The sequence below is a fragment of the Eleginops maclovinus genome, chromosome 23 (assembly GCF_036324505.1).
Source record: "Eleginops maclovinus isolate JMC-PN-2008 ecotype Puerto Natales chromosome 23, JC_Emac_rtc_rv5, whole genome shotgun sequence".
In the NCBI taxonomy this organism is placed as follows: Eukaryota; Metazoa; Chordata; class Actinopteri; order Perciformes; family Eleginopidae; genus Eleginops; species Eleginops maclovinus.
In genome coordinates, this window is record NC_086371.1 from 1,011,320 (window position 1) to 1,082,745 (window position 71,426).

Here is a 71,426-nt window from a genome sequence, read left to right on the forward strand (position 1 = left end):
TCAGTTGACTCTATGGACTCTTCAAACGATACACTACTTTATAAATTGTTGTGCTACACCAGCGGGGGATTCCTATTTCTAGGGGGAACTACATCTCAGCTCCTGCTCCCAGCTGTCAGTCAGATGCTCGCTGGGTTGTGAATCCTCACGGATGAACAGAGGGCAAAACTTTTCCAAACACTCCCTCTGGGGAGGGAAATAAAAGAGCAGGGAGAGATCAGGGAAACAGAGAGGAGAGCTTTAGCTGCTCTCAGACATTCAGATATACTTTGGGGTTAAATTATACATAGTAGTCGAGTGCTGATTAAGCAGAGAAAGCCTCTTTGTCCCGGGTATTCCACGTGTATTTAGCACGATGTGTTTAAAACGCCACTTTTACGGCTTTTCACTGTAAAAAATGCTCTTATAAATAAATCAATTGCAATCCCTAACCGTTCTACGGACCCCCTGATACCCCGATTCGGAAACACCGGCCTAGAGGTCTACACATTTAAACACAGGGTCCGGGGTTCGTCACTCAGGTGTCCCATCCTCTGTCTCCGGTGGAGATCAGGTGTAGCGTTCCAACCCTCAGGTTTATTGGTTACTGATTGTGAAGGAAAGAAAGGATTGGATCTACAGAAGTCCAGTTTGGTAACATTTTGATTCTACGGCAGCCCTAATCACAATCATCATATAATACTGTACACTAAAGTGAACAGGATAAACTGAACCCCCCCACACTCAGCTCAGTAACCACACAGACACCAGAGTCATAAACAGAGATGCAGCTTTAATTATACATCTGTTTACCTCGTAATAACTACAGGAAGTTATATACCCAGTGCTGCCCATCACAGACTCCCAGGTTGAGTGTTTTAGTTTTGAAAGGATATAAAGAGAAGCAGAGCAGAAGGAACAGGAAGTTAGAGATAGATATATTTGGTTTTGGGGGGGGGGGACGATGAACATGGAGCAAAGCAACCTGTAGCTGATGTAGCTTCACTAGCCGACAACACAAGTCTTTGACTGCTGCTGGGCTGCAGCCGCTGCTGCTGGAGGAAGGGAGGAGGAGAGGAAAAGAGGGAGGAAGGAAAGGAAGGAGGAGAGGAAGAGAGGGAGGAGGAAAGGAAGGAGAGAGGAAGAGAGGGAGGAAGGAAAGGAGGAAGGAAGGAAGGAAGGGAGGAAGGAAGGGAGAGAGGAGAAAGGAAAGGGAGGAAGGAAGGAAAGGAAGGAAGGAAGGGAAAGAGAAGGAAGGGAAGGAAGGAGGAAGGAAGGAGGAAGGAAGGAAGGAAGGGGTAGAGAGAGAAAGGGAAGGAAGGAAGGGAGAGAGGAAGTAAGGAAGAGGAAGGAGGAAGGAAGGAAGGAAGGAAGAAGGATGGAAGGAAGGAAGGAAGGGAAAGGAAGGAAGGAAGGAGGAGATGGGAGGAAAAGGAAGGAAGGAAGGAAGGGTGGGAGGAAGGAGGAAGGAAGAAGGAGGAGGCAAGGAAAGGAAGGAAGGAAGGAAGGAAGGATTGGAAGGAAGGAAGGAAGGAAGGAAGAAGGAAGGCTGGAAGGAAGGAAGGAGGGAAGAAAGGAAGGAGGGAAGGAAGAGAGAGAGGGGAAGGAAGGGAGGAAGGAAGGAAGGAAGGAAAGAATGAAGGAAGGAGGGAAGGAAGGAAGGAAGGAAGGAAGAGAGGAAACAAAGGGAGGAAGGAAGGGAGAGAGGAAGGAAGGGAGAGAGGAAAGAAAGGAAGGAGGAAGGAAGAGAGGAAGGAAGAAAGGATGGAAGGAAGGAAGGAAGGAAGGAAGGAAGGAAGGAAGGAAGGAAGGAAGGAAGGAAGGAAGGAAGGAAGGAAGGAAGGGAAGGAAGGAAGAGAGGAAAGGAAGGAAGAGAGGAAAGAAAGGAAGAAGGAAGGAAGGAAGGAAGGAAGGAAGGAAGGAAGGAAGGAAGGAAGGAAGGAAGGAAGGAAGGAAGAGAGGAAGAAAGATTAAAATGACACCATAAAACCGGCATTTAAAGAGGACCTAATATGTTAATTAGTTAATTGGTTAATTGTTTAATTAGTGAGGGACTGAGGGTCCTACCTTGTTTCCCGGCTGCTGCTGTGTCCTCCTTGGCCTTCTTGGCCTCCTCGATGGCGGCCAGCTTGGCCTCGTACACCTCCTTCATGGCGTTCCACTCCTTCCTGTTGTTCAGCAGCCGCTCCAGCATGGGGGTGATCTCCACGTGGAAGCGGCTGAACTCCTGGAGGAGCGGGAGAGGACACAGGTACGTCAACACTAACGAGGGGTGAGCAGGGTTGATTATCGAGTAGAACACCTGAACCTTTTGATGCGTTACTCAGCTGGACACTAAAGTAAAAATGAATCCCTGGGTCCAGTCTCACAGGTGTCACGCCTTCAGATCAGTGCCTACAGGTGTTACAGCAGGGACTGGTTTAGAGGAGGGATGTCTGACCTTGTAGACGAAGGCGCAGACGAAGTCGATGAAGCCACACTGCATCTTCGGCAGCTCGTCCGACTTGTTTCTGTCCATCATCGGCTGCAGAGGAGAGACAGAAGGGTTTGAAACAGGTTCAGAGAACTGGGAATCTCTCAGGCTGGAGGCGGACCTCACACACATTTTGGAAAAGCCAATAAACCATGAAGTTCTGGAAACCAGTACACAGGCTTTTGTAAAAGATATTGGGATAGGATGTTTGTGTGGCCTATACAGAGCTCTATCTGGGTGTCAGATAAACATATGGACAGATATATCCTCAAAGTATTGTTGATAGCTGGCAAGAAAGCCATCGCAAGGAAACGGTCCACTGTGTCGACATTGATAAAAAACAGATCACCTAGAGACCCCGCTCAGTTAGCTGTTAGCTAGCTGTTAGCTTCTGTGGGGCGGCAGTGGATCAGTCTGTAGGGGCTTTGGACCGAAGGGACGGTGGTTAACAAGGAAGAAAGAGAGGAAGGAAGGAAGGAAGGAAGGAAGGAAGGAAGGAAGGAAGGAAGGAAGGAAGGAAGGAAGGAAGGAAGGAGGGAAGGAAGGAAGGAAGGAAGGAAGAGAGGACGGAAGGAAGGAAGGAAGGAAGGAAGGAAGGAAGGAAGGAAGGAAGGAAGGAAGGAAGGAAGGAAGGAAGGAAGGAAGGAAGGAAGGAAGAGAGGGGAAGGAAGGAAGGAAGGAAGGAAGGAAGAGAGAGAGAAAGAGGAAGGGAGGAAGAGAGAGAGAGGAGAGGAAGGAAGAGAGAGAGAGGAAGGAAGGGAGGAAGAGAGAGAGAGGAGAGGAAGGAAGAGAGAGAGAGGAAGGAAGGAAGGAAGGAAGGAAGGAAGGAAGGAAGGAAGGAAGGAAGGAAGGAAGGAAGGAAGGAAGGAAGGACGGGAGGAAGGGAGGAAGAAAGAAAGGAAGGAAGGAAGGGAGGAAGAGGAAGAGAGAGAGAGGAGGACTTTTAGCTAACTAGCTAGCCGTGAAAACAGTTGTGGCTGTAATGATTGAAATATGAGTCCGTTGAATATGCTTTGGTTAAACTTGTTGTTTCTTTGGCATTAAAGGTTCATAAAGCTGGCAACGTAATAAGAAAAAGGCTCTGAGCAGAAGTACCGACAGAAATAAGACAATGTGGAGGAGCAGGCAAGCACCAGGTGGGTTACGGCACAGACCCCTGGCCTCTTTTTATGTAGATACATATCCAGCCCCGTGCAATCACACAGAGGGAGAGGGGCTGTGTTCACTGAGATTAAAGCAGGTTGCACAAAAAATGTGCATCCATTTGGGACCAGAAACCCAATTAGCCTCCTAAAAGTAGCCCAGCGTGAGCGCTCCTCACTTCCTTTGGTGTGAAAAGGGAGGATGAGTCTACTTTACCTGTAGCATTTACACTTTGAGTACATGTGGAGATAGATAAGAGCCCCAGTTAGAAAGGCTGGAGCGTCTCTGGATGTGACTTCCTGTTGGAGTTCACTCTAATCGCCCTCCTACGTTTGAGAGAATAGTTTGAGCCTCTGAGTCACAGGATCGACTGCTGAGAAGAAACAAACTGTTCAAAAGAAACGTCCTCCCCGCCGACTCAGAGGCGATTAGACCGAGAGGTGAGAGAGTCTGAAGGACACGAGGCGCCGCTCGGCCGCTCTGTCTCTCCCCGTCTTGCTGCTCCACATAATGGGCCGGACATCTCTCGGCGGCTCTGCCTCAGGGAACTCAATCAAGAACAAGATCTGAATACTTCTACTTTTACAGGAGGACCCTTTGAACGCAGGACTTGGTTATTATTGGGGATTATTAAAGGTCCATCTTGTCTTAAATACTTTCTTGTAAAAATACTGTGGAAAGTTAAAGTTCTACACTGGAAATGTTGTTTCAGTCAAAGTAAGTAGGTATAAATATCCAAACTGTACTCAAAGAGTCAAACAATCAAATAACAAAAAATAAAAAACGATTCAAAATAAATCAGAAAATGGATCAAACGTTTGAAGATCTCCCAATTGGATAGTACGATTATTCAAAAGGCTGTACAATCAGCTGGCACGCTGTACTGCACACATCATATTCTATGTTGAGGTGGAAGAAACAGCATTTAGAGTTTAGTCGAGAACAAGTTCAAAGTTCTATCTGAAGGAAGTAGTCAAGGACAGTGAAAGTTGCTCTGTGATGTTCCCCTCTGTATATCTATAAAACCGGGTTTAAGCGTCTCCTCACAATGGGGGTCTGCTCCAGGACCGTCCTCTCCAGGTCTCCCTGCTCCCAGAACTCTGCAGCCACAGACAGCGCCACCTGCAGGGGAAGAACCAGAAGAGTTAACGAGTCAGTGAAGATATGCACTACAGCTGTGTGCGTCTCTCTTTAGTGTCCCCTGGTCTACAGCTGTGTGCGTCTCTCTTTAGTGTCCCCTGGTCTCCAGCTGTGTGCGTCTCCCTTTAGTGTCCCCTGGTCTCTAGCTGTGTGCGTCTCCCTTTAGTGTCCCCTGGTCTCCAGGTGTGTGCGTCTCTCTTAAGTGTCCCCTGGTCTACAGCTGTGTGCGTCTCTCTTTAGTGTCCCCTGGTCTACAGCTGTGTGCGTCTCTCTTTAGTGTCCCCTGGTCTCCAGGTGTGTGCGTCTCTCTTTAGTGTCCCCTGGTCTACAGCTGTGTGCGTCTCTCTTTAGTGTCCCCTGGTCTACAGCTGTGTGCGTCTCTCTTTAGTGTCGCCTGGTCTCCAGCTGTGTGCGTCTCTATTTAGTGTCCCCTGGTCTCCAGCTGTGTGCGTCTCTCTTTAGTGTCCCCTGGTCTCCAGCTGTGTGCGTCTCTCTTTAGTGTCCCCTGGTCTCCAGCTGTGTGCGTCTCTCTTTAGTGTCCCCTGGTCTCCAGCTGTGTGCATCTCTCTTTAGTGTCCCCTGGTCTCCAACTGTGTGCGTCTCTCTTTAGTGTCCCCTGGTCTCCGTTGTGTTGGAGCTTCTTGCAGCGTTTGGTTTCTGCAGCTTTCAGTAAACTGCTCATGTTTCCTCGGCTGAATGTTCTCTAGATGCTGCATGTGTTGAAGAGCTGCTGCAGATGTTGAAGAGCTGCTGCAGATGTTGAAGAGCTGCTGCAGATGTTTCTGCAGGAGTTCTGATTTGAGTTTCTGTATTGGCATCCTCTCTGAAGCTGCAGTGTGTTTATTCTTTGTCACGTTGAAGTGCATCGGTCGAAAATCTCAGGGAAGTAAAATGCAGATGACAGGAAACAGAGCCTCACAGTTGAGTTGTTTGATTTCTCCAGAATTAAAACCGATTTATTTAGCTAAGAATATAAAACAGAACTCTAATTTCGACGCTTCATATGGTGTAACTCTCCTTTATAAGATGCTCTCACGTACAAAAGCCTCGGTTGGAGATTGATTACCACGGCGCTGATTTGAGTGTCACTTCAACAATGAGGGGATCTTGTTGTTAAATTCAGCCCATAAAGCTCTCACAATGTTCCCCAAATGAGAGTCCTAACCACAGCTCACGAGGCGCTGTCGGGCTTTGTGTTTTGACGAGATGAAAGCCGGAGCAGCGTGAGATCTGGTGAACAATATGTGAATTCAGGATGGAAACAGAGTTAGTCATGAAGCCCGTTGTGGAGGAACAATTGCCACGAGGCAGCAGAGACTCAGTGTGTGTGGGAGGCAGAGTGAAATATAAAACATCAGCTATAAAAATGTCAGAGGCATATTTAAAGAGAGCATCTGAAGCTTTAGTCGTTCCATAGCATCTTACAGCACGCCGTGTATCATCGCTGATCATCTGAGGGGATCTATCGGCGCTTTGGAGGATCTTTACGCAGGAATCCGAGCTTCTTATCAATCTCAAAGAGCAGCTATACGAGACTCAGAGATACACTGTGGTTAAATTAAATCCTGGTATCTGAGTCTCTGCACAAGATAAGTGTTGCAGGGTCTCACATGGCTGCTCCACTCTGCTCGCGCTGCTCTGAGGGAGGAATTCACCTTTAAACAGGGAAGAGTTAGTCATCAAACTACTTTTAGAGCACAATCCACAGGAGACGCTGCAGATAGATCTCCTGACAGTGTGTGGGAGGCAGCGCTGACTCACAGGTGCACAGAGGGTGAAACACAACCCAGAAAATATATATAATTATATAAATAAAGTGGAATAACCTCCAGGCAGGGATTACGCAACACATGAGGAGAAACAGAACTGAAGTCAAAACTCGTTTTCTAATAAAAATGTCTCCGATGTTGGCGCCAACACCTGATTTCTCTTTCAGTTTGATGAGACGTTCTGTTCTGTGGCAGCCTCTGCGAACAGCTGTGACTTCTGAATATGTTCCTTATAAGAGGCAGGAGGTGAGGGAGGTTTGTGAGGAAAAGAATAAAAGATAATTCCGAAAGTCAGGGAAAGACAGATGAACTTTGAATATCAGTAGAGGAGCTTTGAAAAGACGCTTCATGCTACAATAAACCTCTACTTTAGGAGGCTGGTAGCTCAGGTGGACAGTTTGTAGTAACTCCCACAAGGGGAGACAAAAGTCCAATGAATAAAAACAAATGAACTAAGAGACTGAATATAATCAACCTTGAGCTAACTAGCAAAGTCTGTTATCGATCTAACAAGCTAGTTAGCTAACGTTGGCTATACATCTATCAAACTCCATGGCTAACGTTACCCATCTACTTAACAAGCTAGTTAGCTTAGGTTTGCTGTTTATCTAACTCGTTCTCTAGCCAGCAAACTTTAGCTAACCACGCCCAAATCGGTGGCTCTCAAGATTACATTTTGAATTTTCCTTTAACCCCCTTTTGTTAAACTTGCAGTGTGGACCTGCGTCTGATCTACAGTAAGTATAAAAACATTGGTGACGCTGTTGAGCTTTTTATTGCCGAAGATTCCCAAATATTATTTGGATGAACTTATCTAAATGTTTACTTTCCTGCCTTAAAAAGAGCTCTCACTTCATTCAAAGTTTATTTTTCCAGTAAATATAAATGAATTCTTCTGCTAGATGTGAACTGGTGTTTGTTTGTATAGATTAGTAGAAGCCTTTCAATATTTAGGCGTGGAGACTGGACCAGTATCTTGATTCTAGAATGAAGCTGGCGACGCAATGTAATAGTACTCTGGCTCTTACCGGATGTACCACCACTAAATAAGGTCACACAACTTTAGGTGGTAGAGGCAGAATGGTGGAGGAAGGGGACAGGCTTAATTACCCTCATGAGGCAAGGTCTAAATATAGTGGTATGAATGAAACGGAACAAGCCACACTTAAGATCAAACAGTTACTTTGAAGAAGTCACAGCATTTTCTTTCAAATGAAACGTCCAGAGGATTGGAGGTGATTAGAGGCTGTCACAGGTTTGTTTCTCATCCACAGCAATTATTCTTACTGAGTGGGCAATATGCCTGGCAGGAACAAACAGACACGCTGATGTAGAAATAGAATAGCATCATGCAATAATATCAAAAGTGACACACACTGCCCGGCCAAAATAAAGGTCCCCCTAATATTCGTTGGACCGCCTTCAGCTTCACGGCACGCAATCGCTGTTCTGCAATGTCCCCAAGTTTAGATTCTGTCTTGTATTGATGACGGGAGATTCGGACCACTGCACAAAGTGTTCTCCAGCACATCCCAAAGATTCTCCATGGGGTTCAGGTCTGGACTCTGGGGGGGCCGATCCATGTGTGAAATGAGGTCTCATGCTCCCTGAACCACTCTCTCACAGTCTGAGCCCGATGGATCCTGGCATTGTCCTCTTGGAACATGCCCGCTCCATCAGGGGAGAAGAAATCCATGGATGGAATAACCTGTCCTTCAGGATATTCAGGGAGTCAGCTGACCTCATTCTTTGGTTTGCTGAACCTAGACCAGACCAACTGCAGCAGCCCCAGATCATAGCACTGCCCCCCCAGGCTGGGGACCTTTCTTTTGGCGGGGCAGTTTATGATTCATGTTTTTGCCCTCAGATTTGGATCTGCTTTAAATGTGGTGATTTTTTCCTCCTTCTTTCACCAATTTAATGCAAAGCTGACAAAAAATCTTTCCATAAGCCATAGACAGACACTCAAAATGAGCCAGAAATCTAACGTGCTTGGACGAGGTAACAAAGTCAAAGATGTATTTGACTGACATCATGTTTTCTTATTAGATATTTCAATTCTTAAGGCCAGGATAATGAAGCGGTGTAGATTTATTGAATCTGAATCAGAGCTGATAAAGACCAAATGTTCCCGTCAATTTGCGCCAAATAAAGCTAATAAACCCCCCCCCGCCAGCAGCACCTGTACAGCACCCCCCAGCAGCACCACCCCCCAGCAGCGCCTGTACAGCACCCCCCAGCAGCGCCTGTACAGCACCCCCCAGCAGCGCCTGTACAGCACCCCCCAGCAGCGCCTGTACAGCAGCCAGAGAGGCTTCCTGTGCATGTTGATATTCAGCTTGTATATTTTACAGATTCACCAAAAATAAAATGCTGAGGGGGATCAAAGGCAGCGAGTTGAGTTTGATTCATGGGGGCGTCAGGAATCAGTGCTGACAGACTGTCATTCAACAGACCCCACACACACACACACACACACCTCAGAGCCTGTGTTGGAGTGTGAGCCTCATTACTGTGAGTGGCTGAATGTGAGCGCTGCTGGAGAGTCGCTTGGGGTATGAAAGGCTTGATGTAGGCGTGTACCTTGCTCTGAATCTCCCACGGTTTGGCGATGGCCGACAGGTCACAGGCCGTCATCATCATGGCCCTGCAACACGACAAGAACCTCTGTGAGTCTGTAACTCTGGAGCAATTCTGAACGTGGAGGGTCCGCCACACTAAGTGTCATTCAAAACCAACTAGTGGGGAGTGGGAGGAATCAAACCCTCCAAATAGGTAGTGATCAAACCCTCAAAACGTTAGTTATCAAACCCTCCAAAAGGAAGTTATCTAACTTTCTAATATCCACCAGGAAGTTTGTGTGTGTGTGTGTGTGTGTGCCTACATCACGATCTCCTTGCGGGTGGTCTCCAGCATCATGTACTTGGTCCAGTCGTTCCAGTTCTCGTAGGTCTTCGACTGGTCCACGATCTTCTGGAACATCGTCCTCTTCCTGCAGAGACAGAGCAGCTTTCAGTCTCAGGCTCTCATGTTGTGATACTAACAGCGTCTGCTACAAACACACAACACGTTTGTCTGCAACGTGACGGCAGGTGTGTGTGTGTAATGCAGATGGTGGTGCTCTGTTGCCGGGCGGATCTTTCTGATGATGCATCAATGTGGTAGATAGGACCCAACCACAAAATCTGATCTATTCCTCACTGCCTGTTATTTTGGGGTGTAATGATTCTGAAACCTTGCCCCATCCTGATGCTGATTATGTTAGAGCTGTATATATACTGTATCTATGCAGTTCACATTCAAATCTCATAGTAAAAGTCAATGGTCAGAAATTTCACATGGCTCCTTTTTTAACTTGTTAAATGAAACCTGTGTTTCCTCATTTTCTTCGTATCAATTCCCCGAAAAACCAAAGTAAAAACCTGGATTTTGGAGAATTATTAGCCTTTAACTGATTATGGTTCATAAAGCGTGAGAAATCCAAAAGCGGAAAGTGGAATAACGCCTAAACAGACACTTGGTTTTACTACTAATAAAAACAGTGTTCATGATTTGCTGACTTGAAGTAGAGCGCCAGGTCGGTGGCGATGATGGCGATGTCCATCAGGTGGATGACCAGGTCGTGCTGACGGCGGCTCAGGTTCTGATAGATGTTCAGCGTCTGAAACACGAGAGGAGGTCAGAGAGGTCAACAACAACAAGGAAACTCAAGCTTAAGAAAGCTAAGGTGTGTGTAGGGAGGCCGACCTCAGAGGAAGGGATGAAACATCTCAAACCGACCTTCCGTTAAGGAAAGTGTGTGGAAACGTGTGTGAGGTTTCCGTTAACGGTCAGGTTTCTTTGGGAGACTTAATGTGAGGGTCTGAGGACAGATTCTGTATAAACTGTGACTGTTTGGTGCCTTGCTTAAGGGCACCTATGCAGTGACAGACTGAGCCACTGCCGCCATAACTCAACTCTGATCGATTGATTGATTTTCAAATCACACGGGATATGCACTCCTGTACTGGGCTGTATTTAGAAAGGTCAAAGTGCATTGATTTAAATTGTACAGGTGTTAATGTGTCCAGTCTTTGTGCAGGTGTGTACAGCTCATCTTCTATATTCTAGTTTACCTTATCTCTTGTCTTACACTGCAAAAACTGGTAATCTTGCCTAGTCAGAATATGCCTTTACACTTGATATAAGACTCCAGGAACTTAAGAAGTAACGTTGCATTGCTTTTAGAAAACGAGATGAGAGGTACTTTATTGATCCCAAATTGGGAAATGTTTTTGATGCAGCAGCTTAAAACAAAACTTAGGGTTTACAGGGAAATCACCAGAAAGTATCAGAGCACTTTTGAGTGTCCTGATCCCGGTCAGAAATATCTCATAAGGACTTTTCCAGCTCATTACAAGATCTGATTTATCTAAAGATCCCATCTGTATTTCAAGAGATCTTACCGCCATTTTTCACTTCTTCTTTTTGCAGATTTGTTTACTTAGAAAACTTGATTTTGGAGCAGCATTCTTCTAGCACAGTTTGTTCTTGTTTTTATGTGTGATATATTCATGTTGCATTGTTGGAGGAGCCTGGGACTTAATCATTGAATTGCTCTGTCTTCACACAGTTGTGCGTATGATGACAAAACCTTCAAATTGAATTGAACTGCAGCGTACTTCATCTCTCAGGAGAGTCTTTCCAAACTCCAGATGGTGTCTCTCCAAGATGGAGGAGCCATGAAGCTTCGCAAGGGGATTACCAGACCTGGAAAGACACAAAGAGACACACACACACACACACACACACACACACACACTGAATTGGGAGGTGACACTGAGATAAATCTTGCGTGTTGGACACAGGGTGGGCCTGGCCTGCTGTGTCCACTGCTAATGGCGGCTCTCATTAGCTCATCCATCAGCAGCTGGAGGCGATCAGCTGGAGGAGGATCTGCTGGAAATCCGCTCTCTGATGTTCTCAGCGAGCGGCGTTCCCTCCTCACCGCGAGCTGAACACGGGAGGAGGGGCTGCTGTCGGCTGGAATCCATTAAACGCTCTCCAAGAATATAACCAAACTGTCCAAGAAAACTGGGTCAAAGCAGGAACTCCAAACATCCACGAAAGCCTGAATATAATGCATCATGTTGTTATTCATGCTGCCTGTCGGCTCTGATTTTAGCTGATTAACGTATTCACATAACGCTCCTCCTGCTAAGGGGGTTTCCACAGACGGTCGGCTTGAAAACAAAAATGCATCAGCAACGTTTGGAAAAAATAAAAGTGTCCTGAGATAAAATAACTGATGACTCAATCATCAGACGGATGCACTCCCATCTCTCCGTCTCCCCAGACATCACACCTGTCACCTCCTGTTGATGAAAGACACCCCCCCCCTCCCCCTCCTCACTTCATCTGGTAGAGGTTGTTGGTTCCTCGGTGGTCGATGTCGTGGCAGAGGCCGGCCGTCACCATGGCCATACACTCCAGGTCTGTGTAGTAGCGCTTCAGATCGCCCGTCTGACAACAACAACAACAACAACAAACAACAGAGAGGAGAGACAGTTTATTTATGACACAGATATGCATTCAGGATTCACTGACGCCCATTAACGTGCATGCCACTGCAGGACACTGGGGATGCTGATGGGGTTTCCCTGCAGGAGGTGTGTGTGTACCTATACCATCATAACACTGCTATGTGCAACACACACACGCTTTATTATCAGGGCCGGAGCACCAACAAAGTAGAAGCTAATTGTAATTGAAATCCCTCGTCTGTTAGTCAGTTACAGTTATTATTATTGGAAGGGCCTTAACATGCTCAACATCTGGAGTATTCAGGACATCTTTCACAAATTTGATATTTTACTGGTTTTCTTATCGGTGCAGATCTATAGAGCCGCACACACTTGGGTAAAATCGAGCCCCTCGTTCCAGATTCACCTGCAGGTCTGAAATTTGGTAGGTCCATGTAGAATGGTGAGACGCACAAAAAAGCCTCTTGGAGAAATATGGTAAACCCAACAGGAAGTTGGCCATTTGGGATTTTTAGGTGCAAAATGTTGGCAATTCTTTGCACTTTACAACTTACTTCTTCTACAGGTATCATCCGAACGACTTCAAATTTGATCACTGCCATGTTAAAAACTGGAGGATCGGGGGCTATTTAAAGCTTTACTCTCCATCGAACGCCCTCCGCATGGAATGGTGATGAAAAAGCATCTTTCTTCAGTAAGAAGTGTAATTCCAGCATTCACTCAAATAAGCCTGAGGAAACCTGCATGCTAATACTCACTCACCCTTTACGTCCTCCTTGTTTCTCACCATGTTGGATTTGTATTAAGAAATGCTTGCCTCTTTATTTTATGTTTCATTTAATTTGGCCTCTTATCTGCACTGTTCCCTTCGCTGTAACGATGTACATTTCCCCGCTGTTCGAATCTCTGCCTCGGATATTAAAATCATAATCACTGCTTTCCTTATTGATGACCAGTCTCAGGCAACACTGACTCACTACTCATTTACAGACACACTTCATTATCTCAGGGAGGATAGAGAGAGGAGAGGGAAGGTTTATCACTTAGACTCAGAGAGGCGGAGGAGGAGGTGAGGGAGGGAGGATGTATCTGTCTCACCATCAGCAGCGTGAACATGGTCTGCCCCACGTTGAATCCGTGTCTCCAGTTATGGTAGGTGATCTTCCTGTAGCCTTTGCTCAGAGAGTAGACGAACCTCACCAGCGCCTGCATACACACACACACACACACACACACACACACACACACACACACACACACACACACACACACACACACACACACACACACACACACACACACACACACACACACACACACACACACACACACACACACACACACACACACACACACACACACACACACACACACACACACACACTTATGCTTTATCTTGTGTTAATATGAGAAAAATAGATATCGTTTTTCAGCAAAGCCAAGCTAATAGCCTTCCCTTCACAAGCTGTAGCCCTAGATTACTGAAGCTACCCTTTCCTCCAGGATAGAAACTATTTCATGAACAGAATACGTATGAAAACAAGAAGAAGAGAGCTTAATTAATATCCCTTTTGTGTGTCCTCCGGTTGTCAGATGGACTTAATACTCTGATTTGGTTTTCGTGACATGATTCTGCAGATGTTGGTGCTCTTCTGTAATCACTTTCAGTCAGCTGTTATTAAAAAACACTTAATTATTCAAGCTTTTTATCATCTGTCGGTACTTCTGGTTAGAGCGTTATTGCTATTACTTAGCGACGCCAGCTTTATCAACTTAACACAGAAACAGTTTCAAGCTTCAATGACAGCTAGCTAGATACTGTGTGCAGCAATGAGCCTAAAGCAGCCAAACACAACCTGCCCCCACCTCTCTGGGAATGTGGAACTTGTCGACCACTTTGAGCTCGTAGTACATCTTGATGCCGCACCTCACCAGCTCCAGTTCAGTGTGGTGATAGTCGTAGAAGTGGAACTCAAACAGCTCCACCTTCTTAGAGTCAGGCAGGATCTCCGCCTGCACACACACACACACACACACACACACACACACACACACGAAAAGTAGTGTGGATGATTTATTTGGGTTAAGAGTAGACTGGATTTAAATTTCTCTGATTGGAACTGTTCGAGTGGTGCAGGAATGAGTCCTATAACCTAGAAATTAGTCAGCATTGTAGCACTTCCTGTCCACTGGTGAATTTAAAATCAGAGGGAGCTTACCAGGGTCTCAGTGTATTGTTGTTTACCAGGGTCTCAGTGTTTGTTGTTTACCAGGGTCTCAGTGTTTGTTGTTTACCAGGGTCTCAGTGTATTGTTGTTTACCAGGGTCTCAGTGTTTGTTGTTTACCAGGGTCTCAGTGTTTGTTGTTTACCAGGGTCTCAGTGTATTGTTGTTTACCAGGGTCTCAGTGTTTTTTGTTTACCAGGGTCTCAGTGTATTGATATTTACCAGGGTCTCAGTGTATTGTTGTTTACCAGGGTCTCAGTGTTTGTTGTTTACCAGGGTCTCAGTGTTTGTTGTTTACCGAGGTCTCAGTGTATTGTTGTTTACCAGGGTCTCAGTGTTTTTTGTTTACCAGGGTCTCAGTGTTTGTTGTTTACCGAGGTCTCAGTGTATTGATATTTACCAGGGTCTCAGTGTATTGTTGTTTACCAGGGTCTCAGTGTTTGTTGTTTACCAGGGTCTCAGTGTTTGTTGTTTACCGAGGTCTCAGTGTATTGTTGTTTACCAGGGTCTCAGTGTATTGTTGTTTACCAGGGTCTCAGTGTATTGTTGTTTAGCAGGGTCTCAGTGTATTGTTGTTTACCAGGGTCTCAGTGTATTGATGTTTACCAGGATCTCAGTGTATTGATGTTTACCAGGGTCTCAGTGTATTGATGTTTACCAGGGTCTCAGTGTATTGTTGTTTAGCAGGGTCTCAGTGTATTGTTGTTTACCAGGATCTCCTGCAGCTGCTCCTCCTCACACTGGTCCGGCTCCTTCCCCCACCTCTCCCTGGTGTTCTGCAGACACAGAATCACCTTGGATGAAATGGTTTGCCATCAATCAGCTGACTCCTGATCTGAGGTCACGGCAGGTCATCCCTCTCTGTCTCCTCCCGTCCTCTGACAGATCACCCTCTAGAAAATCTGACAGCCTATTTCACTTTATAGATGAAGCTCATCTCCTGTTTGTATCATATCAAAATGGAATGTTTTCTGTCTGTCTAGCACAGATATCACTGCAGAAGCACGATCTACTTTGTGTTCCTTCTTTCAGAATCAGACTCTGAACTGTGTTCTGCAGCGGGGAAATGAATGGCGTTACGACAGCAACGTCTTAAAACATAATTGACTATATAAAGTATTAAAGGGGCCGGTAACGCTAACAACTGTAACAAGTGTAAATGCACAAAAAACACTAAGGCTTTAGTTCAATTTCAACATTAAAAACTATATAAATGCCCACTATCAACTCTAACTGTTTTTCCAGCACTTTGAACACGTTGGTGTTCCTTTATCACATTCTGCTTTGGTTTAGTTTCCTTGTTGTTTAACTTTTTTTTAACATGAATTTGTGAAAAATGCATCTAAAAAAGAAGGAAAGTTTAATCGATGCAAACGGTTTCTTTATATCAGCCTTAGCGTTTGAGTGTCCCTGCAGGAGATGACTTATCATTTATGTATTTATTCACTAACCAGAACGTTTTGGATCTCGTCCTTGCGGCACTTGACGTGGTACAGCACCATGTCCTGGAAGATGTCCTTCCTGTTCTCCAGCTTGTTCAGTTTGTCGTATGTATCGGTGTTCAGCACCGACCAGCCCAGGAACTGAGTCAGAGACTGGAGACATCACAAAAGATGTAATCAGATTACAGTGTCAGTAAAAACCTCAAAAGATCATCTAGTGTTTGTTGTTTCTCTCCTGTCAGCTGTTCTGAAGGCTAATATTTAGGTGTGAATCTGTAGCCTACTGCCTGAACCTGCTTTATGGTTTCTCTTTCAGCAGGTGAACCTTTATGTTCATGAAACAGTGTGTGTGATTAACTAGGTGTATTAAACGGAGTATTTTCTGTCAGTTTAGATTTTATTCCTGCTTTCTAAACTGTATATATGCTTCAGGAACCCTCCCAACCCCGGTTATATTTTAGTATCCAAATGAAATAGTTCCTCTGGTTTTCGGGAACATTTGAAACTGTTGTGTTGTGTGTTTTAATCCTGAGCAGAGAGACTTGATAGAAAGCCTTGGGGTGCAGGGATAAATAATGCAGACGCTCTGAATGGACCCAGTGTATTTATAACCAATGACTCACACACAAACACACACACACACACACACACACACACACACACACACACACACACACACACACACACACACACACACACACACACACACACACACACACACACACACACACACACACACACACACACACACACACACACACACACACACACACAGCGTGTACCTCCATCAGTGTTTCATCCTGCTCATCAAAGGGTTTCCCATCTTTCCGGTTATAGAACGTGGCCACGCCCACGATCTCCTCTTTCTTGTTGACGATGGGCAGAGACAGGACGTTCTTAATGGTCCAGCCAGAGTCGTCCAGAGGCTCTTTCTGCACACACACACACACACACACACACACACACACACACACACACACACACACACACACACACACACAAAAACACACACACACACACACAGTTCAAAATGCATTATCTCAATGACTATAAATAAGACTATGATTAAGGTCGTGATACAGATAATTTCCCTATGTCTTTTTAGCAACGATTGTAATGAAGGAAGAACCTGTAAAGGATTGTAGCGTGACCCTCTACATTCAGAGGAACTATGAGACAATCAATAATTCACCTGCGGACTGACCCTAAAATATGAACACACTGTATAACAGCAGCAGAAGTCTGACTTTTTAAAAATGGATCTGCTGCTCTGCAAAGTCGTCACAAAGGTGAAATATTTAACGTTTAACTTTTTGTTCTACGACATAAAACAGAGTACTACTAGAGACTACTAAACGTCATCAAGCCCAACATTAGCCACCTTTAGCTTAGCGGTGGTGACGTGAAGTCATGTGACCGTGCTGTAGTTCCTTTATAGCCCAACATTAGCCTCATTTAGCTTAGCGGTGGTGACGTGAAGTCATGTGACCGTGCTGTAGTTCCTTTATAGCCCAACATTAGCCGCCTTTAGCTTAGCGGTGGTGACATGAAGTCATGTGACCGTGCTGTAGTTCCTTTATAGCCCAACATTAGCCTCATTTAGCTTAGCGGTGGTGACGTGAAGTCATGTGACCGTGCTGTAGTTCCTTTATAGCCCAACGTTAGCCTCCTTTAGCTTAGCGGTGGTGACGTGAAGTGATGTGACCGTGCTGTAGTTCCTTTATAGCCCAACATTAGCCTCCTTTAGCTTAGCGGTGGTGACGTGAAGTGATGTGACCGTGCTGTAGTTCCTTTATAGCCCAACATTAGCCTCCTTTAGCTTAGCGGTGGTGACGTGAAGTGATGTGACCGTGCTGTAGTTCCTTTATAGCCCAACATTAGCCTCCTTTAGCTTAGCGGTGGTGACGTGAAGTCATGTGACCGTGCTGTAGTTCCTTTATAGCCCAACATTAGCCTCCTTTAGCTTAGCGGTGGTGACGTGAAGTCATGTGACCGTGCTGTAGTTCCTTTATAGCCCAACGTTAGCCTCCTTTAGCTTAGCGGTGGTGACGTGAAGTCATGTGACCGTGCTGTAGTTCCTTTATAGCCCAACATTAGCCTCCTTTAGCTTAGCGGTGGTGACGTGAAGTCATGTGACCGTGCTGTAGTTCCTCTATAGCCCAACGTTAGCCTCCTTTAGCTTAGCGGTGGTGGTTGTTTTAAATCAGATGTTGCACTTTATACAATAAGCATGTTTTATAAACATGAAGTAGTAAGTAGCCTATCTGGATTTGTGAGATCAAACTGTGAGGGACTTTATTCAACGTTCAGATTAACATTGAGACATATGAGTGAGGACAATGGCTCTCAGAGACTCTGTATAATAGGGATAAATATAATGGTGGCTTTATAGCCCTCAGGAAACCAATTTACACAAAAAAGAGCAGGGGGAAAGTATCATCTATTTTAAATAGGACGATGCAGCAGAAACCCTCTGATTGTTCCCTGGTCTCTCTGATGAGAAACCATTATACAGTTAATTACTTTTTCAATACATGAGTTCTGATTTATTCACATCACTCACATACGACTGTAATCTGACTGTGATATGCTAATGCTATCAAACTAACTAACTATCTGATTATAGATACTGAGGGGAAACAGCGCTGATAATACATAAAGACACTGAGTGTATTCTCTGTAGATAAACACATGTCAAGAGAACAAATTATATGAAGAAAATGAATATTCTTCATCTGAATCACATGCTTTAAGACCTGTGTGTGCTGAGTGAATTCATGTGAATGTGTTACAGTTGATATGAACTACATTCATTTATCTGCATATTAATTACGTTATGAAACAGACTGGCATGTGCTGTAACCACCAAGGTAACCCAATACATTGCATGCTCTCTCCTGCTCTAGGATGCTTCCAAGATTGCGGTATTCTGAGTTGGTGGTTGCAGTTTGAGCCTAAATGCTATTACTTTGCAGAGTCGCCAGCTCTATACCAACCTCTACCTGCCCCCAAAACTGCTGTTAAGCTTTTAAATGAACTATTTTTAAGAAATAACATTGAGAAACGTAACATTAAGATGACTGATATGTGATCAGTTTATCAAAACACCGCTGATTAATGAAGTGATGTTTGGAGCTGTGAGGAGCAGCAGCTGTGTGATAGCAGCCGGTTAGCTTAAAGACAAACACGTCAACAACGTTTTTAGGATCCTCTCACTGTAGAGTAGACACAGGTTAGCACGGCAATGCTAACCATAGGGGGATCAATAAAAAGTCCAATTCAAACAATGAGCCACCAATTTAGCCATATTCACTAGCTAATGTTTGCTAGGTAGCTAACACAAGCTAGCTAATTGGTTAGATAGACAGCGAACGTTAGCTAGCTTGTTAATTAGAAAGCTAACGTGAGCTAACTAGATTTTGTTCACAGCTAATGTTAGCTTGTTAGACAGACAGCTAATGAGATAAATAGCTAATGTTCGCTAGCTACACTGACAGGTTAACTGAGGCTCTGGTTTACTGGTTTTTATAAATGTCAACACTGTGGACCCTTGACTTCCCTTCTGGCAGTGAGAGGAAGCTGTCGATGTGAGGTGGATTACAGACACATCACCTACAGGATCCACGGAGGGTTAGCTGAAGCTCAAACATGGCTATAGGATGTTTGTGTTCTCTATCCAGGTAGAAAGAGACCTTTGAACATCCTCTGAAATGTCTACATAACACGACATCTGTAAAGCATAACGCAGATTTCATGACATGACATTGAATTAGTGTAAAAAGAGGCTGACAGTCTCACCTGGAACTGGAAGAAATCATCCTGACCTGCGTTCATGATGTTACAAATCTGTAGAGAGAAGGATGAGAAGATATAACAGAGGAGGAGGACATCTGATCAGAAACATAGAAACATAACAAGTTAAAGCAAGAGTGTGCAATACAAATATACCATGAAGGTATTTACACTAACTAAATAATCCAGGCTGAATGTCCAATAAAGGGTACAATGAAAATCAATACCAATATTTACAAAAAGAAGTTAAAGAAATAATGAGGAAAATACAATAAAATACAATAGAAATATCAATTTAAGAAGCTAGAGTAAGAAGTTGTAAAGTTATCAAAGGACTGAATGTTAAATTCAGGAGTGGAAAAGTTGCCCCGCAGCAAATCAGATCCAAAACCGAAAGTTGTGAAATCCCAAAGAATGTCTGTCCCATTGACAATTATTTTGCCCTCAGTTTCCGGAAAGGTGTCTCTGTGGGGAAATTAAGTCTTCACCTTTTACAAGAAGAAGAAGAAGAAGAAGAAGAAGAAGAAGAAGAAGAAGAAGAAGAAGAAGAAGAAGAACAAGAAGAGAGTTGAGATGATAAACGACAAAGACACGAGAGGACGGAGAGCAGGAAGAGGTTTGGGAAAGCTTAGAGTGATTAATTAGAAAATGAACATCCCAGCGGTTCATCTCCACTGCACCACACACTGACAGCTGGGAAACACAGTGTGTGAAGCTGATGGCGGTCTGAACACACACCGCCTCATCGCAGAGATTTTATAATAAAGATGTTTGTTTTTTTAAAGGAAGAGAAAGCTGGTCTCTCAAAGCAGTGGAAAAATAAGGAGAATTTTATCTTTTTATCCAAAAATTAAATTAGTATTACAAAAAATCCTGGGTTGCGCAACAGTTGCTCCATTTAAGAGTGAAATAAAATAAAAGATATATTAAAACAAATATGTACATTATATAAACATTACAAATCAATGTTCAGTTCAATATCCAATCATATTTCAAATTAAACAGAACTAAAACACTATAGGATATAAGAAGTTGAAGTGAAAATGTATAAAAAGAGTTAAATTATTAAATATATAAATGAACATTGAAAAAGTAAATAATTGTAAAAGTTAAGAAAAATGTTTTTAAAAAATAGATTTTATACAAATATACGTATATGTCCAATATCAGACTAAATCAAATAGAACACAAAGATAAAGTGGAATAGAAATGTGTTAATTCCACATAAGAGTTAAAGTCCATGAGGCCAAAATCACATTCATAACGTGGATGGATAATATGTAGTAGAGTGAGTTTAATCATATTATGTATAATAACTATTACAGACCAGTTTTGTGATTAATATTTTGGGATATATGAGCTGGAAAATGCTTGTAATCACGGAGCGTTGTGTGTTCATCCTGCTTGTTGACGTTTAGTATTTATTGTTGTTTATTTCATTCACTTTGGGCTCCAGTTTTGGCAGGAAAATACCCACCAGTGTCCATTAATAACGAGGTGCTCTGATGTAAATGTGACAGAGAAATGCATTAAATTCAGATGTTCCCGTAGACTTTCTGGCAGTCAGAAAAGTCTGGCCCCCTTTATGGATGTGCTGTCTGTCCCCCTGCTGCTGTGTTAATGTCCATTAGCTGTGATGTACGGCGCCCCGAGGAGAATCCAACAAACCACGAGTTTACAAAGTGGATTTTTGTTCCTCCTATAAGTTTAAAGTGTCCATAGAGAACTTTTTCTTTTTGCTTTAGCTGCATAATGTCTGCAGAATAATGACTCCATCATCGCTTCTGACTGCTTCAGGGTCAAGATCTCCATTTCAAAATAAGAGCGTTACAGATGTACACTGCATCGCCGCCACCTGAGCACATCGCTCCCATCACAGGCTCTGGAGACTCACCCCTCCCCATGGAGGAGGCAAATAAGTCAAGTAAGGTGAGGCATACAAAAAGTTCCTTCTACTAAGTATTTAATGTTCATCATTTTCAGATGTTTTAGTGAGTTTGTTTCTCAGAATTCTGACTTTAATCTCAGATTCATAGAGAAAACGAATTGTTTGGGAAAAAAGATTTTAAACGGTTTGAACTCTTTTTAATTTTCAGACTTTTCTCAGAATTCTGACTTTTATCTCAGATTTCATAGAGAAAAGTACAAGACCTGAGTTCTTCTACTTTTACTCAAGTAAAGCGAACTTGAAGTAGAGGAAGAGGAAACACTCACCAGTCCGGTCTCTGCTACGTACGTTGGCAGCCCGCTCACCAGCGCCCAGTGGTCTGCTGCAGGACTCCTGAGGACCAACACAACGTTAATTGAAAATGTAATGGTTATGATAATCATCTCCAACAACCTGAAACAAGTAAACATGGGAAGGACTGTCCTGCTCCGTGTTTGTATAAAAAAACCTCTATGAAGAATCATCCAAATTAAGTAATGCAGCAGTTTCCATCACACAGGTGAGATGACACTGTTTACAGGAGCAGGGGGGAGGGGGGTATTATTAGGTATTCAAAAATCATGATGGTTTTGTGAGGGAGGAAGAAAAAACCTTCAAAATATCAGTGGGATAGAGAGGTGCAGGAATGAGTCCTAAACCCTGAAAATGAGTCAGCATTTTAGCCCTTCCGGTCCTCTGGGTTGGAGGTCAATGGTTTTCTGATTGTGTTTTTGGTTGTTATCCTGAAATCAGGTCTGAGGTTAACAGAAGCTGAAGACAAATGAATGTTTGGTTCTATAATATAAATACGTCAAGAAGACAAGCCCACAACTCCACTGCCTCTCCACCAGTGATCCGAATCTCCACATGGCGTCTTAAACCGGATCCTGTGGGGACTTACGCGATGACCTTGATGTCCTCTTTGCCGTGGAGGATGTAGTCGATCAGTTTGTAGAAGATGATTTCCTTTAGGAGACAAACAATACAACAGAGTGGAGGTGGTCAGTTACACAGCTGGAGTGATGGTGATAGAGCCAGGTTTTAAATTGCATCTGAACATATTTAGCTAAGCAGAATCACACACGCTGAACCTCGCTGTGATTCAAACATTCAGGAATGTGAGTGATGAAACTTTTGAACTCTGGACAAAAGTGATTGTGTTTTTGTTCTGACTTCAAAGTTAGAATTCTGACTTCAAAGTTAGAATTCTGAGCGAAAGTCAAAACAACATTTTTTTAAATACTTCTTCCAAATACTTTTTTTGTGAATTCTGTGCCAGAATTTCACAAAAAGTGAAAAGAAAAAACATATAACAAACATCTGTAAATAAATATTGTATTTTCCCGATGAAATCTGAGATAAACCTCAGAATTAAAAGGAAAAAGTCTCAAAAACAATCTGAGATTCTGAAAACAAATCTGATTAAATTCAGAAGTATAATAAAGAAAGTCCCAACTCATTCTTCAACTGAAGTACAAGTTCAGAGGAAAATCACAAAGTCACAAAAAGTAAAAGAACTGTTTCCCAAATCTGAGAAAACAGTTTTAGAAAGTTAAAACTAAAGATATATTTAAAACAAAATCTAAAACATGTTAAGGTCAGAATTCTGACGAACTGAATCCATCTGTCAGAGATTCGTCTCCAGCAGGAACATCTCACGTGTTTCATTCCCTACCTGCAGACTTCATGGTCCTTCTAGTGAGACTTTCTTTTGGATAAGTGATAATCAAGGGGACTTTTTTAAACACTGGAGCAAGAAGGTAAAAAAGATCAGCAGCAGGAAGACAGGAAGACAGGAAGACAGGGACACAGGGACACAGGAAGACAGGTAGACATGAAGACAGGTAGACAGGAACACATGAAGACAGGAAGACAGGAAGACAGGAAGACAGGGACACATGTAGACAGGAAGACAGGAAGACAGGTACACAGGAAGACAGGGACACATGAAGACAGGAAGACAGGAAGACAGGTACACAGGAAGACAGGAAGACATGAAGACAGGGACACATGAAGACAGGAAGACAGGAAGACAGGTACACAGGAAGACAGGAAGACATGAAGACAGGGACACATGTAGACAGGAAGACAGGAAGACAGGAAGACAGGGACACATGTAGACAGGAAGACAGGAAGACAGGTACACAGGAAGACAGGAAGACATGAAGACAGGGACACATGTAGACAGGAAGACATGAAGACAGGGACACATGAAGACAGGAAGACAGGAAGACAGGGACACAGGAAGACAGGTAGACAGGGACACATGAAGACAGGAAGACAGGAAGACAGGGACACATGAAGACAGGAAGACAGGAAGACAGGGACACATGAAGACAGGAAGACAGGAAGACAGGGACACATGAAGACAGGAAGACAGGAAGACAGGTAGACAGGAAGACAGGTAGACAGGGACACATGAAGACAGGAAGACAGGAAGACAGGGACACATGAAGACAGGAAGACAGGAAGACAGGGACACATGAAGACAGGAAGACAGGAAGACAGGTACACAGGAAGACAGGAAGACATGAAGACAGGGACACATGAAGACAGGAAGACAGGAAGACAGGTACACAGGAAGACAGGAAGACATGAAGACAGGGACACATGTAGACAGGAAGACAGGAAGACATGAAGACAGGGACACATGAAGACAGGAAGACAGGAAGACAGGGACACAGGAAGACAGGTAGACAGGAAGACAGGTAGACAGGAAGACAGGAAGACAGGAAGACAGGAAGACAGGAAGACAGGTAGACAGGAAGACAGGAAGACAGGGACACAGGAAGACAGGTAGACAGGAAGACAGGTAGACAGGGACACATGAAGACAGGAAGACAGGAAGACAGGGACACATGAAGACAGGAAGACAGGAAGACAGGGACACATGAAGACAGGAAGACAGGAAGACAGGTACACAGGAAGACAGGAAGACATGAAGACAGGGACACATGAAGACAGGAAGACAGGAAGACAGGTACACAGGAAGACAGGAAGACATGAAGACAGGGACACATGTAGACAGGAAGACAGGAAGACAGGAAGACAGGGACACATGAACACAGGAAGACAGGAAGACAGGTACACAGGAAGACAGTGGTGGATTTTCCTCACCCTGCCATCAGGAGTCTTAGGTCCATCATACGGGGGAACCTCTCCCATAAGAACCGGCCACAGGTCAAAGAACTCCTACACACACACACGCACGTGCACATGCATGCGCACACACGCACACACACACACACACACACACACACACACACACACACACACACACACACACACACACACACAGGATAAGACTTACAGTAAGCAGTGAAGACATTGAAAACACAAGTGTTGTTGTTGTTGTTGTTGTTGTTGTTGTTGTTGTTGTTGTTGTCTTTGTTGTAGTTGTTGTAGTATCTTCAGAGTGCACAGTTTCCAGAAGCTGAGCTGCTAGTTGTGTTTGTTTGGTAAGAGCTTTATGATGAACTGCAGACAGCCATCTGTGTGTGCAGACAACATGTGTTTGTTCTCAGAGAGCAGGTGTTAGGAGTCCACCGGCAGCTGCTCGTAATCAAGTGACAGAAGCAGCCAGAGAGAAGTATTTACCACAACACGGTAAAGTGTGCACAAATACACGGGACGGTTCCACAATGATCTGAAGATATAACGTGTTACTGCGAGGGATTACAGCGAGAGAGAAGAGCAGGTTCATCGAAGAAACACACGGAGGAGATCAAAAAATATTTCCTAAAGAAGAGGAAACAACTTCAACATTTCCATATCAATGCATCCAGATTAAAGAGGCCTGCTCTTCTTTTCTGGGTGTTCTCTTTCCTGTAGTGTGTTTTAGTGCATGTAAATGGTCTCTAAAGGCTTAAATCCCTGTGTTCCCTCCAGAGGTAGTCTTTCTAGACAGTGGTCTACAGCGCCGCCGCTCACAGACCTATGTATCTTCTGTTTTCCAGCCTATCGTTGACCCTGGTTGTGTATCCATGAACCCACCTTGGTCTTGGTCATGTCCAGCAGCCCCACAGAGTAGCGGTCACAGTTGAGGAAGGCTCTGACGGTGTACAGGGCTTTGTGGAACTGCCTCTCGATGTCCGTCAGCTCCTCAAACACCTTGCTGGCCGACCACAGCAGCACCTGCTCACAGGAGACCAATCAGAAAACCCTCGGTGTTTATAAAGTCCTGCGTACGGCCACAAGAGTGTATGAAGTGTGTGAAGTGCCTCACCTGTCCTCTCCGGGTCTCACAGTTGTGCAGGTAGCTCAGGTGGTAGACCCTCAGCAGCAGGTTTCCGAAGTTCAGGTACTTGTTTAGGGTCTGAAAACAAAAAGACACTCCTTTGCATTTTACTGAGGAATTAAAGTGTTTGTGCTTCGGACCAACGCTGACTTTATTTCAGGATCAGCTGTTTCTCTGTCAGCTGTTCTGTTCTGGAGGCTAACCCTTTCAGAGTGAATCTTCAGCCTACTGCCTGAATCTGCTTTAATAGATCTTAACTTCTGGCCCTCGTCCTCTCCTGTTGAATTCACACTTTTTGTCTCCCATTTTTTTTCCTTTAATTTTCATTTAAACTTTTTTTTCTAAATTTCAACATTTTAAACTTTGACTAAAATGATCACTTTTCAAAAAAACAAAAAGATCTGACCTTTTTACAAATTTCTGGATCTTTTTCTAAAAGTCGACTTTAAATAAATGTGTATGATTTAGGACGTTTGAAGCAGGGATTATGCAGTATATAGTGATTCAGAGTCAGTGGATGCATGCAACGACGAAACAGCAAAACATATTCGGGGAATTTTGGAACTTCAGACTTTCAGTGGATCTACATCATTTGGTTTTATGGCAGAATGTCTCAGATTTCTTTAGGAAAATGACTTTGTTTGGCAGACTGTGTGTCAGTAAGGTTGTTACAAACAGAGATAGTTTGGAGGGGTTAATAAAGCATAGAGGTCAGCAAAGAGGAAAAAATGAGGAAGGGGGAGCACTGGTTTCTCAATCTAATACCAGTGGTTCCAGGACAGACTCTGGGCGTTACCTCCTCGTCCTTGACGGTGAAGCTGGGCCCGTCCAGCTTGTTGACGGCCATCATGACGGCCACCATGTCTTTCCCGTTCATGATGGGGGTGGCGAGGACGCTCTTGGTCTTATACTCGGTCAGCACGTCCACAAAGTCGCTGTAATGAGGGCTCTGTGAGGGGGGGGGAATATGTGTTTGGATTTAATTGCATGCTCTTTGCCATCCTTTGATGACCACACCGCTCTCCTCCATGAACGCTGCCAGCAAAGACTTTCCATTACCCACAAACCCCGGCTGTTTCTGCTGCTCTGAACCTCCTGTAGGGTCCTCCATTGTGTCGCTTCAGGGGGAAGAAGAGGTTCATTAACGGCCAGGGACAGAAAGTCCAGCTCACAGAGTCTTGCTGTGAACCCGGAGAAGTTGAGACCCCAAAGTTATATGATAGAAATGTATAGTAGGGGTCTCCAGAGCTGAGAAACTGCCGGATGCTAACCTGCATATGTTGGGCAATTAGCATTAGTCAGCATATGGGCAGAATAGTGAAAACATCTTGGCTGATTTGGACAGTTTTGAAGTGGTTTGTGGGGTTATTGAGGATGCTGAGTCCATATCTTTAACGGATCAAACATTGCTGTTTTAAACAAGAAAGTGGACATATTTCTGTTTTAAGGGTCTCAAAAGTGTCATTTTTCATCCTAAATAAGCCAGAAATGGATTCAGCTTCCAAAAACAAGTTTCCCATATTTAAATATTGGAGGTTCACTGTGAGGATCCACGCTGACGGTGGATGTGCCCCCTCCATCAGCTGATTGGCAGCTTATAGAGAAACCTGTGGCATAGTGTCTGGTGGACAGCTGGTTATGGGGGGACCTTTGACCCCCTAAAGCCCGAGGAGTCCTGCTCGTTATCCTCAAGCTTCACGTAGACCTCCGTTCAGCAGCTTTAGTGACATCATCTGAACATTAGTTGTGTATTGATGACTCTGTAGAGTCTCTGTACTTTATTTGGGTTTCAGTTGCTTTTTATCTGCCTTTTTCCTCAGTTTCACTTCAACAGATTTAATATATAAAACCTTTCACTTTTGCAACCCTATAATAATAACAACAACAACAATAACAATAACAACAACAACAACAACAATAATAATAATGATGAATTAAGCTTCTTCGGTTATGCACATTAGCTGGAGTTCAGTTTGGCTGATAACAAAAACAATAACATCGCACTTTGAAACTGAAAGTCACCAAACATGAAACAAGAGTTCTATTGAGCATCTTATTTATAAAATCTAAAAATAAAACCTTTCCCCAAATAATAACAGACAGCCTGGAGCCCTGCAGAGCTGCGGAGGGAGGGGAGTGCTGAGTCTGGGCAAAGGCTCAGACCGCTGTGACCTCTGGGAGTAATCTGGGATCGCTCTAATTCAGGACAGATTAACCTGCTTCATCTTCACCCCCCACTCCCCCTGCACCTTCCTCACAGCCCCTCTGCTAACCACACCTTTAAATAACAGGAGGAGGCATTAACTCGTACATAGTTTGCTATTAAATTTGAAGGAGGCGGGGAGGGGGAGAGGAGATGAAAGAGGCTAGCTGTTGCTCCCTACGTAATCCCAGGGACATACAATCCCGCCTCCAGGAAGTCAGTTCTGGATGGACTGGGAATAATGGGAATAAAGTGCAGAGAGGAACGATTCCTGCACCCTGCATCACTCTGTGCTATCACTGTGCATTAGCATCATAAAGGCTTCCTCTCTCTGCAGGGGGGGCTTTCAAATCCTCCCAGTTCCCATCATGCTTTCATGTGTCTGTGTGGCGGGGAGCTCGGGGAGTAACGGATTCCATTCCTTTACAGTTGCATACAGGAATACATAATCAGAGTCCAGAGGAGGACCTGTCAGAGTGAGCTGCTGGGTTATGTCACCTTAACAGTTGGAGGGGGGTGGGGAGAGAAACCTGAAGTGTGAGTGGGAATAAGCTTCTGAAATGTCACAGCAGTGGCTGTAATGGGATTGAGCTGCTGAGGGATTTAGAAGGAAGGAGACGGTGGGGTCAGGTCGCCATCTGGTGGTCGGATAGAGACACGACGAAGATGCAACCCCCCCCCCCCTTACATAAAGGGATTTCTATTTTGGTCCACTAATGAAATGATTATGAAACATTTCACAAAACTAGTCAGCAGTTTATACAGCGTACGATGGAAAAGGGCAGGGAGAAGAAAGTCTTATTTTGCCCCATCAGACTCTCAAGGTGACATTTTAAAATCAACAGTCCAGAAAACATTCTGCCACCTGGTGAAAATCCTTGTGGTTCAGCTTCACATAAGTCTAACCTTTTAATTGAAGCACAGTTTTTATAATGTTCACTATTTGTAAAACCCTAACTGAAGTTTATTTACAGTTATATTTTTACACCTGTTTTCATCTGTACATCTTAAGTGGTCAATCATGAACACTGCTTTATTGGGAGGCATCTATAATCTCACTACACGCCATACTTCAGACTCAATGCTGATGTTGAAATTCCAGAGGTCTGCTATTTTTCATTAACAGACCGTTGCTATGAGACCAGACCGTTGCTATGAGAACAGACCGTTGCTATGAGACCAGACCGTTGGTAAGGAGAACAGACTGTTGCTAAGGAGAACAGACCGTTGCTATGAGACCAGACCGTTGGTAAGGAGAACAGACTGTTGCTAAGGAGAACAGACCGTTGCTATGAGACCAGACCGTTGCTATGAGAACAGACCGTTGGTAAGGAGAACAGACTGTTGGTAAGGAGAACAGACCGTTGGTAAGGAGAACAGACTGTTGCTATGAGACCAGACCGTTGGTAAGGAGAACAGACTGTTGCTAAGGAGAACAGACCGTTGCTATGAGAACAGACCGTTGCTATGAGACCAGACCGTTGCTATGAGAACAGACCGTTGGTAAGGAGAACAGACTGTTGGTAAGGAGAACAGACCGTTGCTATGAGAACAGACTGTTGCTAAGGATAACAGACTGTTGCTATGAGACCAGACCGTTGGTAAGGAGAACAGACTGTTGCTAAGGAGAACAGACCGTTGCTATGAGAACAGACCGTTGCTATGAGACCAGACCGTTGCTATGAGAACAGACCGTTGGTAAGGAGAACAGACTGTTGGTAAGGAGAACAGACCGTTGCTATGAGAACAGACTGTTGCTAAGGATAACAGACTGTTGCTAAGGAGAACAGACCGTTGCTAAGGAGAACAGACTGTTGCTAAGGAGAACAGACCGTTGCTAAGGAGAACAGACTGTTGCTAAGGAGAACAGACCGTTGCTAAGGAGAACAGACTGTTGCTATGAGAACAGACCGTTGCTAAGGAGAACAGACTGTTGCTATGAGAACAGACTGTTGCTGAGGAGAACAGACCATTGCTAAGGAGAACAGACCGTTGCTATGAGAACAGACCGTTGCTATGAGAACAGACTGTTGCTATGAGAACAGACTGTTGCTAAGGAGAACAGACTGTTGCTAAGGAGAACGCTCCAATTTACAGTCACATCAATCCGCAGAAAGTAGTCCTGTCAATTTAGCGTCAGCTGTGCACCATTAGTCTCCTCCACCAGAAAACGCTGTGCTATTGGTTTTGTGTTCCTTTACCTCGGAGACGTCGGCGATGTTCACCATCTTCTTGGTCGACGCCACGTGGCCGACAACGCCCATATCCAGAGGATACACGATCTCACTGTCAGGCGGCACCAGACACTCCTCGAGCAAGGAGTCCTTGTTCACGTGAAACAACCTGCAGGTCAACAACACCTTCAGTTTTAATGAGCAACTAAAGCAGGTTCCCATTTGTATTACCTTCATGAGAATACAGTACTGACATAAAGGAAGGATTAGTTCACGTACAATAAATAATAACAACACAAAAATATGAGTCTATTCTGAAGTTACCGGGCAGGTTTGAGGGGTTAGGGATTAAACGGAATAACGTAATCAGGATACAAAACAAAGGTGACTGTGTTCCCCTACAGCAGGCGGGGGACAGGGTCTTTGCTGTAGCTGCCCCCAGACTGTGGAACCATTTATTGTGCTGTGTTTGCTTATGTTTGATGTCTTATCTGTTTGTCTGTTAATGTATATATAGATGTATTGATGTCCAGCACTTTGGTCAACTGCTGTTTGTAAATGTCCTATAGATATGAAGTTGGATTGGTTTACAGTTTTAGAATCACTGGTACGTTCCTATAACCCTGGGGTTTCAGAGCAGGATGGTAGATGTCCTGAAATCTCTTTTAGGTTGTTTTTTGCCACCAGTGCATTGACTCTGATCCAGAGACCACTTCCTGTTTGTGAGACGCTAACAGAGGGGGGTCACCTGGTCGCCAGCTCGGCCACGCCGTTCCTCTGCCGGTACATGAAGAGGCTCATGCGGTCGGCCCTCAGCATGAAGCTCAGGTGTCTCATCAGGTTGAAGACGGACCTCTCCATCTGCAGGTTGTCCTGGATGTCCCGGATCAGGTCGAACAGGACCTCGCTCTCCTCCACCGCCGTCAGGTCGTGGAACTTGCTGGCGTCCATTTTCGGCTGCCGGTTGCCGTCCAGCAGCTCTGAGATCAGCTGGGGTCGGAAGTTCATGTCGTAGTACTGCTTAGCAAACTCAGGGTTAGCGTCCAGGTAGAGCTCTGCTGCCGCTGCGTCCACCATGGTGCTGACTGCGGAGACAGATCGAGACAGAGCGGCAAAAACCTTCATCACCCCATTGGTCAAACTAAATCTGTACATCTATCACGCTTTTTTGGGTCTCCTGTAGAGTGTTGTACAGGTATGTGTGCATGTAAATGGTCTGCAGAGGCTAAAATACCAAAGTTCTGGAACATGATGACATCACTATGGAACACTCACACATTGTACAGAGACAGTACGTAAATGATGAGCTTCTTGAACATTAAAGTATGGAGACATGTCCCAGTGACCTGAAGATGAGCATTTAAACAACTAGTTTGACAAAGATCTGATTCTTTAACCACTGAAGGTTCCCATTGTCTCCTCCTGCTGCAGGGCTCTCTGAATCCACACCGTACAGTAAACCAAAACAATGAGCTCTACAGAGGCTCCTTTTGTGTGGCCTGCAGTTTATTCTCTAGGTCTTTGATTGAAAGAAAGACATTCTTTACCACAAAACAAACTGCTTTAAATCTCACTGAAGTATCTTACCCCGTTACTTTGGTGGAGTTAATGTTAGCTTTTAAGAAATATATGCTAAACCCACTGTTATCAAAGACAAAATAATGCAGGACAATTCCTGAACCTGCAGCTACTGCAGACTGTGTTACAACAGGAGAGTCTTAAGTGACTTTCTTTAGTTTGAACTCTCCTAGGATTGTTTCTCTCATCTTGTCTCTGTTAATATGCTCCTCCCTGTCCAAAGCACTTCACAATGAAATGAATTAACTAAGTTATGATAACATTAGTGTCCAAAAAGACTTTAATAATAAAGATGTACCTGTTGGAGTCCTGGTGTTGTGTGCAGAGTGTAATCCCTCTGTCCTGCTCACTGAAGGTGGTGGAAAACAGAGGGATTATCAGGATGCTTTAAATGTGAGGACATAAGCCTGCGTCCAATTACAACTCTGGGATTATCATCCACCTCCCCGTGATTAACGAAACTACAGGGGGTTAGCCTCTGCAAGACACACTTCATTCAGTGTCAGGAAAATGAGTAACAATGGAGCGTCAAATATTCAGTTCATTTGTCCAAACTTGTTTCTGTTTTGGTAGATAATTACAACCCTAACTCCAAATATTCACCACCACTAAGTTAAGGAGGCTAATGTTGGGCTATAAAGGAACTACAGCACGGTCACATGACCTCACGTCACCACCGCTAAGCTAAAGGAGGCTAATGTTGGGTTATAAAGGAACTACAGCACGGTCACATGACTTCACGTCACCACCGCTAAGCTAAAGGAGGCTAATGTTGGGCTATAAAGGAACTACAGCACGGTCACATGACTTCACGTCACCACCGCTAAGCTAAAGGAGGCTAATGTTGGGCTATAAAGGAACTACAGCACGTTCACATGACTTCACGTCACCACCGCTAAGCTAAAGGAGGCTAATGTTGGGCTATAAAGGAACTACAGCACAGTCACATGACTTCACGTCACCACTGCTAAGCTAAAGGTGGCTAATGTTGGGCTATAAAGGAACTACAGCATGTTCACATGACTTCACGTCACCACCGCTAAGCTAAAGGTGGCTAATGTTGGGCTATAAAGGAACTACAGCACAGTCACATGACTTCACGTCACCACCGCTAAGCTAAAGGTGGCTAATGTTGGGCTATAAAGGAACTACAGCACGGTCACATGACTTCACGTCACCACCGCTAAGCTAAAGGTGGCTAATGTTGGGCTATAAAGGAACTACAGCACGGTCACATGACTTCACGTCACCACCGCTAAGCTAAAGGAGGCTAATGCTGGGCTATAAAGGAACTACAGCACGGTCACAGGACTTCACGTCACCACCGCTAAGCTAAAGGTGGCTAATGATGGGCTATAAAGGAACTACAGCACGGTCACATGACTTCACGTCACCACCGCTAAGCTAAAGGCGGCTAATGATGGTTTTACGATCCATTCTTGCACCACTGTTTGCAGTCTGAAGGTTTGCAAAATGGAAAAGAAGGAAAGGGGGACAAATCAATAAAAAGTTTAGACGAAGAGAGAAGAATCTGGAGACAGATGACTTCAATTTCCGGGATTACTGAAAATGAAATTTCTGAAATAAAAGGTCAACAGGCTTTAATGTCAGACCCTTACTTCCATCACAGCTACAGTCAGTTCGCTAAAGGAGACAGATTATAGAGAAGTTTAGAGGATTTGATTCAGCCAACAAGAAAGCAGTCTGTCTTTGTTGATATGAGGAGGCCTTGAGGGATATCGTGTATTTATAATGTGCAAATGTGCAAAACAGATTAAAGCCAGTCACATAAACTTGATGAGTGCTTTAATAAATCAGCAGTAACCGGACCCCTGGCCTCCCTCTGACACACCCCACCTCTCGCACAGTCTGCAGTAGTGTTGTTATGTCATAATGTTACACACATTTGTTTCTCCTGCAGCTCAGATTGCATCATGAATCCCCCTCTGTGGTGACGACCTGCAAAACTCCTGCAGCCTCTCACTGAGGAACCTGGGAGGCAGAACAACACACAGCAAGACCAGAAGTCCCAGAAGCTGTGTAGCACTAACAAACCTCTCAGTGGGGTGCAGCTGGTTTCACATGCAAAGTGTCAATCAGTGGAGGCATGTTCAGAGAGGTGAGAAATCGACAGAGCGCTCACTGATCCTGGAGACCACGACACCAACTGTAACGGGAGTTTTATGAATAGCTGGTGCTTCAGACTTGAGAAGACGGGGATTGGTGGAAAGTTACTTATCAACTGAAGTTCAGACTTTTTAAAGTCACCTTTTTTAATTTGTCTTGTAATTTAGATGTATTAATTCAAATATGAATATATTTTCATTCTTATTTTATTCTGAACTCATTTTTTTATACTTACTTTTTATTTTATTCTAAATTTAATTTATAATTTATTTGTATTCTTATATTTTTTCATATGTATTTATTATATAAAATGTGATTCTCATTTCATGTTTAATTTTTTTAATTAATATTTAGTTCAGTCCTGAGTTTATTGACTTTTGTTGGTTTTAAGTCTTTTTTAATCAATCACACATGTTTGTGTTAGTTGGTATTTATTGCCTTTTATTATTATTATTATTATTATTATTTCATTTTGTATCATTCTTTGGCCAATTCAAGACCCACTTTTATAATTTGGCTTCTGATTTAATTGTCTTTTAAAAAAGTCTTATTTCATGTTTTATTTTATTTATTTATATTGCTTTTAATGCAACGCTGAGTTTATTGACTTCTAGTAGTTTTAAAAAAATGTTATCAATCCCAAAGTTATGTGTTACTTGGTATTATCACTTTTATTATTGCTATTATAATTATTATCTCATCATATGTATTCTTATTTCATTTTAATTTTCCTTTTTTTCTAATCTAATGTAATCACATTTGTATTTAATTTATTTGTAATTCTTGTTTTAGTGATTCAGTCATATTGTTGTTTCGGTTTTTAGTGTTTTTATCAAATCACAAATGTATGTTTTATGTGATATTTAAAACCTTTTGTTATTATTATTATTATTATTTCGTATTTATTAAATGTCTTATTTCTGCGGCAGAGTGATGCACCTTCCTAAATACACCATCTCTGTCTCAACGGGTCACGTGATGTTAAACATACACACGTCCCATGACGTCATGACGCACGGAGCTCGACAGTAAAATGAATTTGAAGCGGAATGATTCTCGGCTGTAGGAAACATCCAGGAGTTGAACCTGATCACGACCTGATAAACTCCAGAACCCACCGCTGACTGATTGGAGCTCAGGTCAGTAACTTTACACTCTTACAGTTTTATTATGTATGTTGTTTTTATAAAAAGAGTAGACTGTCATGTTGAATTTACTTCAGGTGGGTACATTCTCAGACTGGTGTCCACGTTGAAAACTTGTTGACAAAGGTGTCCATTCATGAGGAAACAGCCGGACACTGATAGCTAGGCTTTAGAAACTCCAACTCTAATTACAGCCGGGTTTTTAACTAGTTAGTAACCCTTTAATAACCTCTCTGACTTCATACGTTTCCCCAACACTCAGGTGGAGCGCAGAGTTAAATCCCCTATAGGCATGATCAGTAATCCCATTAACACCAGTACACTACTGCTGCTGACGTCACTATAATCCCATTAACCTTATTATTAAGAGAAAGTGCCACGTTAACTCACACTGTACACACACACACACACACACACACACACACACACACACACACACACACACACACACACACACACACACACTGTATACTCAGCAGGGGTTCCTGTTTTCAGAAGTACTCAGACCTTGTACTTGAGTAAAGTAGAAGTACTCAGGTCTTGTACTTGAGTAAAGTAGAAGTACTCAGGTCTTGTTCTTGAGTAAAGTAGAAGTACTCAGATCTTGTACTTGAGTAAAGTAGAAGTACTCAGATCTTGTACTTGAGTAAAAGTAGAAGTACTCAGATCTTGTACTTGAGTAAAGTAGAAGTACTCAGATCTTGTACTTGAGTAAAGTAGAAGTACTCAGGTCTTGTACTTGAGTAAAGTAGAAGTACTCAGATCTTGTACTTGAGTAAAGTAGAAGTACTCAGATCTTGTACTTGAGTAAAGTAGAAGTACTCAGATCTTGTACTTGAGTAAAGTAGAAGTACTCAGGTCTTGTACTTGAGTAAAGTAGAAGTACTCAGGTCTTGTACTTGAGTAAAGTAGAAGTACTCAGGTCTTGTTCTTGAGTAAAGTAGAAGTACTCAGGTCTTGTACTTGAGTAAAGTAGAAGTACTCAGGTCTTGTACTTGAGTAAAGTAGAAGTACTCAGATCTTGTACTTGAGTAAAGTAGAAGTACTCAGGTCTTGTACTTGAGTAAAGTAGAAGTACTCAGGTCTTGTACTTGAGTAAAGTAGAAGTACTCAGATCTTGTACTTGAGTAAAGTAGAAGTACTCAGATCTTGTACTTGAGTAAAGTAGAAGTACTCAGATCTTGTACTTGAGTAAAGTAGAAGTACTCAGGTCTTGTACTTGAGTAAAGTAGAAGTACTCAGATCTTGTACTTGAGTAAAGTAGAAGTACTCAGATCTTGTACTTGAGTAAAGTAGAAGTACTCAGGTCTTGTACTTGAGTAAAGTAGAAGTACTCAGGTCTTGTACTTGAGTAAAGTAGAAGTACTCAGGTCTTGTACTTGAGTAAAGTAGAAGTACTCAGGTCTTGTACTTGAGTAAAGTAGAAGTACTCAGGTCTTGTACTTGAGTAAAGTAGAAGTACTCAGATCTTGTACTTGAGTAAAGTAGAAGTACTCAGATCTTGTACTTGAGTAAAGTAGAAGTACTCAGGTCTTGTACTTGAGTAAAGTAGAAGTACTCAGGTCTTGTACTTGAGTAAAGTAGAAGTACTCAGATCTTGTACTTGAGTAAAGTAGAAGTACTCAGATCTTGTACTTGAGTAAAGTAGAAGTACTCAGGTCTTGTTCTTGAGTAAAGTAGAAGTACTCAGATCTTGTACTTGAGTAAAGTAGAAGTACTCAGATCTTGTACTTGAGTAAAGTAGAAGTACTCAGGTCTTGTACTTGAGTAAAGTAGAAGTACTCAGGTCTTGTACTTGAGTAAAGTAGAAGTACTCAGATCTTGTACTTGAGTAAAAGTAGAAGTACTCAGATCTTGTACTTGAGTAAAAGTAGAAGTACTCAGATCTTGTACTTGAGTAAAGTAGAAGTACTCAGGTCTTGTACTTGAGTAAAGTAGAAGTACTCAGGTCTTGTACTTGAGTAAAGTAGAAGTACTCAGATCTTGTACTTGAGTAAAAGTAGAAGTACTCAGATCTTGTACTTGAGTAAAGTAGAAGTACTCAGGTCTTGTACTTGAGTAAAGTAGAAGTACTCAGGTCTTGTACTTGAGTAAAGTAGAAGTACTCAGGTCTTGTACTTGAGTAAAGTAGAAGTACTCAGGTCTTGTACTTGAGTAACGTAGAAGTACTCAGGTCTTGTACTTGAGTAAAGTAGAAGTACTCAGGTCTTGTACTTGAGTAAAGTAGAAGTACTCAGGTCTTGTACTTGAGTAAAGTAGAAGTACTCAGGTCTTGTACTTGAGTAAAGTAGAAGTACTCAGGTCTTGTACTTGAGTAAAGTAGAAGTACTCAGGTCTTGTACTTGAGTAAAAGTAGAAGTACTCAGGTCTTGTACTTGAGTAAAGTAGAAGTACTCAGGTCTTGTACTTGAGTAAAGTAGAAGTACTCAGGTCTTGTACTTGAGTAAAGTAGAAGTACTCAGGTCTTGTACTTGAGTAACGTAGAAGTACTCAGGTCTTGTACTTGAGTAAAGTAGAAGTACTCAGGTCTTGTACTTGAGTAAAGTAGAAGTACTCAGGTCTTGTACTTGAGTAAAGTAGAAGTACTCAGGTCTTGTACTTGAGTAAAGTAGAAGTACTCAGGTCTTGTACTTGAGTAAAGTAGAAGTACTCAGGTCTTGTACTTGAGTAAAAGTAGAAGTACTCAGGTCTTGTACTTGAGTAAAGTAGAAGTACTCAGGTCTTGTACTTGAGTAAAGTAGAAGTACTCAGGTCTTGTACTTGAGTAAAGTAGAAGTACTCAGGTCTTGTACTTGAGTAAAAGTACTCCATTACCTGTGAACTGAGTTTGTGTTACACTTAAGTTATAACCAGTTCTTTCTGCAGCGTTTCTGTTTCAGTTGTGTAGTACATTAACTCAGGTATTGAGTGTACCTAGCTACTCCTCACATTTATCAGAAAGCTTTAGTAAATAATTCAGGTTTTTTTATTTAAGTGTCATTTTTGGTTATTCAGCCGGCTCTTTATTCAAGAACACATAAAGACCACATATCAACTAACAGATTGAAAGATATAAATTGGCACATCAGTTCTTGGGGTGTTTTTGATTGTTTTAATGATCAATATATATACATGTATATATATTATTTATTTGATTTTTGATTTTAGACTTTTCTGTTTTGCATATTTTGACATTTTATTTTGTACAATTTTCAATTCATGCTAACTTTTTCTCAGGTTACACTGAATTTTCAATGCAGCATTTCTTACTTATAACCAAGTATTATTAGCAGTACTTTAGAGTTAAGGAGCTAAATACTTCCCCAACACTTACATGGTAATATTGTCAGTGTAATGTTGTTTAAACCACAGAAAGGTTGTGCTAAAACTGGCTTTTCAATCTAAATAGGTCCTGTTTTTAAGATTGTTTTACCTGCTGAAATGACCCAAACAAAGCTTCCTACATACAGTAGATTAAAAAGCAGTATGATAAATTCACAATCAATCAGCCAAGCCTTTTAACATAATGACCCCTGATTCTCAAGGTTGTACAGAGATAGTAACCTATCATATTCCTCAGCTCCGGCTCACTTTGCCCTTGGTTTGGTATCTGTCAGTGCTGGTGATTATCAGTAACATTTCAGCCCGAGGGTTCATCAGTGTATGAATGAGTGGAAGTGTTCATATCTCTATTGTGATGCAACATCAAGAGGAAGAAGAGTTCCTCGGCTTCAGCAAAATGTCAGTAATATGCCGACACCCACTGACCCGACATCTGATATCTGCTGCTGCTCGCCCTCCACCTCACACTGCATGTGAAGGGTCATACGTGGGTTTTACTCCCATGTGGAGCAAGTGTTAAGAGATGTGTAGATATATCTGCTGTTAAGGTCCTGCAAACAATAGATAGAGTTGTGCACGAATGAGTCTTTGAACCCAGAACTCAGGATTTAAGCACTTCCAGTTCCCTCTTTGTGGAAGTCAATGTTTTTTTTAATTGTTTGTGGTTAGAAGCCTGAAATAACAGAGAGGCGTTCTCTAAATGTTATCTAAACGCCCAACATTAACGCCTTTAGCTTAGCGCTGGAGATGTGAAGTCATGTGACCGTGCTGTAGTTCCTTTATAGCCCAACATTAGCCTCCTTTAGCTTAGCGGTGGTGACGTGAAGTCATGTGACCGTGCTGTAGTTCTTTTATAGCCCAACATTAGCCGCCTTTAGCTTAGCGGTGGTGACCTGAAGTCATGTGACCGTGCTGTAGTTCCTTTATAGCCCAACATTAGCCTCCTTTAGCTTAGCGGTGGTGAGGTGAAGTCATGTGACCGTGCTGTAGTTCCTTTATAGCCCAACATTAGTCCTCCTTTAGCTTAGCGGTGGTGACGTGAGGTCATGTGACCGTGCTGTGGAGGGAACCCCTTGCGATGCGATCTTTCCGGTTTATCTTCAACAGGGGTGTCCAAACTATTTTCACCGAGGGCCACATACAGAACAATATTTGGCCATTTCTAGAGCTGAATATTGTCTCATAAGTTCAGTTATAAGTTAGCAAAACAAATCAAATGTAGTGAATGATGCGCGATACTTAAAAACGCTTTCAGAAAGAACAGCCTACATCTCGTCTGTCTTTAGGGTTTCATTTATTCTCTTGGCAGCTCATTCCTTAAAACAGGAGCCTCAGATTGCTGATAATCAGAGTAAATATGAAGTTACATCTCCAGCTGTTTATAGAAATACGTTTTTAAAAATGCTATCAACTCAGATTTGTGAGAAAAGGTTTTGAATTCTAAAAGACTGCATTTATTTTAAATTGGGCTCATTAATATATTTGAACATATACATTTGAGAAGATCAATATAAGACAAACAGAAGTTTAATTTGTGGGCCGTATTCATTATACTTTTAGAATGTGCTGAGGGCCGATTCAAAAGGGCCTGCGGGCCGCATTCTGGACACCTCTGATCTACAACATGCTAAATTGAACTTCTGTCTCCTTTAATTCCCACAGGTAAGGGCTCGATCATGACCCATGCCGATGACTGCTGTACGACAGCAGAGGATGGAGTTGAGAGCGACCAGCAGCAGCCTCTCATTCTGGAGAGGGTGGTGGAAGAAACCAAAAGCTGGCAGTCCGTCGTGACACACCGGCTGAAGAAGAACTGCTCGTGCTCCCCAAAGAAAGCTAAATCCAAAATCCTGGGCTTCGTCCCGATTGTGAAGTGGCTGCCCAGCTACCAGCTCAGGGAGTGGCTGCTGGGCGACGTCATGTCCGGTCTGATTGTAGGGATCCTATTGGTCCCTCAGTCCATAGCCTACTCCCTATTGGCCAGTCAGGACCCCATATACGGTCTCTATACGTCGTTCTTCGCTTCCATCATCTACGCCCTGTTGGGCACTTCCAGGCACATCTCGGTGGGGATCTTCGGGGTGCTGTGCCTGCTGGTGGGTCAGGTCGTGGATAGGGAGTTAGCTCTGGCTGGATACCTCCCAGAGAGCAGCAGCCTCCTCAGTAGCAACGATAGCGCCCTCCTGCTGGCCGGCCAGGGGAATGGCACCTTCGGGATGGACTGTGACAGAAGCTGCTATGCTATCACGGTTGGAGCTACAGTCACCTTCACTGCTGGAGTCTACCAGGTAAGGGAGGGGGGATGCATTCACCTGATTCATTACAAAAGCGGTTGATGCAAAGACGTGGATGGATCGATTTGTGCAAGGCGCAAATGAAGCCAGTGACGCTGTCTTGCAAAATCCAATCATGGTTGAGATTGTCTTCCTGTTTGTGATGGTTAGAAATAAAACTTATAAGCCATTGGCTGCAGACCTGATGAACATTATTATTGCTTTTGACTGATTTCTGCACTGAAATCCCAATATTAATGCAAGGCCAGGTTTATTTATACAGCCCCTTCCAACACAAGGCGATTCAAAGTGCATTAAGAGCACTAAGGCATAAACAAATGGCATTTAAAAACAGTTATTAAAAAGCGAAGAGAATAAAATGAACATAAAACAAGACTAAAAGTTACAGTGCAGTGTGGGATAAGAACAGTTCAATTAAAAGCAGCGGCATAAAGACAAGTCTGCAGCTTGGATTTAAAAGGACCTGCAGGATTCTGGGAGTTTGTTCCCGATATTTGGAGTATGATAACGGCTCCATGTTTAGTTCTGACTGTTGGAAAGCAGAACGGTCCCAGGAGACCTGAGAGTTCACAGGGGTTCATAATGTAGCAGCAGATCAGAATAAACCATGCAATGCTTTATAAAGCAGCAGCAGGATGGAGTCTCTGACAGGAAGCCAGTGAAAGACCTCAGAGCTGGACTGATGTGATCCACTCTCCACCAGAGGCACCATATACAGCTTTCTCTAAGCCGTCTCCAGATGGTGTCATGATGCCAGACACAATGGCGTCTGTTGTCCCGGGCGTACCTGGGACTGTTCACTGCACAAAGCAGCCATGCTGTTTATTTAGGCCGTGGCTGATGTTGGTATCTGCAGCACGTGGAGATAGCCTGGCCCTGTAGTAGCACTTCTAGCTCCAGTCACCTGAGTAAATCCAAATGATGCAAGGCAACGTTTGGATGCCTCTTATCCCTGCCTTTCTCCCCCAGGTGCTGATGGGTATCTTCCAGGTGGGCTTTGTCTCTGTTTACCTCTCGGACTCCCTGCTCAGTGGCTTTGCGACCGGGGCCTCCCTGACCATCCTCACCTCACAGTTCAAATACGTACTGGGCCTGAAGATCCCGCGGCCTCAGGGCTGGTTCACGCTGTTTAAGACCTGGTACGGCGTGCTCAGCAACCTGCAGCACACCAACATCTGCGACCTGGTGACCAGCCTGGTGTGTTTGCTGATCCTGCTGCCGACCAAGGAGCTCAACGACCGCTTCAAATCCAAGCTGAAGGTAAACACACCGGGCTAGTCCTGGTTGACGGAGATTACAGTCAGAGGTTCCTTTTGCTTTCCTGTTTCCTCTTATTTTGCTTTTCTTTTCTCCTGGTGTCTTACTTTCTGTGCCTGATGGTCTCTGTGGGTTCACCTCCCACTCCAGCTGTGGATTTAGTCTGGTCTTCCCTAGTGACCCTACCTCGTGCTCCCCGGTTATTTGAACGGCTCCTGGGTCCGCCTTCCTGCCTAAGCGTGACATATTTTGACCATAGAGCAATCCTTTACATTAAAGTGCATCTAATTCAGTATAAAATATCCCTTTTTGTTCCAGTACACTTTCAGAACTCTCTGTCTGTGTTCAGGATGAAATAAGAGTTGTCTGGGGTTCAGGAACTGTTTACTGACTGCGATGGGACTCTCAGCTAGACTTTGGGGTTAATGCTTACATTACAGAGACAATCTCTCTCGTCTTACTTTACATTTATCTAGCTGATGCTTTTAATCCAGAGAGACTCACGATAAGGGAAATAACCCATACAGATTCTGACCGCTTGCAGGTATGCCTTGTGGTTTATTCTCCAAGGCAAGGTTGGATCAGTTGGTGTTCTGTCTTCAGTCTCCTGGTATCAATGGGGGGGCTTGTTGTACCGTTTTGGAGCCAGGACAGCAAACACAGTGAGGGAGCAGCAAGCCGTTACAGAGCAACGTTTATCCCAGCCTTTCCCTTTACCTCTCTACCTGCTGGTCTATGTTCTTGTAAGCTTCTATGATCTCAGCAGCATCCTCTTCCTCCCCCCCCCCCCCCAGGCTCCGATTCCCTTCGAGCTCTTCGTGGTGGTGATAGCGACGCTGGCTTCTCACTTTGGAAACTTCAACACGGACTATGGGTCGGGGGTGGCCGGCACCATCCCCACGGGCTTCCTCCCCCCCCAGATGCCCCTGTGGTCTCTGATCCCCAACGTTGCCGTCGACGCCTTCTCCATCGCCATCGTGGGCTTCGCCATCACCGTGTCGCTGTCGGAGATGTTCGCCAAGAAGCACGGCTACACGGTGGACGCTAACCAGGAGATGTACGCCATCGGCTTCTGCAACATCCTGCCGTCGTTCTTCCGCTGCTTCACCACCAGCGCTGCGCTCACCAAGACCCTGGTGAAGGAGTCCACGGGCTGCCAGACGCAGATCTCCGGGATCATCAGCGCCCTGGTGCTCCTGCTGGTGCTGCTGGTCATCGCACCGCTCTTCTACTCCCTTCAGAAGTAAGCATGGGATCAGTTCAGCCATCATGAATCCAGTATTCAACTCAGCTGTGTGAAGGTTTTAAGGGATTTGTTGGGTGAAATCTGGAAAGAGAACCAGCAGGCTATGACCAATAGAGGTAGGAGCTTCTTGATGTTACCAACATAAGACACTTGGCGCCTTTATGAAGAGCTGCGCAGGGCAGGTGTGTGTGCTGGACCAGTCATTTAGAGTTTCGGTCAGGCTGTTTTTCCAGAGATGTATTTATCTGTAATCTGTAAATTGCATGTGAAGGAGGATCATAATTACAGAGCATAAATCACCAACCACTGCAGCCGCTCAGAGCCGTGCACGTTGAATCTAATATCGATTCTTTTCCTTCCATGTTGTTGTTGGTTCAAAGTTTTTTTCTAGATTATAACAGGAGAGAGACTCTCATTTGCTTTGTTCTTATCTGGTTTGCCATAAAGAGAGGTTTAAAGGGTGGACTTGGATAAATACAGATAACCTGTGGTTCAGGGTTAATGCTGACTACAGCGAGCGACACTTTGGTGCAGAGCAGTGTCAACCACAGAGGTGATGGGACTTTTCCCCCAGTCGCTTTGAGCCTTAATCACTGTTTGATGATAAAACACACACATAGACTGCAGTGTGTGTTTGTTATCCAATTCTTTTTGCCTGCTACTCTAGCCAAAATTGTAAAGAGCCCGGGATAGAGATGCATTCCCCAGAGAAAAGCCCACATTTCTGGTTTAAAAAGGACTAAAATAAATACCTTTAAACATTATTTAAGTCTCTACACTACAATGATATCCTTGGGACCTTTTGCTCAGAGTACATCACATTACAATTAACTGACAAAGTGACTTACAAAAAGTGCATTCAGTCGTGAAGAAACAAACTCAAAAGCGAGAATCCTGCAGGAACATTAGATATCTATAAACCAAACCAGATCTGCGCCGCTGCTAACCTCTGGAAGTGCACTAATAGGATCCTGGAAATGTTCTCTTTAGTGAAATAATGATTACCATCAGAGACGAAGGAAGTAGGAATCATTTCCTTCTTTCTGAGTGTTGAGGGATATTTCGTGCATGTAAAGCTAGGCATTGCTTTTTGTTTTCAGATTCAGAATGCTCCAACGCCAGCGACCTTTACACATATCGGACATTTCTCTTTGGCCCCGGCAAATAAGATAGAATAACCCTCAGTAAACACAGAACAACATACATTCATACACACAAAGGGAGAGAAATTACATCGTAGAGTGACAGTCTTGTGTGTGTGTGTGTGTGTGTGTGTGTGTGGATGGTGACTGCCGAGGGAATGAAGGACTCTCTAGAAGTGTAAAGGGAGATCTTGTCCCCTCATGTTCTTGTAAAAAGCGTCTAACCTTTGCCCCTTCCTTCTCGTCTCCTTGCCTCCTCCTCCCTCAGGTGTGTGTTGGCCGTCATCATCCTGGTGAACCTGCGCGGCGCTTTAAGGAAGTTCCTGGACATCCCGAGCATGTGGCGGGTGAACCGCGTGGATACGTCCATCTGGCTGGTCACCATGGCCACCTCGGCGCTGGTCAACACCGAGCTGGGTCTGCTGGTGGGGGTCCTGGTGTCGGCCCTCTGCGTTATTGGCCGGACCCAACAGGCCAAGGTCCTGGAGCTGGGGCGGGCTTCGACCCGGGGGCATTATGAGGACGTGTCGGCGTACCGCGGCCTGCGGACTCACCCCGGCGTGGCTGTGTTCAGGTACGACGCCCCGATCTACTACGCCAACCAGAGCCTGTTCAAGAGGTCTCTGTACAAAAGTGCGGGGCTCGACCCGCTGAAGGAGAAGTCCCGGGTGATGAAGTTCAAGAAGAAGAGCAAGGTCCCGGATGTGAACGGTACGGGGAAAGGGGAGGAAGCCGGCGTGATGCTGGAGAACAAACCCTTACGCAGCGTGGTGATCGACGGCAGCGCCATCTCCTTCCTGGACACCGCCGGGGTGGGCGCTCTGAAGGAAGTCCGCAAAGACTACGCAGAACTCGGGGTCCAGGTGGTCCTGGCCCAGTGTAGTACCTCAGTGCTGGACTCCCTGCAACGGGGGGGCTACTACCCCGACAAAAAAGAGAGCGATGCAGGAGAGGAAACGATGATCTTCTACACCATCGCAGACGCCGTCCACCACGTCCAGAGCCTCTCCGCTCCAAACGGAGACTATGACAGGAAATGCTAAAGCCGATATCTATGTTTACATGCTGTCGTACAAATCAAACACAAAGGAGAAGGAAGCTGTTCCCTCTGTGCCTTATAAACCAAAGAGATGCAGTATACATCACATATTTATACAAACCTGCTGCAGACAATCCTTTATTGAATACACGTTAGCATGCTAAATGCTGAAAACAAACGTCTTGAGAAACTAAGCCAAATATGTTATTTTTTCTGCACACAGACACCAACATGAGCCCGTTCACCTACACACAGGACCTTTTAGAGTCACGTCTCATCTGGAGGGGAAATTGTGACCCTGGCCCCTCTCCAGCTACCAGTCCACACTCTATTATGGTCCAATCTGGACTTGAACCAGCAGCCGTTCGCTTCCCAGGCCAGTCCTGCAGACTGAGCTACTGCCATCCCATCTACGGTGTCATGTCCGTGCAAAGTGTCTGTGATCTAACGGTTATTTAACATTATATATTGTATAGCCTTTGTCCATGAAGTGCAATCCTCTTGTGTGAAGAGATGCTGTTTGAAGGACTCTGTATCAGAGCTCCAATATAGTTCAAGTTCATTCACTTCCCCGAATCAGATGCCTCCAGATTCTCCATCAAAGTCCCCCCTGCTGTCCTCAGACAAGCACTGTAGCTACAGAAGTCCTTCCTGCTGTTTCCTCTGACACAGGTGGGAAGCTTTTCTGTCCCGTGGGAGATTTGGTCGAGTTTACAAAGCCAAATAACTTCAGCAGAACCTCTGTTTACCTTTCAATGTGCAGCCTTTATGTAAACACACTGGATTTCTGATCCTTTCTTTACTCTCCTTTTTTCTGGAGAGGAAGTAAAGGAACCGGAGCTCTGGATCTATTTGTTGTTGGAGGTGCGATATCTGACTCAGCAGCTTTAAGACGTGAAGACAGTTATTTTCCACACCTGGAAAGTGGGCGGGGCTTAGACAGGAAGTGACGTTAGCACATCATGAGCTATTTTCATGATCACCTGCTATACTGTTTTTATATCTGGCTCTCAGCTTTTACTGTTGCAGCCTCACACCGCCCCCCTCCCCGTCTCTCATGTCTCGGTTATTTCCCAAAAACAAACGCTCACCTTCCTGCAGCAGATCTCTGGTGTCGTTCTAAAGCCTGACTTCTTTAGTGAGCGTGTCACTCTGATAAAGTACTTTATATTCATCCACAATGCATGTTTGCTGAGGGTGACCGTAGTACTGACTGTTACCACAGCTTGGTAAACACCCGACTGTCAGCTCTGTGATGAATGAATGAATGGGGGGGGGGGCTCCAATCAGCTTCTGTGTTAGAGATCATCAAACTAGAAGGCCCTTTAATATGAAATACCTTATTATTATTTAAATGATGGAGGTCCATTGATTCCTGTATTTGTAATGAAGAATACATGAGGATTACATCGTTAATGACTAATTAGGAAGGAAATGAAAACTCTTTTCAAACATTTTAAAAAGAGGTTCTGCTTGTTGGTGTTTTTAGTGCATGTAAATGGTCTGCAAAGGCTAAAACCCCCTATGCCTTAATCGACTCCTTTGTTTACTTCCGGAACATACTGACATCACTACGGAACAATCACGCTCCTATTGCCTAGCGTTGCGGCTCATTGTACGTGGGGCGGGACATCTGTAATCACAGAGCCGGCCAGCTAACCAATCAGAGCAGACTGGGCTCTGGTTTCAGACAGAGGGTGAAAAGACGTGCTGCAGCACAGACAGTCTGAGAGACATAAAGAGCTTTCTGAACATTAGAGCGTGGAGACATGGAGACATGGAGACATGGAGACATGGAGACACGGAGACATGGAGACATGTCAATATATATTTATATTTCGGAATTTGACTTTCATCTTAGAATTTCACATTTTCCATTTTCTTCTTCTAAATTCCCCTTTTTCTCTCACGGAGTAACACTGGCAATGTTTGGTGAAACAACCTCTTATCAGCTACAGCTTCCTGTTGTTGTTGTTGCGGCCCAGGAGAGACGCCACATACTGATATACTGTTCACATAACGTCCAGAGCTTTACCTCAGAAAACACAGTGTCTCTTTCCTGCAGGACGTGTCGGCGCAGGTTTCCTGAGTCATTGCTCAGAACTTTACACAGACCTCAAAGAAGCTTTCATGAGAAGTGGTTCTGAACATATTGAATTTTCCTTCATGTCTAATATAAAGCCCTCATTGCAAAGTGCTTTAGAAATAAACCTGCCTTAGCTTCCAGCTCACAGAAAACAAAAAGGGATCAACTCAGAGGATATCTGTTTGTCGCTTTAAGGTCTAAAACTAAGTGCCTTTAAACGTGATTTTAAGTACAAAGCACTTACTGTTCACAACCATTCTTTCATATGTGTGACATCACTATGAATTATTAACACCTGTTGCTTTACACTTTGTTTTGGTGTAACCTGAAGTTTGGGGGTTACAGGAAACTAAATTCCCCAGTAAAGGTTATTATTACAGATTTCAGTTTCATATTTATGTCTGTCTTTTATTACTGTCTGTAATCCAATACACATTAAAGATATGCAATGTATACCAGAACAGTGTGTTCTTCTCTTCACTGTTAAAGATACTACATTTAGAACATGCTGATAAAATAACTGATTATTCATTACTCTCTTCAGCTCTGTGTTCTGCAGGAATGCTGTTCTGTGAGGTTGCGACAACCGTTAAACCTCACGCTGTTAAATAACAGCCATTACAACTGGAAATGCCACACCCATCCCAGCACAATAGAGTGGCGCTGTGTTGACGTGTTCCTGCAGGATCCTGAAGGCAGCATCTCCCTGGGTCCCTGTTCAGCAGCGTAATCTCAACATGTCAACAAAACATGATTTATCAGGTACAACCCTACGACAGCTAGAGCACGGTCACATGACTTCAGGTCTCCACCGCTAAGCTAAAGGCCAACTTAAGCATTATAGGTAGTCGTTTCTGCTTTTAAAACACTGTCTTGATTAACGTTCCCTCACATGAGCAACACTGACCTTGAGCACTTTATCTAATGCTCGTTGTGCTCTTGTTTCTGCCCTTTGCTTCCCACTGAGACTTCCCTGGATGACGGATTACACGGGTTGCAGATAAAAGTCAACGTCTGTTTCAAGGAGAACGAGAATCCTTCAGGAGTCAGTCCATAGTGGAGTCTGGGTCTCTGAAACCCCAAATAAAACGCTATCAAGAGGAAATAACAAAGACCATCTGTCCTTCTCTGGCTGTAGAGGGACAACAGAGGGTGAAGGGAGAAGTGGAATAACTTTGGTACATATAAATGACATCTTTAGGCAATTACGTGGTGCAGGAACAACTCCTAAAACCCTGATCCACTGTTCAGTTTCAAGGTGAGCGAAAACCACCACCTGTCTCCCAAGATGAGGCATAGATATGCTGTCTGTGATCTACCATTTACAATGCAAACAAAGGGGCCCTATTATCCTGCACATCTTCAACCCACCCACCCACCAATCAATCAGAGTGTATTTATAAAGCCCAATATCACAAATGTTACATGTGTCTCAGTGGACTTCACAGTTTGAATATGACACCTTCTGTCCTATACCCTCGCATCGTATGAAACCCCAGTCACGGGGGGAAAATGGCAGAAACCACGGGGGGAGCAACAGAGGAGGGATCCCTCTCCCAGGACGGAGAGAAGTGCAATAGATGTCGTGTTTACATTAAAGAGATAATACACGTGCAATATAGGTAGTCCAAAATGCTGGAAAATGCATGTGTGACTAAGAAGACGATGGATCAGGTGTACATTAGAACTGTTTTTATTATCTCCCTGTGACATCTCTCAAGTAGTTCTGAAAAAGATGTGAAATCCTGTAAAATTCAGGGAAAAAAGATCATATGAGAAAAAAAGTGAAATTCTGAAAATAAAGTCAAACTTAATAATAATAAGTTATAAACAGGGTATCAGCATTTTGCACCGATATTTGTTTATCCCAAACACTTAAGGATCCAATGGTTCTGGATTTCCTGAAATGTCGCACAGCCATGAGAGACTGGCCATGCCTCCCGCTCTGAACTGCCTGGAATGACTGATTAATGCCGTCTTCCCTGAAGTCAATAACTTATATTCTTTAAATATCATGCAAAAGAAACAACTGCAATTTAACTTCTAATGTTCCACAGGAGAGCTGCAATCTCTGAATCAGCAGGGCAGATGCATAAAAGGAAATACATATAACACATTCATGAAAGCTGCTTGTTCAGATCGGTGTTGGCATACTGCAGCCGCCGAAGCAGTGACTTGGTTTCGCCACCAGGGGGCAGCATTGACCAGGAGGAAGAGGAGGCCTTGTTAAAGAGTAAGAGGGTCAACGGGGAATATGAGTTGTGCTGTTCTGTTGATAACTATTCAATGTATATATATATTGCACTTTGATTGACAACACAGTGTTGAATATGTTGAAGCTCCGAAAAAATGAAGAGACTCACCAGGAACAGACGCAGAAGCGGCGGAGAGAAGGAAGTCAGATCAGTCAGATCCTCTTATTGTCAAAGCTCCGGTTCAGGTCAGCTGGAGGACTTCCCACACTGAATAAACAGAAGTCTTATCAAACATTATTTATAAAGCACTTTCATACACAAACTGCTACAAAGACAAACACTTAATCCCAACAGAAACAAGAGTAGGGGTTCATCGAGATCAACACGTGGCTCTATAGAGGAGACATGTCACAGGATTTGGGGTCCTTTAGATAAAATAACAAGGGCACCTAATAAATGAAAATCCCTGTGTCATTGAGAACAGCTGCAGAACCAGTGGACCTTTCTCTGAACTCTGCTGAGTGTCCTCTGTCTGTCTGCAGAGAGCTGAGGACACAGAGGTGATTACCCTCTCTTTCCCGGCTTGTTGTCTCTCCCAAATGACTGTTCCAGGACGAGGCACCTGCTAACTTTTCATTATCACCCACTCCCCAGCGTCCTTTAAGAGAGATGATTACTACCTCTCTGGAGATGATGCAGGACTAATCAAAGTTCATTCCAGTTTAAATTCAGGCTTAGCATTTTCTGCATCACCTTTTTAACTTCCTAATTTGTGATGAAAGGACTCTTCCTAAATGTCGTGGTGTAGTGTGTACGGTTGCAGACTCTCTCACACACGGTTATTCCTAAATTCAATTTCATGATTGTGGGGTTTTATCAGGAGATTTCCTGCGAGGGTCTGAGGGGGTGATATGCTGATACACTCATTTGTGATTATGGATTTTATAAATACAATTTCATTGATTGATGATTAAAAAGGGAGATGAGGCCAAGAATGGAGAAGTCCGAATTTAAAAAAGTCAGAATTTGTAAAAAATAAATCTTAATTTTGAGAAAAAAAAACAAAAAAAGCCATAAAAAACATTTCTAATGAAAAAGACAGAAATTTGAGCAAAGTCAGAATTCTGAGACTACCAGAGTTCCCTGAAATGGGAACCAATATGATTATTAGTGGAAGTCTCCACACACTCTGATGTTACTGTATTGTACGTGCAGTCACGTATCAGGGAGACAATTCTCTATCTCTCCTAATCCCATTTCCGAGGTTCTTTAACCAGGTTAATATGAATGAATACGGCCACTTTAAGGTCAAGTGTTTCCCACAATGCATTTGACTTTCAATTAGAGTCAGGACCGTGAGACGCTTCAGCACAAACACTTTCTTAACGTTGGATTTTTAAAGCTGCTTCATCCCATTCTGCCTTCTGCTTCCACTCCTGTGTTTGCGTCTCCTGACACACAGAAAGGCAGTCTGATGGATGGAGCGCGTGTCATCCGGAGGATATCATTTCAACCTGTCAAACCCGAATGTTCTGAGAGTCTGTATTTCTCTCTGACGGAGGAAGCCAGCGGGCGTTTTCTGTTGGCTGTCAGAGAGTTTTATCACCACTGTCGCGCATCCAATCCACTCTCTGTCTTCCTAAAATCCAATTATTTTTCCCAGATACAGCCCACAGATCTGTAGTGTCAGTATTCCTCAGGAAGGAGCTGCTTTTAGTGAGTCAGAGCCTGATACCAAATGGAGGTTTGATTTTACAGGTGGTTTTATAATGAAGAGTCACTGCTGAGGTTACAGCCTGCTGCTAGCTCCAAGAAATTCTGTGTACTCTTCCAGGCTCTGTGCTTCACCGTCAGAAAAAGGCTAGAAGTGCGCACGCCTATAATAATATTAACGTAAAGTTATGTAGCGCCTTTCATGGTACCCAAGGTCGCTTTACAGATAGGGAGGAGAAAAGGGGAGTGGGGGTGAGGGATCAAAGGACTTAGTGCAGAGAAATGTTCTGAGGTGCTTTTTGAACATGGGCAGGGATTGGGCAGAGCGGACGTGGAGTGGTAGACTGTTCCAGAGTGTGGGAGCGTTGGCAGAGAAGGCCCTGTCCCCAAAAGTTTGCAATCTGGTGCGGGGAGTGGCCAGCAGGTCCTTGTCAGAGGACCGCAGGGAACGTGACTGAGTGTAAGGGTGGAGGAGATCTGTGAGGTGTTGTGGTGAGAGTCCATGGAGAGATTTGTAGGTGAGCAGGAGGATCTTGTAGGTGATGCGTGACTTGACTGGCAACCAGTGGAGCTGTTGGAGGATGGGAGTGATATGCTGCCAGGGCTTTGTGTGGGTTAGAACCCTGGCAGCTGAGTTCTGGACGTACTGGAGTCTGCTAAGGGCCTTGGTGGGCAGTCCAGACAGGACACTGTTGCAGTAGTCCAGACGGGAGGTGATGAAGGCATGGATGAGTGTCTCTGTGACTGAAGGCCGGAGTCGTGAGATGTTTCTGAGGTGGTAGAAGGCAGACTTGGTGATGTTGTTGATGTGGGACCGGAAGGAGAGAGTGCAAAAGCTGCAGAAAGGTCAAGGAGGATGAGGATGGAGATGAGGCCATTGTCGGCAGCAAGCAGAAGGTCATTAGTGATTTTGATGAGGGCAGTCTGAGTGCTATGGTGGGTTCTAAAACCAGGTTGGAGGTGTTCGAAGAGCTCATGGTGGGACAGGTGATGTTGAAGCTGTGCAGCCACTGCTCTTTCCAAGATCTTGCTGAGGAGAGGGAGGTTGGAGATTGGACGGTAGTTGTTGGGGTCGTCTAGGTCAGAGCCTGGCTTTTTGAGAGTGGGGATGACTGCTGCCATTTGAAAGCTTGATGGTACCACACCAGAGGCAAGAGAAGCATGTATGATGGTTTGCACTGGATGGCAGAGGGTGGGAAGACAGGCCTTTACCAGGGTGGTGGGCATTGGGTCAAGACTGCTGGTTGAAGACTTGGCTGAGCTGACCAGTTTTTTGACTTGGTCGGCATCCAGTGGAGAGCAGGCGGATAGGCAGCACTGAGGTGAGTGGGCAGCAGAGAGGTGAGAATCCTGTTGGGGCAGTGAGGGGCACAGGGAGAACCCAGGAGACTGGAGCTGCCGGTGGATGTTGTCCACTTTCTGCTGGAAGAAATCCAGGAACCTGGAGCAGATGCCTGAGCAAGGGCTTCTTTGTAGCTTGTGACCTGTTCTTTAAATGCTTCACGATGGACAGTGAGGCCTGATCTTCTGTATCGTCTCTCGAGCCTACGTCCTGTGGTCTTCATCCTGCGGAGCTCAGGGGTGAACCAGGGGGCGGGACCAGAGAAAGACACGCTTGGTGAGAGGTGCTGCAAAGTCCAGGCTGAGAGACAGGGCAGGGTTGTAGTGTTCCACCATGCCATCAATTGTTTCGTAGGGGTGGCAGGTGGCGAGGTGGCTCGCTAGGGTACCAGAAAGTGTTGACGTACACACCCGTTTGATGTTCCTGAACGTGATGGGCCGTTTGGTGCACTGCTTAGGGAGAGGCACAGGGACCATACTGAAACCTAGAACAGACCGAGGTAAAGACAGCTCTGCACTTCAGAGTGAGGGTCGGAGCAGACGGGGCAGCAGACGGGGGGCTGTAGTTTCTCAGCTTCAGCAGAACAGTAAACTCAGCTGTCCACAAACATCTGATTCTGCTCAGGTTCAGGCAAACATGGGAGGGTCCAAACTGAGACACAGTCAGCGGTTGCGCTTGTCTGTCATCATCCATCATTACGTCTCATCTTTGATGATTATAGATATGTTTTAAACAGCACTGCATTTACATCACTAAATTGTTCAAGGTGCGTACATAGACGCGTGGAGGGTGAGACTGTGCGCTCACTCTAGAGCAGATGAGAGGTTTCCATCCTGCAGGGACAGGAGGAATAAAAACCTGCTGCCTGAACAGTCAAATATGGTCAATGCAGTTTCACAATGTCAGGTTCTGTGTGTGTGCCGACGGGGGACGACTTTTCAGGTCCGTGTGAGACCGCTCACTCTGCAGACCGAAGGAGCAGCAACGCCTTAGTTTAGGAGTGAAGTTTAGAAACGGGTGATCATTCCTCCCAGTCTCTGGATGTTAGTTTGCATTCAACGATCTTGGGGGAGGGGGGATCCTGCAGCACAGGAAGGGGCATCATGGACTCATCATCTTAAAAAGTGACACTAACTCAACCTCCTCCGGTCACCAAGCTAAACCTAAATATCGACACGTGTCACCTTCATCTCCCATGGTGGTGGATCGCTGCAGATGATGGGGAGGACAGTGATGCTTGACTCAATAACCAAACAATGCTGGTGTCTCTCTCTCTCTCTCTCTAACTGAAGTGTCACTTTAATAAACCCACACACACATTTCCCTGGCAGCTGAAGGTGTGTGTTCAGTGAATGGAGTCCCTTAGTATCCTCGGCAGGCAGAGCCATAACACACTGTCACTCTCTGGCCGTGGTGTGTTCACAGCCTCTGGTGCTCGGCTGATAGCAAGAGTGTGTGTCTGTGTGTGTGTGTGGGTGTGCGTGGTTGTGTGTGTGTGGGTGTGTGTGGTTGTGTGTGTGTGAGATCCCCAGCTAATCCAATGATCCGTTAATTTCCAGTCAGCGCAGTGTTTGGTGTGGTCTGGGGGCTCAGAGGGGTCATCATGCATGTAAGAGGCTGCATGTGTGTGAGTGTGTGAGAGTGTGTGTGTGTGTGTGTGTGTGTGTGTGTGTGTGTGAGTGTCACCATCTGCCCGCTCAGAACACGGCGTCCCCAGCTCCCTGCAGGACCCTCTCAGAGTTAACACTGAGCATGACGAACACAATCAGAGGTCTGTGGACACTCAGAGACCCGATCACTACAGGAACACACACACTGCCGCTGAGGGTCAGGGATTCATCGAGGGTCGCACGGCGGGGGGGTAATGCTGGGGGACTGGAGGCTCGGGGACCCTGTGTGTGAGTGGGAGAAACTATGTGAGTTCAGACAGTAAAGAGGGAAGGATTGATGGATTTGATAGACTCTGAAGTTAGCAATCTGACAGCAGAAAGAATCTGTGACACAACCCGTCTGTTTTTAGGGTGACTTCACAGCATCTGTCCAGGGACTATATAACCTGAACTACATTCAAACAATTACAAAACAATGAGAAAATAAAACTAGAAAAACAAAAACAAAAGCAGATACAAATATATTTTTATCTAAATCTAAAAATTAAGCTCTAGATCAATACAGCCGACTGCTGCGATTACAGAAGTCCCACAAATTACATATCGATTTGTTACCAAGAACGTGAGCATCAGAAATATCGATCCGGCTGATACGGTTTTATTTTTCTGAATTTTAGCAGAGACTTGGTCTGTAGCTTATCAAATACAAAGAAATCAATACAAATAGGAAAGCTAAATATGTGCACTGAGGCAGACAACACGTTCATTTATTTTAGTCTCTGAGAAGAACTGCTTTATTGAGTCACTTCTGTCCAGGATGGATCCCTTTGATCTGCATCTTAAATCTAGGTACACATAAATACCCTGAACCTGCTAACACTGTCAGCGTTAGTGCAAATCTATCCTGATATCCAACAAAGAACTTCTCCCTCCAGGAGACTCCTCCAGCTCTGGCGCTGTTTAATAGACAGAACCTCCTCATGAAGTCCGGTCTCTCCTTCATAAACAGATCAAACAGAGCTGAGGGGAAACACAGACGCTGTCCATCTGTCCAGAAGCACACTGCTTTCTACTTCTTCCTTTTGGAGCGTATGACTGGGTCCAGTTTTGTCTTTGTGTTTTGGTAAATTACAGATGATAATGAACCTGCAGAAGGATAGTTACTTAATGTGTCTCGTTCCTTTTCTCCTTGCATCTCTTTTTGAGAAGCCAGACACAGAAAAACGTGCAACTCATTCAGTTTCCCCCCTGAAATCTACCCAGATACCTACAGTATTCGGGCTAACAGGAGCTTCGGAGGCTGCTCCCGTCTGCTCAATTTGATATATTATCTCACCCGCTTTTTTAGTTTACAATTAAGAAAGGGCAGAGTCTTCTCCATGTCTCTTTGAGGAGAATACGAACCTCCGCTCATTAGCTGCAGACCTAGTTTGAGATGTTAGTTAATTGAAATAGCTATTAGGAAAAGGAAGAAGAGACCTCAGTATGTTCACCAGAGACTCCCCTTCATTACAAGACCTCACCTCTAGTCCAGGTAACTCATGTATGTACTTGTGTAAAAGATATGGGACCTGCTCGACCAAAAAGGATTTAATGAGTCCAGAGATATGGAGAGGGGGTCAGATGTCTGGTCAGACTGCAGAGACAGCTTACGGAGGATAAAGAGGGGATGGATGTCCGGTGGGTCTGTGGGGGACGAGTGGCAGGCAGCAGGCTGACACTGAGACTGAGATTTCTGATCCTTTCTTTACTCTCCTTTTTTCTGGAGAGGAAGTAAAGGAACCAGAGCTCTGGATTTATTAGTTGTTTGAGGTGCAATATATGACTCCAGCTTTAAGACGTGAAGACACTGTTATTTTAATGCAGGATTTACACCTGGAAGTCACGTAAGCGCCTCATGCAAAATAGTTTAATTTAAAATGCTCAAAGGTTTCAGAGAGTCGAGGGATGAAGTGCTTCCATCTGTTGCTTAAATTGAGTGATAAATATTGTCAGTCTCTCGCTTGTCTTACTGGATAGTGAAATCCACCAGACGTCATACCTCATTTATAAAGCAACTGAAAAATATATTTCACGAGGAGCGGCACGACTCCAAACTTCAGAGGACATTTTTACTGGTTAAATCTGTGGAAGCTCGTCCAGTATGAAGACATGAACCAGCGGCTGCAGCCACATCTCTCTCCTCTATTATCATAAAGAGTTAACCAGCTGATTCTGCAGGACTGGAAACCGGGAACAGTTCGATTTAATGGGAAGAGAAAGCTTGGACAGCTGCTCTCCTCTCTGTTATCTCCAGGAGATGATGGTGTGTTTTGTTCAGTCAAACGAGTCGAACAGGTGCTGGATGTATAAAGCCAGCTTCAATAATCTCTAAAGCACGACACAGAATCATTTGAGGCGTAAAATTATCATCCAGTCGGTAAAAGTGAATAATTCATACAGTGAATCATCTGTCCTCATTGAGCAGTGATGGAAAGTCCATTTACCCTACTTTAAAGAGTCCTCTCCTGCTGATGTTCAGGTGTATATCAATATGTAGAGTCTCTACTTTAAAGAGTCCTCTTCTGCTGATGTTCAGGTGTATATCAGTATGTAGAGTCTCTACTTTAAAGAGTCCTCTCCTGCTGATGTTCAGGTGTATATCAGTATGTAGAGTCTCTACTTTAAAGAGTCCTCTCCTGCTGATGTTCAGGTGTATATCAGTATGTAGAGTCTCTACTTTAAAGAGTCCTCTCCTGCTGATGTTCAGGTGTATATCAGTATGTAGAGTCTCTACTTTAAAGAGTCCTCTCCTGCTGATGTTCAGGTGTATATCAGTATGTAGTGTCTCTACTTTAAAGAGTCCTCTCCTGCTGATGTTCAGGTGTATATCAGTATGTAGAGTCTCTACTTTAAAGAGTCCTCTCCTGCTGATGTTCAGGTGTATATCAGTATGTAGTGTCTCTACTTTAAAGAGTCCTCTCCTGCTGATGTTCAGGTGTATATCAGTATGTAGAGTCTCTACTTTAAAGAGTCCTCTCCTGCTGATGTTCAGGGGTATATCAGTATGTAGAGTCTCTACTTTAAAGAGTCCTCTCCTGCTGATGTTCAGGTGTATATCAGTATGTAGAGTCTCTACTTTAAAGAGTCCTCTCCTGCTGATGTTCAGGTGTATATCAGTATGTAGAGTCTCTACTTTAAAGAGTCCTCTCCTGCTGATGTTCAGGTGTATATCAGTATGTAGAGTCTCTACTTTAAAGAGTCCTCTCCTGCTGATGTTCAGGTGTATATCAGTATGTAGAGTCTCTACTTTAAAGAGTCCTCTCCTGCTGATGTGCAGGTGTATATCAGTATGTAGAGTCTCTACTTTAAAGAGTCCTCTCCTGCTGATGTTCAGGTGTATAAAGGTATGTAGTGTCTCTACTTTAAAGAGTCCTCTCCTGCTGATGTTCAGGTGTATATCAGTATGTAGAGTCTCTACTTTAAAGAGTCCTCTCCTGCTGATGTTCAGGGGTATATCAGTATGTAGAGTCTCTACTTTAAAGAGTCCTCTCCTGCTGATGTTCAGGTGTATATCAGTATGTAGAGTCTCTACTTTAAAGAGTCCTCTCCTGCTGATGTTCAGGTGTATATCAGTATGTAGAGTCTCTACTTTAAAGAGTCCTCTCCTGCTGATGTTCAGGTGTATATCAGTATGTAGAGTCTCTACTTTAAAGAGTCCTCTCCTGCTGATGTGCAGGTGTATATCAGTATGTAGAGTCTCTACTTTAAAGAGTCCTCTCCTGCTGATGTTCAGGTGTATATCAGTATGTAGTGTCTCTACTTTAAAGAGTCCTCTCCTGCTGATGTTCAGGTGTATATCAGTATGTAGAGTCTCTACTTTAAAGAGTCCTCTCCTGCTGATGTTCAGGTGTATATCAGTATGTAGAGTCTCTACTTTAAAGAGTCCTCTCCTGCTGATGTTCAGGTGTATATCAGTATGTAGCTTCTCTACTTTAAAGAGTCCTCTCCTGTTGATGTTCAGGTGTATATCAGTATGTAGAGTCTCTACTTTAAAGAGTCCTCTCCTGCTGATGTTCAGGTGTATATCAGTATGTAGTGTCTCTACTTTAAAGAGTCCTCTCCTGCTGATGTTCAGGTGTATATCAGTATGTAGAGTCTCTACTTTAAAGAGTCCTCTCCTGCTGATGTTCAGGTGTATATCAGTATGTAGAGTCTCTACTTTAAAGAGTCCTCTCCTGCTGATGTTCAGGTGTATATCAGTATGTAGAGTCTCTACTTTAAAGAGTCCTCTCCTGCTGATGTTCAGGTGTATATCAGTATGTAGTGTCTCTACTTTAAAGAGTCCTCTCCTGCTGATGTTCAGGTGTATATCAGTATGTAGAGTCTCTACTTTAAAGAGTCCTCTCCTGCTGATGTTCAGGTGTATATCAGTATGTAGTGTCTCTACTTTAAAGAGTCCTCTCCTGCTGATGTTCAGGTGTATATCAGTATGTAGAGTCTCTACTTTAAAGAGTCCTCTCCTGCTGATGTTCAGGTGTATATCAGTATGTAGAGTCTCTACTTTAAAGAGTCCTCTCCTGCTGATGTTCAGGTGTATATCAGTATGTAGTGTCTCTACTTTAAAGAGTCCTCTCCTGCTGATGTTCAGGTGTATATCAGTATGTAGAGTCTCTACTTTAAAGAGTCCTCTCCTGCTGATGTTCAGGTGTATATCAGTATGTAGAGTCTCTACTTTAAAGAGTCCTCTCCTGCTGATGTTCAGGTGTATATCAGTATGTAGAGTCTCTACTTTAAAGAGTCCTCTCCTGCTGATGTTCAGGTGTATATCAGTATGTAGTGTCTCTACTTTAAAGAGTCCTCTCCTGCTGATGTTCAGGTGTATATCAGTATGTAGTGTCTCTACTTTAAAGAGTCCTCTCCTGCTGATGTTCAGGTGTATATCAGTATGTAGCGTCTCTACTTTAAAGAGTCCTCTCCTGCTGATGTTCAGGTGTATATCAGTATGTAGAGTCTCTACTTTAAAGAGTCCTCTCCTGCTGATGTTCAGGTGTATATCAGTATGTAGAGTCTCTACTTTAAAGAGTCCTCTCCTGCTGATGTTCAGGTGTATATCAGTATGTAGTGTCTCTACTTTAAAGAGTCCTCTCCTGCTGATGTTCAGGTGTATATCAGTATGTAGAGTCTCTACTTTAAAGAGTCCTCTCCTGCTGATGTTCAGGTGTATATCAGTATGTAGTGTCTCTACTTTAAAGAGTCCTCTCCTGCTGATGTTCAGGTGTATATCAGTATGTAGAGTCTCTACTTTAAAGAGTCCTCTCCTGCTGATGTTCAGGTGTATATCAGTATGTAGTGTCTCTACTTTAAAGAGTCCTCTCCTGCTGATGTTCAGGTGTATATCAGTATGTAGTGTCTATTTTGAATATTCCGAAATGAAAGTCCTTCTTGTTCGTGTTACACTCGTCCTCTTCTCAGTCTGAGAAAGTAGGTTTATTTTCCTCACACCTCCCTGAGAATAAAGTGAAAAGAATAAATCATTTTCCTCAGACTCTCATTCCGTTTGACTCCAGCTCTCTGGTTTCCACCCCTCATTTCCCACTGGGATGGATTCATGTCCAGCAGCGTCGTTTTTCATTTTCTCCAAAACAAAAAGTCCCAACCCGGGTCTGTTTGTGTTCTGCTTCACACTGGGGCTATTTGTCTCAACAACTCAGGTGTCTGTAACCCCTGATAACTCCCAACCTCTCAGATAGTGTTGTGTCAGTGGAAGCCAGCTGATGCCTGCACTCTACTGGATTGCTAGTTTTGGGAGTAATGGATTATTAGTATGATAACAACGACACAAATCCATCAGAGACACTAGGTTGAAAAAAAGAGATGCACAACAAGCAAAGGTGGGCAGACACAGAAGAAAGGATGCAAACCAACAAAAGACAAACCAACACAAAAGAGACAAATTAACTGAAGATTCAAAACACAATCAATGCAAACACAAAAACACAAAGCAATAAAAAACACGATCAGATATTGACACTGATCCAAAGATGAAGACTTCTTTCTTTTTTGAGTTTTTTGAAATTATGATATTTTTTTTCAACATTTTATTTATTTTTCCAGATTCTGAATTTTTCATAATTCAGAAAATTATGTTTATTTTTTCACACATTTCTGACTTTTTGAATAAAAAGGACACAAATCCATCACAGAAAAATAGTGTGTGTGAGCTTAACTGTGTGTGTTAAGAGAAAGGGAGCATTTTCCGTCAGCTCAGAACCCTCCCAATAGTCATTCCCGTAAGGATGCTGTGGACTTGTACTCCTCTCCATCCTGGAAGCTAAAATTGTACTTTTTACTCCTTATTCACTAGTTTTTATTAAACACATGTATTTAGGTAGAGATATCCAGCAGCTGCATATCAAGTTATTCAAATGAGCTCAACATTTACCAGCTGATGAAAACACATCAATCATTGTAATAGAAAGTCAATAGGACTCTGAAATGGTTCATTAAACATAAGTGCTTGACCCATGTCATGACCCAAAATTCCATCTTGTGCTATTAACCAATCAGTGCAGAGCACCAGTGTGGAGCGGCGCTGTCACTCAGCAACGATAGACGCAACGTGGAGGATTGATACCGCTGTGAGGAGGATGTTACGGTAGGACGGTTTGATTAAGGGTCATTAAACACACTTACTACAGAGGAGTAACAGGGTTCCTACGGGCTTCTTCAAGTCTCTTTAAGACCTTTCTATAAAAGCGTAATACCTATTTCACAGACCTACCGGCAAAGAAAAACAAACACTTTTAATTTGTTCATTTATTTCTCAAACATGTGAAACTGTGGACTGTGGAAAGCCTTATGGAAGAAACATTGCAGCATAGTAGTGAGTACTTAAGCTGCAACCCCACAGCACAGACACAGACAAGCCACACAGAGGTGTGACAAATCAAAGAACATGTCAGCAGACCACTAAAAAGTTTGACCACCACAGTTAAGTTGTTTTTAACATCGGTTCCGTTAGCTAGATACTTATTCCATGCTGGGAATATGGGGAGTAGAGAGACTCCTGAACAATAAACAATGAAAATCAACTCGACAGTAAATCAAATGAAGATCACACAGTCAACTCCTAAGCTCTGCACTCTCAGCAGCGATCCCTTTATCAAGGAGAGCCAGCTCTGCCAACTGCTCCTTATGGCCTCTCCGGAGGAGGTTGGACCTGGAGATCAGGTCATTTGATTACTCACGATAGGAGGACTGGATGAGCAGCACATATTGTTAAGGGAAGTATGTAATTGGTCATGTGACATTGCTTTTACAGGACGGTGACGGTATCAATATAAATTGAGAAACATGCTCGCTTGAGCTTCCTGATGAAGTAGAGGCGCTGCTGGGCCTTCTTTGCCAGTGCAGTGGTGTTGATGTTCCAGATGAGGTCGTCTGTGATGGTCACACCCATGAATTTGGTGCTGCTCACCTGCTCCACAGCAGCACCATTGATGTTCAGAGGGAGGGGGGTTGGGAGGGGGTTCTCCTGAAGTCAACAACAATCTCCTTTGTTTTCCCCACATCGAGGAAGAGGTTGTTATTTTGGCACCAACGGGCCAGCTGCTTCACTTCCTTCCTGTAGTTAGTCACACGTTGTGGCTGATGAGACCCACCACGGCGGTGTCGTCCGCGAACTCCACGATGTGGTTGGAGCTGTAGCTGGGTTTGCAGTCATGGGTCAGCAGGATGAAGAGAAGGGGGCTGAGCACATAGCCTTGGGGGGCCCCCGTGCTCAGTGTTAGTGTGTTCCATGTGTTGTTGATGACCCGGACAGCTTGTGGTCTCTCTGTGAGGAAGTCCAGCAACCAGTTGCAGAGAGAGGGGCTGAGGCCCAGGTCTGTAGGTTTACGCACAAGCTGCTGGGGGATGATGGTGTTGAATGCTGAGCTGAAGTCTATGAATAGCATTCTGACGTAGGAGTTCTTAGTGTCCAGGTGTGTGAGGGCTGGGTGTAGAGCGGAGGTGATTGCATCCTCTGTGGACCGTTTAGCTCGGTAGGCAAACTGAAACGGGTCTAATGCTTTTAAGACTTTTGAAGACCCCGCGGGAAGCCTGAGTAAAACAGCTGTGGGCCGCTAGTTGGGACATCTCTTTACGACAGATATAGAGAACTGAACTCGCTCAGCGTCATCAGTGCGGCAGGTGAATGACGTCACAGCGGTCTTTCACCTGCAGTTTTTATCCATTGCAAGAATCCACAAAATAGTTTCAGCTGAGCTTTTGTGCAGGAGTGATCTAATGAAAGCATGTGGGCCTGCTGTGCCGTGTATACAAACAGAAATAGATGTCAGAAAGAAGTGAAAGGCAGGGAAGAGCTAACGAGAGGAGTCTGAAGATAGAAGTACGGACAGAAATAAGACCAGGGTTGGATGTGACATTAAGAAAAGCAGCCAATAAATCCGACTCTACTCTGCACATCAGCTTACCATTGTTCTGCATGTTTTATTCTGGGACTGCACGTGCAATCACTGCCAGTGGAAAAGTTGACTTGGTTGCATGTTTTTGGTTTGTTGAAACTGGTTCATCCCAAACAACCCTAGGCCTGTAAACACAATAAACCAGGAGTCTCTAAGTAGCTTGTTTACGGTGTGCAGTTCCAGTTACCGGACACCGTGCCAGGTTAGAGGTTTCAGCCGCGGCGCAAACACATTGTAGGAGCCATTCTTTAGTTAGTGTTTTGTGCAAGTACTTTATTTTGACCACAAGGGTGTAGTATTTTTCTGTTTCTGTTTGATTGGTTACCACACAGCAGCTGCCTCAAATGAGGGGATGATTAGTTTTGAGTGGAATGGTGGTGGGGAACACTCAGTTCTTACCGAACGACAGCCAGAGAGAAAGCCAGTGACTTTTGATTTTTGCTTCAATCCAAATCAACTACATGGTGCATTTCTGTTTTGTTACAATAAATGGGAACATCACCCAAAGAGATCATTTTTGCACAATTTTATTCGTTCTGGAATCGAGTTAAGACACTCCTCGAACCAACATCAGGTGACTCATCAAGTTAGCTTTTTGGGATAGTCACCACACATATTCTTTTTGTGTCTACAGTTCAGGGAGAACACCAGGAAGTTCTGGACATCAGTGGCCTGTACTATGAAACAGGATGTGGGGTTGTGGGGAGAAAGACCCAGGTGAGAAGTGAACCTTTCAGTCCTGGTTCACTTCTCACCTGGGTCTTTCTCCATGGTTGCATATGCTGAACATCGCACCTGTTCTTGGGCAAGTTCTGTTTAAGACAAGAGATCCAATCAAGTGAAAGCACCGTCTGCTGACCACTCAGAGCTCAGTGCACAAAGGCTATGAAGTCCAGGCTACAGGAAACCACATTTAAATGCAGGAATGACAGATGACAATAAAAACAGACTCTGTGGGAACATGTACATTGACTATCTCCCATCTACAGAACAATCGGACTACTATGACTTTTGTGGTTTCCAAGTCGGCGGATTGGTTCAATGGGCTGCTCTGTTCTCTGCCACACACTACGCCATGGTATTTCAACGGTATAGCTATTCCATTGAAAAAGCTTCGGTACAGCACCTTTAACAAGCCTTCTCCGACCATCAAGGGTCGTTGGCTCTATGAATTGATCGGTGGCAAAGTGTCTGCTGCACACCTTTGTGTGAGAGGAGATGGAGTCTTCTCAGGTCGGGATGGGTTGGAAATGTGTCCCACCTCATCTTTCACCCTGTGTGGTCTCATCTAACCCTGTTGACACTTCTTAGAACCAGATCCTATTGGACCTCCAGAACGGCCTGATTCATCTGAAAGCCCTCAAAGCTATAGCTACCACGTTGCTGAACTCGTAGCCAAATCAAAAAAGTCCCACACTGTGGCAGAAGCATTAATACTGCCAGCTTGTAAAGCCATTGTAAATGAGATGGTCGGCCCTGACGCGACCAAAGAGATAGCTAAAGTGCCTCTCTCAGATAACACAATTGCCACACGTATTGATGACATGTCTGCGGACATCGAAACTGTTGTTTTGGAAAAGATGCACATCAGTAAGAAATTTGCCTTGCAACTAGATGAGACGACGGTTATTAGTGGACATTGTCAGCTCTTGGCCAACGTGCGTTTTGTGGATGGAGAAGCCATTAGAGAAAACGTCCTATTTTCAAGACACTGCCAGAAAAATCAACAGGAGAGGAAATATTTCGGGTCACGTCAGAACATCTTGACCAAAGCGGGCTTACGTGGAAAAACTGCACAGGTGTCTGCACTGATGGAGCCGCAGCCATGGTCGGGCGCACAAAAGGCTGCGTAAGTAGGGTCAAAGAAAGAAACCCAGATGTTATTGTTACGCACTGTTTTTTGCACCGTGAGGCCCTCGTTGCAAAGGCCTTACCAGCATATCTAGCTCCTGTGTTGAATGATGTTGTGCACATAGTGAACTTTGTGAAAACGCAACCTTTGAAATGTCGCTTATTTGGTCTTTGTGTGAGGAAATGGGAGCGGAACATAAAGTCTTATTGCTCCACACGGAGGTCCGGTGGCTGTCGCGTGGCAAAGTGCTGGCCCGTGTGTATGAGCTGCGAGAGGAACTTAAAGGATTTCTGACAAACGAGAGGTCCGATTACTCAAAGCTGCTTGATGAGTGGTGAGTGGTGTGTAAAGCTGGCATACTTGGCTGATATATTTCATCATCTGAATGAACTGAACACACGGATGCAAGGCCGAAATGAAAACCTGCTTACAAGCACTGATAAAATGAACGGATTCCATTTAAAAGTGCAGCTCTGGCAACCTTGAGATGTTCCCACTCACTAAGAAACTGCATGATGGCAACACTGCCGCAATGTGCGAGGGGATTGGCACACATTTGAAAACTCTTGAGGAGAAGTTGTCATTTTATTTCTCTTCAGCCTACACAGAATGCCTTGACTGGGTTAGGGACCCATACAGCTCAGCATCCGTTGATGGAAAGGACATGACTTTAAAGGAGCAAGAGGAACTCATTGAACTGAAACAAGATCGTAGTTTAAAGCTAAACTTTGCTGATCTTCCTTTGGACAGTTTTTGGTTATCTGTTGCCAAGGAGTTCCCCATTCTGGCCAACAAAGCTATTTTGACATTGCTCCAGTTTTCAACCACATATCTGTGTGAGCTGAGCTTCTCAAGCTTGACTGCGATAAAAACAGAGAGACTGAGAGCTGTTGAGGAAGAGCTTCGTGTGTGTCTTTCTACCATTCCTGCCAGGATATCCATTTTGAGTTCATCGAAACAGGCCCAGGTTTCACACTGAGTGAGTATGAATACATTTAGAAACTATATGTATTATGTACTGTTTTAGATGTCATTTTGGTTGGTGGTGTGCCCCAGGTCTTTGTAAATGTAAGAAATGTGCCGCGGCTAAAAAAAGGTTGAAAATCACTGCTGTAGAAGACGCAAACGTCACCCCTTACTCGAGGATCTTGCAGTCCCGTCAGCACCCACTCGTAGCCCGGCCCCCACCCCTGCAGTCTCAGGGGAAAGTACTGAGCTTCTTGCAGCCTTTTTGATGTGATGGAAAAAGTTTGAACTGCTTCCACCTGTTTACTGTTTTTTTAATACTCACTTTTTGCCGTGCTGTGAACTCACTGTTTTTATACGTGTGTGTGTGTGTGTGTGTATTTCTGTGTAAGTAGTTCAAGGAGACCCTTCTCTACAAGGAGGGGTCTTGTTCTAATGCTTCTTTCTTACATTTGATCTAGCCTGTAGTTATAGAAGGGCCTTGTTTATTAACCCTTAGATGCATAAGTGGGTCAAACATAACCCGGTGAGGTTGTTTACTTGAAATATCTTCGTAATGAAAAACTGTTATCATTTCATATTCTAGGTATTCCTCAAAAACATGTTTTTGATATAACGCCATTTAAATGTTTAACTTACCTTTTATACATTTTAAGAAATTGTAGTTTTTGTATTACTACCCCAAGCTTCCATAAGTGGGTCAAAAATGACCCGCATGCATTTTCTATGGAATCCAATGGGAACCTTTGATTCTTATCAACTGTGGCTGTCAGGAATAAATTAACTGTGGACCACACAGACTATGTCAGAAGCGTCACCCCTCAGGAAGATTATTTTACACAGCAAGATCTGATACGTGTAAGTATTATCCTCAGAAAATATTGTGTGTGTGTCATTCATGACTGTTGTGTGAAAGAGTATGTTCTTATCAACAAATTAGCCTACTTTATAGCTAGCTAACTAAGATAGCTAACATTACTATATGTATTGAAGGTGTCATGGCTGCTAGGTACACAGCTGAAATGGTCCTACAGATGCTGGAGAAGCAGTTACGGGGTTGGACTCAGAATCTGAAATCTCAGATGATGAGGACCCAGACTATTGTCCAGGTGGCAGTGGCAGTCGTCCCCCTGGAAATCCAACTCTACAAACTGAACAGGATCAATCAGACACAGAAGATTCCTCTTGTGAGTCCTCTGAAGAAGAAAGTGAAGTCCAAATCACGTCCAACAGAATGAGTCGTAAGGGCTCTTACTGGAGCGAGTTACCTCCCACCCAGGGCAGAACACCGAGCCACAATATCCTCAGGAGTCGGTCAGGGCTTACCACCACTGTTTCACCAAAAGATGCATGGGAGCTCTTCATCACTGACAATATCATACAAGAGGTGATGAAGTGCACAAACTTGGAGGGACAGAGAGTAGCAACAGCTACAGAAAAAGAGTGGAAAACTGTCAAAGATGAATTCATGGCCTTCATTGGATTGACCCTTCTTGCAGTAAGTGAGAAGAACTGGGATGTATCAGTCTGTGAGCTGTTTGGGAGTCCTTTACATAATCCCGTGTACAAGGCCACTATGACTGTAGGAAGATTTGAAGATTCCAACATTTGCATTTCTGAACAAAGTCTCCTGAACTGATGATTCACTCAAGACATGATTTCCCTCAGCAGGCTCTCATCCTTTCCTGAGCATCAGTGTGAAAACACAGGTACGCTGAATCACTTCCACTCTGTCACCCTCTAACAAGGCCCTCTGAGGGGCTTTATGGAAGTCAGCGAAGGAAATCCAAAGTACATTTATTCTCCAAATCACCACATTGCACTTCCTTTACTCCTCAGGTTGTGATGAGTCTCATTGTTTTAAATCTCTGAGTCCGTCTGGAGCTGGCTCGATACAGCTGCTATAAAGTTCACAGGGTATCTGCATATTTTTTAAGTACAAATTTAATGGCTTTTAAGACCTTTTTAAAACCTCTAAAAGGATAAAATAATACCAACACAAAAAAAAGTTGTATTGCATTTCAATGGCCCAGAAATTGTGATCCAAAGACACGGGATGAAACGTGGCTGCCAGTCTCATCGGTCGCCGCAGGACTAGTTGTTTATTCTTGGTGGTCCTGTTCATGCTCTCGCCGAACATAATGACAAACAAATCTTCATCTACTCTTGAGATGAGCTCCTTTTTTATGCAAGGAGCTATTCCAAACCGCACAAGGTACGCGGTTTTGTCCCTTCCACAAGTGAAAGTTTTAGCACTTTCGGAATCGGGAAACATTTCACGGAAGACTGTGTGAATGTTGTCGTTTGAGGTGCATGACTGGTGACGACTAACCGTGTGAAAAACCCACAGCACTTCTGCCTTCAACGTGGCTGTGGGTGAAAATGAGTGGAATGGTGTCTGACTGGAAGTGGGGCCTGAAGACTTTGCCAGAGTGGATATATTAGTTGTAACAGCCAACCTAGAAGTAGCGCCAGCGAACGACTCTATGGGCATTGTACTCCTTTGGATAGCAGCATAGCGCTTGTGTTTTTATGATCTCATGTGCGAATCCAGTGCTGCACCCCATTGTGCCACGTTTGAAAGTTTTTCGACAAAGTTCGCATCGCGCCTCATAGGAGCTGGACGGCTTCAGCCAGCCACGACACTTGTCATCCTCCAACCACTTATAATTACATGTGCATTTACCCATCGTTAACCTCAGCGTCGTGTTCCTTTTTTTCCACGGCAGCTGGATAAGTACGTTCTTCTTCTACGTTAAAATGCAGAGCACAGTCATACAAGGCGTTCCACCGCCACCTACTAAGCGGAGTGTGCGCTAGTCTACCTATTTCATGTAAAAAACCAATAGGTATTGGCCGTTACAGGATATAAAGTAACGTTACCGGTCAAATAAAACATACACATTTAACTAAAAATAGACACACTCAGTCATTCTGCCCCAGGTAAAATGTAATACCTCCCTTCCTAAAATTCCAGACCTTTTAAGACACTTTTAGACCTTGAATATCAAAAACTAAATGTAAGACTTTTTAAGGATCCGTGGGGACCCTCCCATAGGGAAGTGATTGTGGTATAGTCAACAGAAGATATTACAGGTATACTTTCTTTAGTTATGGAAAGACGGCTGATCATTTTGAAAACGCCTAAAGTGCAATAATGAATGCAAACACTAGGAGTGTTTAAACAAAAATATCTCCTTTCAAAATAAAAGCATCCATGCCAACATGTGTGGGTAGGTTTCTCTACAGTAGAACAATATTATTATATATTAATCAGCACTGGTTTTCCTAATTTGTGGTAAATAACTTTGGAAAAGGCATGGATTCTGTGAGTGAATTCAATAACCACAATAGGAATATTTCAGTAAATAAATGTTGTCTATACCTTGCTCTCTCTCACCTTCCAAACAGCAGAAAGAGAAAACCAAAAAAGGCAGATTTTAAATTGAGTCAGGATGTTTCTATTACAGACTGCAGACCCCCTGCTGGGAGACTGATGACTTGATGCAGAGTTAGTCACAGAGGGGGAATTGCATATTTCTTATACTGCACAAATGAAAGGAGCAGAGAGAGTGGAAAGAGCCAGAGATGCTTCTCCCTGCTCTGTGGTCAGCAGGTGACATGTCTCTCCTCATGCTGAGAGCTGGACTCCGGTGGGACAAGCAGGGAATAACAGGGTGTGAGGAAGCAGAAGGCAGATGTGTGTGTAGGGTTGGGAACCGAAACTCTGTTCCAAATGAGAACATATAACAAAATGCTGGGTACCAGGTATCCATAAAGAATATATAATTTTGGTTCTGCTTAACGGTTCTTAAACGGTCACCCTTTAGTATTACAAAAAAAGGCTACATATCTGCACGGACAAAGGCTATCTGACAGGACCTGTATACATAACTGACTACGTCATGCATCAACGCAGCAGTGTGATTTGTTTAGATACCAGCATGCATGGCCCAGTCACAACACTATCAAAGATGGAACGCGGTAAACGCTCCAAAAAAAGACAACGACAAGGCACAGTGCAATGCCTGTGGGAAGTTAATTAGCCGTTCGTCAGGTTGTGCTTCGAATTTGAGCAGACATTTAAGAGCACGGCATCAATGTCAAAGAATGTACAGTCTTTGATGTCTTGCGGTCTCCGAGCCCGAGTATGCTATCAACAGCTAGCACTAGTAGCACCCCGCTATGTCCAGTAGACAGGTAGAGCTGCCCGCGACACACCGTTCTCTTTAGCATTAAAAGGAAAGCTGACCAAAGAAAAAACGGAGGAGTGTCACAGAGCGGTAACAGCATTTGTAGTAAAAGGGCTTCATCCCTTCTCTGTGGTCAAATCTCCGTCATTTAGGTATGCAAGGTAAAAAAAAAAAGGTTTGTGGGATTGTAGGGTACTTGTACAGTAACAGGTACTGTTATGTTGAATCTTTCTGTGCAGGGAAATGACCAAGGCCCTAAATCCGAAGTACACGCCTTCCTCCAGAGATAGCTTAACCAATAGTTGATTTCTGCCTGGTATGAGGTGGAAAAATCTAATCTGAGCTTAGTGGTGTTATACACATCCACACTGTTTCTTCCGAAAAGAGACCCACTTGCGGTAAGATCTTTCCAATTCTCCAAAAGCTTGAGAAGCATTTCACTGTTGATGAGGGAGACACAGTGTTTGGATCCAACCTTAAGCAGGCTGTCTGGGTAAACCTTTCCAAGCGGTACCAGACTGATGGCATCAGAAACTTTCTTGAAGAGGCCACTGCATTAGACCCTTGTTTCAAACACCATGTGGAGGACAGCACTGTCTGGGACCGGGTCAAGGAGAAGATGATGGCAGGAAAGCTGACTGAGTCTGAATAGCCAACAGAACAGGGCCGTGGTGAAGATAGTCTAACAATACAGTCGGAGGGGGAGAAAAGACAACAAAGAGAGAATGATGACGAAGAAGGAGAAGAGAGTGAGGAAGAGGAGGAGCAGCCACCTCCCTGCAAGAGGGCTATAATGTCACCGCTTGAGGAGCTTTTTGCCGCTGAAGAAAACCTGCGTACGTATTAAAGACAATGAGCTTGTCTGATAAGGCTCCGAGAGGAGTTGTGTGGGTTTCCTTTTGTTATGTTGCTTGTCTACTACAAGGTGTCACTGCTGCTACCCCAGTGTAACATAAAGCACAGGTACTGCGTACTACATTTGTATTATATGCATTTAGTAAATACTATTTAGTTTGTGAAATTTTCAGTTCCTGCTCAAAAGAATAAAGATATTTGTTATCTAAACACTTGAACTCTTTTTTTTACCATTTTGGAATCGAAACGGATCGATAAGCAGAATCGATACATTTCAAACGATACCCAACCCTGTGTGTGTGTGCGTGTGTTTGTGTGTGTGATTAGATGTACATAGCATAGCTATTGTATTAACTACATTCATTTGTATAATCATTTTTCTTTATTCAAATGTAAAAATCGGATGCTACATAATATACAGCCAACATACTGAAAGACCCATCCTACCCTGGACATCATTTGTTTGACCTGCTGCCCTCTGGCAGACGCTTCAGGTCCATCAAATCACGAACAAACAGACTGAAGAACAGCTTCTACTCCAGAGCCATACGAGAACTGAACACTGCCAACACTGATGATGGAATTCTACTCTTAATTTCATCTGCACCTTAATGTATATATTCCAACTGCACTACTGTACATAGGGGCAGGGCAAGTCGGAATGTGCAATATCCTGACGTGCAATTTCTCGCTGTACTTGCAACAAAAATTCACTCAGAATAAATAGGAGGATAACACAAATATTTTTACAAAAATGTGGTTGCATTCCATCAATTTTGAAAATACTTTTGCAAAATACCTTATTAGAAGCTTTATTTGTCATTGACCAAAATATGCATGTGTGTATTTGTATGTGTGTTTGTGTGTGTGTGTGTGTGTGTGTGTGTGTGTGTGTGTGTGTGTGTGTGTGTGTGTGTGTGTGTAATTTCAAAAGTGTTTTCTCTTAGAAGTCCACACTGTGTTATAATCTAATTCAATAATAAAAGAATTT

At 43.9% G+C, this 71,426-nt stretch overlaps 2 protein-coding genes and 1 long non-coding RNA gene across 4 annotated transcripts in view; 1 reads left to right on the forward strand and 2 right to left on the reverse strand.

Annotated features, from left to right (window-relative positions):
• Positions 1-756: 756 nt before the first annotated feature.
• pde6a (phosphodiesterase 6A, cGMP-specific, rod, alpha) lies at positions 757-31,970 on the reverse strand. 2 transcript variants are annotated; one of them, XM_063877143.1, is made up of 24 exons: positions 31,904-31,970; positions 30,776-31,112; positions 30,055-30,196; positions 26,447-26,599; positions 25,639-25,728; positions 25,407-25,547; positions 24,531-24,605; positions 22,315-22,379; positions 21,701-21,767; positions 19,493-19,540; positions 16,477-16,626; positions 15,704-15,847; positions 14,963-15,028; positions 13,893-14,039; positions 13,125-13,232; positions 11,897-12,006; positions 11,166-11,253; positions 10,065-10,165; positions 9,389-9,496; positions 9,088-9,151; positions 4,643-4,717; positions 2,420-2,503; positions 2,047-2,206; positions 757-1,031 (listed from the first exon to the last, which is right to left on the reverse strand). In XM_063877143.1, exons 2-24 carry the CDS (start codon positions 31,102-31,104, stop codon positions 985-987), a joined length of 2,562 nt encoding a protein of 853 aa, XP_063733213.1. In that variant the 5' UTR covers positions 31,105-31,112; positions 31,904-31,970; the 3' UTR covers positions 757-984. The 2 variants fall into 2 exon arrangements, with proteins under 2 accessions (XP_063733213.1, XP_063733212.1); XM_063877142.1 differs by having other exon boundaries at positions 757-1,034.
• Positions 31,971-34,734: 2,764 nt separating this feature from the next.
• On the forward strand, positions 34,735-47,723 carry slc26a2 (solute carrier family 26 member 2). The gene is made up of 5 exons (XM_063877144.1): positions 34,735-34,871; positions 39,861-40,486; positions 41,462-41,752; positions 42,544-42,992; positions 44,406-47,723. Exons 2-5 carry the CDS (start codon positions 39,875-39,877, stop codon positions 45,178-45,180), a joined length of 2,127 nt encoding a protein of 708 aa, XP_063733214.1. The 5' UTR covers positions 34,735-34,871; positions 39,861-39,874; the 3' UTR covers positions 45,181-47,723.
• Positions 47,724-70,798: 23,075 nt separating this feature from the next.
• The window catches only part of LOC134860249 (uncharacterized), a 1,950-nt gene continuing 1,322 nt past the window's right edge, over positions 70,799-71,426 (reverse strand). The window contains exon 2 of the long non-coding RNA XR_010165215.1: positions 70,799-71,426. This exon is cut by the window's right edge and continues 228 nt beyond it. This is a non-coding gene — a long non-coding RNA (uncharacterized LOC134860249).

Excerpts from the sequence above, each read along its gene's own strand:
- pde6a (XM_063877142.1), bottom strand. The coding sequence starts at position 31,104 with ATGGTGGACGCAGCGGCAGCAGAGCTCTACCTGGACGCTAACCCTGAG. Across the intron at positions 30,197-30,775 it reads GTGGCCGAGCTGGCGACCAG|GTTGTTTCACGTGAACAAGG; the intron begins GTGACCCCCCTC and ends GTTGACCTGCAG. Across the intron at positions 2,207-2,419 it reads TCTGCGCCTTCGTCTACAAG|GAGTTCAGCCGCTTCCACGT; the intron begins GTCAGACATCCC and ends CCGCTCCTCCAG.
- slc26a2 (XM_063877144.1), top strand. The coding sequence starts at position 39,875 with ATGACCCATGCCGATGACTGCTGTACGACAGCAGAGGATGGAGTTGAG. Across the intron at positions 41,753-42,543 it reads GCTTCAAATCCAAGCTGAAG|GCTCCGATTCCCTTCGAGCT; the intron begins GTAAACACACCG and ends CCCCCCCCCCAG. Across the intron at positions 42,993-44,405 it reads CTCTTCTACTCCCTTCAGAA|GTGTGTGTTGGCCGTCATCA; the intron begins GTAAGCATGGGA and ends CTCCTCCCTCAG.